This window comes from Ictalurus furcatus, chromosome 9 (assembly GCF_023375685.1).
Source record: "Ictalurus furcatus strain D&B chromosome 9, Billie_1.0, whole genome shotgun sequence".
In the NCBI taxonomy this organism is placed as follows: domain Eukaryota; kingdom Metazoa; phylum Chordata; class Actinopteri; order Siluriformes; family Ictaluridae; genus Ictalurus; species Ictalurus furcatus.
Genome location: NC_071263.1, coordinates 12,979,632 through 13,051,720, shown reverse-complemented (window position 1 = coordinate 13,051,720; position 72,089 = coordinate 12,979,632). Strand labels below are relative to the sequence as shown.

Here is a 72,089-nt window from a genome sequence, read left to right as displayed (position 1 = left end):
TCAATATACTCGGTCTTTGTAGTATGAACTAACTGTATTGATTTGGTTAATTTGGATAATACTGTAACAATACAAGCAAAAATTCCCGTTGAATATATTTGTTTGTTTAATGTATGTTATTATATATTTTTCTGTACCACAAAGTTTTAACTTGTTCCATGATTTGTGAAAACTATTGCCATTGTTCTTCTTCTTCTTTTTTTTTTTTTGGCTGATTTTTAAGGAGCAAGAACTGTATCAGAAAGAGGGCTTGGGAGTGAATGAAGTTCATTATGTTGATAATCAGGACTGCATAGGTCAGTATCATTCAGCCGGCATATACTCTTCACTTTTCCTACCATTTCGTACCACCATTATATTATGCCTATGATAGGTGTCAGTTTTTAGGTGTAGCATTTGCTCAAGATTAAAAAAAAAAAAAATCGGTCAATCCGTTTTTAAGTATCTAAACTATTTTATTGACCTAATTGTTTCATTTATTTAACACACACTAAATACAGTTCCTAGCTGGTTATAAGTCAGTTGGACCTGAGGAAAAAACAAACAAAAAAAAGACATCTGTTTTTTTTCTGGATAATGTGAAATTCATGTAAATGACTGAGTGTCACTGCCAGGTTCAGGTCTAGGTCAGCTGTTGGGAGTTGGATTCCTTCCTCCATCCTGTATGCATGGAGTTTGCATGTTCTCCCCGTGCTTCAGGGGTTGCCTCCGGGTTTCCTCCCCCAGGCCAAAGACATGAGTTGTAGGCTGAATTGCATCTCTAAATTGTCCATAGTTGTCCCCTGTCCCACATGCCCCCTGGGATAGGCTCCAGACTCTCCACGACGCTTTGTAGGATAAGCGGTACAGAAAGTGGATGGATAATAATAATAATAATAATAATAATAATAATTGTCATCATTGGTATTATTATATGAGAGCAAATAATCTGGCCGAAGAGGTGACACCAATTGTGAATGTAACAATGTAGTTCATCTTCTTTTTACCCTGTAGTAAAACTAGCTACATATGTCTGAAATATATTTTTAATATTGCTGTACATTCACTTGTAGAACTTGCTTTTTGTACAATAACTTGTAGCTTAGCTAACTACATTTTATAAAATTGCTTGCTCACCACCGTAAGGTTATTATAAAGTGACTGGCTGTGCATATAGACCCAATTCTTCTTGTGCTGTTGCTGTTTCTTTCTTTTTTGGTGTTTTGTTGCTGACTCTGTGAAAATCTACAAAATGCCAGCTTTTGTTCCAGACATAGGGATAGCCTATTCTCTTGGTACACTGTCACTACTGCAGTGTTCCCAGGGGCTTATTAAAACTTTTAGACTGGGCTGTCACACACATAGTCAGGACTGTGGTGTCAAGGCAACAGTAGCCAGACAATGAATCAGCTCTGCCGTTATCTAGTAGGTGTATCTGGTGAAAGAAAGACACACACACACACGCGCACACACACACACAAATAAACAAACACTGGTACTTTTTAGCTCACAGTAACTGATACACTTTAAGTAGAGCCTTAGTTAAATAGTTTTTGCAGAGATTAAAGAACTATAGCTTAACGTTATTTTCAGCACTATACAGGATTCAACTGTGTCCTAGATAACAGTTATGCGTCTAATAGGACTCGGCACTTGGCACAGTGCTTACAGACACTTTCCATTCAGAGGCTCAGTCCATGCTAATGCTTCCATTAATAATGCAGCCTATTGCACATCCTAGTGACTTGCAAATGGACACATGGGGGCTTTACTCAATCTCCCGTCATCAATCAGCTCTCATTTAAGCACAGGTGTCTGCTCATGCAAAAACATGAAATGTGCCTGTGTCTGGTCCTCAGTCATCTGCATGTATTGCTGATGAATAATGCACCCCATAGATATCCTCATTCTGAATAGCAAATATAGCCAGGCGCTCCCCAGCTTTGCCTTCATTCCATTAAATTTGTTTGGGAGGGACATGCTCTGGATAATAGCTGATCAGCCGGGTCATTGTATGCTAATGCAGTGTGCTGTCTCTACCGCATGCTGCATTTTGTAATGCTGTTTTGTCCCTCTGTAGACCTTATTGAGGCAAAACTGGTAGGAATTCTGGACATCCTAGATGAGGAGAACCGACTACCTCAGCCCAGTGACCAGCACTTTGTTGAAGCTGTTCACACCAAGCACAAAGATCACTTCCGCCTCACGGTTAGCTATGACCTTCAGCTGTCTTCAAAATGCTTATATAGACCATAACTGTGAAGTATAGTTTTGTTAGTTGATTAAAACCATGTAGCTTGAATTGTAAAATTTTCTTCTATAGATTCCAAGAAAGTCCAAACTAGCAGTCCACAGGAACCTAAGGGATGATGAAGGATTCATCATCAGGCACTTTGCTGGAGCTGTGTGTTATGAGACTGTATGTACACTTTGTCATGTGTTAGAGCACACACACTTTAATGTTTTATTTATTTGAAATATACCATTGTGATTTTGATGTCTGTCTCAAGGTCATGTATTTTATTAATATCATATATAACTTTTATTCACATGTATTACTTTTTACCTTTTGCTTTATTTTTTGGTTTTACCTACCCCTTTTTATTTAGCATTTCATCTAACTTCCTTTTTTGAAAAATGTTTGTAACAGTACGGTGATACGGTGAAAATCATGTAGCAGAACGTGTGTTTTTCAAGTGATTGTGTACTGTGATAGACTGAGAATGAATGTATGTGTATGGCCTCATTCTTTGCCTGATGCTGACTGTGTATGTGTGTGAGTAGATCCGTTTTGTGGAGAAGAATAATGATGCCCTCCACATGTCCTTGGAGAGCCTTGTTTGTGAGTCAAAGGACAAGTTTGTCCGTGATCTCTTTGAGAACAACTCAAACTCAAAAGACTCCAAGCAGAAGGCTGGCAAGCTCAGCTTCATCAGCGTAGGAAACAAATTCAAGGTGAATTCATGCTTTTCAAATGATCAGAAACCACCAGGTTTATCATAGACGCATATATGGCTATAGAATATGGATTTTGGTCCTTTACAAATGCAAGCTGTTGTTTCTGCTAAGAGTTCCTCGCTTTTTAGTAACGTAGGATAAACGTCTGTGGAAGACTATGTGAACATGATCTCCTGACTTTTAACCTGCTTCTCTATTTCTTCCCTCTGTCCCTGTTCTCGTCTCCTTCTGCCACCCTTAGACCTTATCCTGTTTTTTTGACTCTGTCCTTGAGAAAAACTTGTATGTCTTAAAAATATAGATAGAATGGCAGAATCAAGAAGATAAAGGAGAAAGGCTAAAACTTTTTACTGGGTAAGACTGGCCTGAGAAATTCAAACCCAGGGAGAGGTGTAGTTTACCATATCTCACCCCGCCATTACAAGTCTAAACCCAGTCACATACTCTAGCCACCTCCACTGCTCTGCCTTTCTGTTCTCAGTTCACCATCTTGTTTGTGTGAGAGCTTCATGATGTCTGTATTGTTTTTCCACTGTCACTGTAGTGCTGAATTTACAGTTTAATATCCTTTATTCATTTTCTTGGCATTAAGGAAAATTTAAAATGTTCACAGGTTCATCTCAAAAAATTATAATATCATGGAAAGGTTCATTTTTCCTGTAATTTAATTCAAAAAGTGGAACTTGCATATATTCTAGATTCATTGCACAGAAATGAAATATTTCAAGCCTTTTTTTTTTAATCTCAATGGTTATGGCTTACAGCTCATGGAATTAAAAAATCCAGTATCTCAAAATATTAGAATAAAGAATTTATAATACAGAAATGTCGACCTTCTGAAAAGTATGTTAATTTATGAACTCAATACTTGGTCTGGGCTTTAATCTTTTTGCACGAATTACTGCATCAATGCAGCGTGGCATGGAGGCAATCAGCCTGTGGCACTGCTGAGGTGTTATGGAAGCCCAGGTTGCTTTGATAGCGGCCTTCAGCTCGTCTGTGTTGTTGGGTCTGGTGTCTCTCATTAGATTCTCTATGGGGTTCAGGTCAGGCAAGTTGGCTGGCCAATTAAGCACAGTAATACCATGGTCAGCAAACCAGTTGCTAGTAGTTTTGGCACTGTGGGCAGGTGCCAAGTCCTGCTGGAAAAGGAAAGCAGCATCTTCATAAACCTTGTCAGCAGATGGAAGCATGAAGTGCTCTAAAATCTCCTGGTAGATGCTGCATTGACTCTCGATTTGAGAAAACACAGCGGACCAACACCAGCAGATGACATGGCACCTCAGATCATCACTGACTGTGGAAACTTCACACTGGACTTCAAGCAATTTGGATTCTGTGTCTCTTCATTCCATTCCTCCAGACTCTGGGACCTTGATTTCCAAATGAAATGCAAAATTTACATTAATCTTCCCCATGATTGTGGTTGTGTGTACTGAACCAGACTGAGAGATTGAAGTCTCATGAGTTTTGACTTGCAGGTGTTTTGAGTTAATTAGCTGATTAGAGCTCTTCTCAGGTCGACATTTCTGTATTATAAATTCTTTATTCTAATATTTTGAGATACTGGATTTTTTTTATTTCCAAGAGCTGTAAGCCGTAATCATTAAGATTAAAAGAAAAAAAATGCTTGAAATATTTCACTTTATGAAATGAATCTAGAATATGTGAAATTCCACGTTGTGAATTTTTAAAAAATAACTTTTCCTCAATATTCTAATATTTTGAGATGCACCTGTACGCTAGTTCTAATTCTGAGATCTCTTACTGTAGTATTCTCATATACTAGCTCTCTCTCATTACATTATTGGTATGGCATGATGCATGCTTCCCACATGCTTTATATGCCTGCTGTTGTCTATGATTGTTGTCCATTTTGTATAGTATACTCTACCAAATGCTGAGTCATGTCCTTTTTCTGTCAATTTTTTAGACCCAGTTGATTCTTCTACTAGAAAAGCTACACAGCACAGTGAGTATCTGTTCCCATTCCTTTGAAATATTGTCTGCTGTCAACCGACAGTGCATGAGGTCATGTTTTTCATTTACATTGTCATTAAACCTTGGCTGAGACTGTGTGAAACACCCTAGGGTTAGCTAGATTTACTTCCTAGTCCAATCCAGAAGTTGGATAGTAGTTTTATTTAGTACATACCTCTCTCTCTCTCACACACACACACACACAATGCATAAGCTAACTATTATCTAAAATGTCGGTTTGATTATGTTTACAAAGGGTTCAAGCTTCATCCGCTGTGTGAAGCCCAATCTAAAGATGGTGAGCCACCAGTTTGAAGGAGCCCAGATTCTGTCCCAGCTGCAGTGTTCTGGTATGAGTGCTCGTGCACATCCAGATACACATCCAACACACAGTGTTCTTGCCATCTCAGGCATCCATTTGTTTTTATTTCCTCCTGCCTAGATTTTGCTTAAGGTTCATGCTTTTCTCCACATTGCCAGTATAGCTTGTAAATAAATGGCACCACTAAACACAGCTCATCAATCTCAACGCTTGTTTTTCACAATGTATATATTGCCCACTGAGTAGATGCATTAAATGTGACGAGCATTGATTTGTTTTTCATCATCTTCCTGGGGTGGTCTTAGCCTGGAAGGGCCTTGTTAATGAGCTTTTTCCACATGTCATAGCCTGTGTTTGCAACACTTGGTTTTTCTTAGCAACCAATAATGGTTGGTGCACTTAAGACCTGCACAAAGTAGCTCTAGAGAATGAGTGTGGCCAAAAAGCTATAAGTAGATAGTGTGCCTGTGCAAAGGCTCATTACCTTCACTAACCTTATAGAAAGAAAGCTTCCAAATTCGTAATGTACAATTCTTAGTTTTGTTTCCTACTAACATAACTAAGCATATAGTGTAGAAAAATATATTGGTTCATATTAACCATTTTGGACAATGAATCTGTCATATTTATCTTGTTCAAATGTTTTTCTTTTCCCATTCCTTTGTTTTTCTATGCTATTCCCAGGAATGGTTTCAGTACTGGATCTGATGCAGGGGGGGTTTCCTTCTCGAGCCCCTTTCCATGAGCTATATAATATGTACAAGCAATATCTCCCGGGCAAGCTTGCCAGACTCGACCCTCGCCTCTTCTGTAAGGTAAGTCTTTCGCTTTAATGCTACATTTGATATTTTCTTTCTCTTCAGAGCTTTCTGTCTGACCATTTCCATGGCATATGTCCACTGCAGGCTCTCTTTAAAGCGCTGGGTCTTAATGACAGCGATTACAAGTTTGGACTGACGAAGGTGTTTTTTCGCCCTGGAAAGGTGAGCATCCTCTGTGCAGGACTGGAATAAATAGTCAAACCTAACACTTCAGTTGTATTTGAATTGCGAAAAATGGATGAAATAAGAGACTGCAGCATTAACAAAAGGTGACTGCCATGTGCATCTCAGTTTGCAGAGTTTGACCAGATCATGAGGTCTGACCCAGAGCACTTGGCAGAGCTTGTCCAGCGGGTCAACAAGTGGCTGGTGTGCAGCCGCTGGAAGAAGGTCCAGTGGTGTGGACTGTCTGTCATTAAATGTGAGTTATCACTGCAAATAATCTTCAAATATATTTGCTGGTCATGCACCATTGGTGATATAAGCAAGCTTTAGTAACTGCTTATTAGCTATAGGCAAGTTTTTAAAAATGATTCAAAATGGATGACCTTTGACCCATCAGTGACGGTCAGTTCGACAAACTTCTTCTCAGTAGTTGCTGGTCTGCTGAAAAGTCCAAGAAACTGAAACGGTTCCTGGAACTACAGACCAGAGAAAATTACCACTAGGTCCTCTGGTGGAAATACATTTAAATCTCCTGAGTTCCTGAAAAAGGTTCATCGTTCTTGAAAATGTTACAGCAATGGAAACATGGCTTTTTATTGATCATCCCTTGCTTGCTGGGAACACTCAACAGGGCATTTGTGAAGTAAAAGACTTGCCTCTGCTCCATAATTGTCCTTCTAAATGAGAAAATGTATTCTCCCTGTCCTTTCCCCCCTTTTCCTGCAGTGAAGAATAAAATCAAGTACAGGGCCAGCGCCTGCATTAAAATTCAGAAAACGGTTCGCATGTGGTTGTGCAAGAGGAGACATAAGCCTCGGTGGGTGCCAGTCTTCACGCGTTCAAACCACTTATCTCCCATTAACTCATTATTCATGAACCATATGTACCAGTAGTGCCATCCTGCCACTTTATAGTTCTTTATGACTGATGTGGATTTTCTGCTGCATGGCAGTGTTGATGGTCTGTTAAAGGTTCAGAATCTGAAGAAGAGAATGGAAAGGTTTAATGAGGCTGTGAGCGGGCTGAAAGAGGGCAAGCTGGAGATGAGCAAGCAGATTCAGGATCTGGCCACCTCCATCAACTCCCTCATCACCAAGATTAAGGTGAGGTTGATTAAACATTATGCTTTCAAATAATACTACATTAAGTGATTACTAGATTGATGAAATCTTGTAATCTAGGACAAGGCTCGTCGTGGTGTGACGTGTTGTCTTTTAGTGACTTGGAAGTTTGGTGTCAGTTTGCCATATATAATAGAACAGGCGACAATCATTCCATGGACTGGTGAAGATAAACTAAAGATGCTTCGCATGGACTGTTGTCTCAAGCTCCTCCTGCAATTTTATCTTTGTGCATGTATTATTTTTCAACACAATGTAGAATTGCTCAGATCACAGCATAGATCCCTGTTTTACTCCAGTTAGCTTCAATGTAGAGACGACTTAAGCAGCTCATAAAATATAGCACAAAAATGTAACCTAGCATAAAAGCAGATGGTCGGCTGTTAGTCAGACTCGGGCTGCCTTTTATAATCAATGTCTCAGCGTAACACAGTGTGCATAGGAGCAAATGAGTGTGATTGTTCCAAGGAGCATAATGGAGCACTGGGACAATTTGACTGGCCTCCAAGTGCTAGGAAATAAATGACATGGGAGTTTATGATCATCCTAATCTTGCTGTATCTCCTCTCCATTCCGGTCTTTGCACACCCCAAACCCTTAAGCCCTTTTTTTTTTTGCTAGAAATAGACTTTTTGTTGTCTAAACCTTTTTTCTCTACCTCTGCGGGGAGAAGGCTTTAATGTTTCAGGCAAAATGTGTGCTATTGGTAGTGAGGTTCAGACATTATGCCCTCCTCACCATCTCAATGATAATGATCGACAGCAGAGCTGAATCTTTTCCACTTGATTGCCTTGATTGCCTGTGTATAAAACAACAGCATCTGGTCCCTTTTACACTTTTCTGTCCCTCTGCCAAACAATACTAAGGTGATGCTCTGGATTAACGAGGACCTGCAGGATATGAAAGCAAGCTAACCTCCTAAGTGACATAACCTGCCATGTTGTCTTCTTTTGCTGGGAGAGTGTGAAATCTGTGATAAATGAGTGATTCATGGCCAGGTTACTCTCCCTTGTTGATTCACATTAGGTTAGGCTACTGGTAGCTAGGCATCTGAAAGCCTGCATTTAGTTAAACTGAGGAGCTGACACTCTCTTTCAATCACATTGAACTGTTTTATGAATTTGTAGCATTATGAAACCAGTGGTATGTGGTTTCAGGGGTTCTGGAGGAATCAAACATGTGAAGGCTTTCTGTCTTTGTGTTCTGTATCTCTCAGACCACAGTGATGAGTCGCACAGAGATTGAACAGGAATATGAGGACCTGGTGAAGCGCTCGGAACAGCTGCTTTCCTCTATGCAGAAGAAGAAGCAGGAAGAGGAGGAGATGGAGCGGCTGAATCGCATCCAGGAGGAAATGGAGAGGGAGAGAAAAAGACGTGAAGAAGAGGCACTGTTACGCAAACAGGAGGAAGATGAACGTCGCATGTAAGTCTCACTTAATTGTTGGGGAGATTTGGTCATGACTTGCCTTACATCATCAGTGTTCTACGGCTTCTAGAAGAGGTTTACACTATAATGTCCTGTCTCTCTTTCATATTCTCCTGTCATTAAAACACATGGCATTGCTTGATTATTCTGTGACTCCTAAGAGAAATATTTGCTTGATAAAGAATGCATGTTGTTAATTTCAAGCAGTGCACTGACATCATTTATCTGCTTCCTCTGTTGGATACTTCCTGCCAACAGTTTATTTAAAAAATATTTTAAATAAGTAAATTAAATGATCTAATTAACATATGTGGCAACAGTGGATTTTCCTACTGGTCATATTTAATACAATAAACTAAAATGAAATATTAATGATTTTCTTATCCTGACATTAAAAAACTGAAGAAAAACAAAATTATACACTATAATTTAAAGGATTTGAAATGGGACACAATGCTGACACAGATTATTATTCTGGATAACACTGGATACGAGTCTGGATAATAAAAACAAAACAAAAACTTTTTAAAGCTTGGTATTAATTTAGAGCCTCATGAGCTGGATTTGGTGTGCGGGAAAAATCAAAACCTAACTGGACAAAATTAGAGGAATATGTTTTGCTGTGTGCTTTTTCTTTTGGCATAAGACTCTTCCTTATTCTATCTTACCACAGGAAAGCAGAGATGGAGCAGAAGAGGAAGCAGGAAGAGGAGGAGAGGAAGAAGCGGGAAGAGGATGAGCGAATCCTACAGGTATAACATATTTACAATTTTACTACATTTGATTTTTTTTTTTTCTTTCGCTGGCCTATATTGACTTTTGTCCACCATTCAGCATTGATTTCAAGTTCCCTGGCAAGTCACTCTGCTAGTCACTTATATGCAGGCTTGTTTAGAGCATGTTACTGTATGTATTCTGTACACTTCCATAAAAATGTCATTGTGTTTTGAGCCACCACTATAAGCCTGGCTGCTTATTTGCCCATGGATGTCAAACACTTTCTTTATTTTGGCACCAGTAGTGAATCTGGATTTGATGAAATGCTGAAGAGAGGTTACAAACTCACTGTCTAGATGAGGTCTAAATCTTGTCAACCCCTGGTCAGCTCCCAGTGAAGCACTCATGCCTACCTTTTTCTTACAAGCTCTTCTTTCAAACTACAGCAGTGTTTTACTGAAATGTTCAGTTTGATGGGTTCCATTGCAGATCTCATACTCTTCTGGTGAGCGGTTATTGGAGAGATTCAGGGAAAGCCTAAAACCGTTTTTTTTAAAAAAAAGGTTCAGGAAAGCCTTAGATTGTTTTAAAGGGGAACATACAGTCAAATTCACACCATAAGAATAGGCAAAAATAATGGAATAAAATAAACATTACACACAGGTATTAAATTACTCGCATAGGGCTGCAACTAACGATTATTTTGATAATTGGTTAATCTGTCAATTATTTCTTTGATTAATTGATTAGTTGGATTAAAAGTCCAATTTTTATTTTCTGTATTGTTTTCTAAAAAAAGTTATTTCACATTCTGCCCGATGTTGTCCTTCAAACATTGTGCAAATTGAAGGCTATGAAAAAGGTATTAAATGTATCTATGTGGGCTATGCTATACAAAGGTTTTTTGAAAAAAAGAAAAACAAAGGCACAAACTAAGTGTTAACTGATAAGAGGTTGAATGTTCTGCGGTAACACACGCATATTCACTCATCTGAACACAGTAACATGTTACTTTATTCTGTAAATGTTTGACACTTCTTACATTTATATACAATTACATGCTATAACCCCATTGCAGTTACTGCTGTCATAAAAAACACAATTACTTTTGTTTCTAAATATCACTAAATATAGCATCAAACAACATATTTGTTCAAAATGAATATTTTAGTCAGAGTTATTGTGCTTCCTTTCTATTGCGTGCTGTTTGATTGATGCATAGATTCGCGCTCACTCAGTGAAGTTTAATGGAGACTCGCTCGCTGTCAGGACGAGTCTTCATGTAAAATGGAAATACTGGAGTGAATTTTGAACATTTACAGATAAGGATATAAAGGTAAATATGGCATTTCTGTGCTGAAGAAAACATGTCTGGAACACATTAAACAGCTCACGCATCTGTCACAGCATCCGACACGACAAGCCACGTTAATACACTTACGAGTTTGTTTAAAGAGCTTAATATAAAACATTCTCATGTTTTGGACGACCTGGATAGTGCACTTTTCACGCAGCAGCTCACTCTGTGACCTCCGCTGTTTCTCAGATGTGTTTTATTCATAGAAATGCATTTTTCACCATTGCAAAGTGACCTCACTGATGGGGTTATCCACAGTGACGTCACAGACCCGACTAATCCATAATGAAATTCCTTGTTGGTTATTTTAATTATCGATTATTATTGTTTTTATCTATTGGTTGTTGCATCCCTAGTTGTTTATAGTTTTTCCCCTACAATTATCCTAAAATGCAGTTTGTTTGTATGCTAAACTTCTACTAAAATGCTTACAAATTAAACAAACAGTGGCATGAAATTCAGGTGACTTTTATTAAAATCATTTAAATATTTGACAGATGTAAGAATTGGAGTTGAAAAGATAAGAGTCCCACTCCCTTCCATTTGAAAAGCTGTCACAACAGACCCAACTAATCCATAATGAAATTCATTGTCGATTATTTTAATTATCGATTTTATCAATTAGTTGTTGCAGCCCTACTTGCATCCAACAGAAATAATTTAAAAATCATTTGGAAAAATGATTGCCACCTGTAAGTATAAACCCCCCCCCAAAAAACCACACTGCTAATCACTGTGAAATATGCGTAAGTGTTGGTGAAATTTTAAGAAGGTTAATGCTTGGCTATAGAACGATGTTTTAATAGAATAATGACTCCAAAATTGTCATAAAATTGCAAAAAATTTTCAACTCTTATTAGACATTATACACACACACACACACACACATAAGATATGGCTCTCTAAGTATCAATCTGTCTGAATCAGAGTGTCCTCTGAATGGATTAATAAATAAAATACAGTTGTTAAGTTAGATGAAATATACTTGGTCAAACGTTATACGTCACTATAGCTGGACGCAGCATCAAAGTGTGTTTGTGTGTGTGTGTGTGTTTGTTTCTAATTTGCATATGTGCAACAGTGTATCTTCCTACTTGTCAGGATTATTATAATAAACTAGCTACTGTGTGTGTGTGTGTTTGTGTGTGTGTGTGCGCACACACGCAGGTGGAACTGGACATTCAATTGGCTCTAGAGCGGGAGGAGGAGGTTCAGAGGCAAGCAGTATTGGAGCAGGAAAGGAGGGACAGAGAGCTAGCCATGAGGATAGCTCAGAGTGAAGCTGAACTCATCCAGGATGAGTCTCAGATGGACCTCAGCCTACGCAGGTACACACACATAATACACACATAATACACACATCACTGCTGAAGTTAGTGTCAGGTAATGTTAGAGCCACAAAAATTCTACCGATCGTAGATGTTCTCGCACCGAGATTTCCATATGAATAAGGCCTGTTGCCCTGCTGCTTTTGTGAAAAAGCATAAAAAAAATCCAAACTGCAGCCAAGTAAACAGCTTTGTGACAGGAAACTGGCTTTGTGATCCAAACTAACATTGTGTCCACCCCCAGAGAGCCTATTGCTCATGGACCTACAAAGTATGTATTTATTGTGAAGGAATGTGATGAATGAAGCTAAACATTGCTACAGAGAGATTCATCTTTAATCATCTATTAGAGAAATGGAAAAAGCCAGAATTCAGTACTTTCTCACATTGGTCACAGGTAACCAGACAACATTTTCTCTCATTCCTTTTTCCAATGATGGTTTGACAAGCCTTGCTTTTTCCACACGAAGAGATAATTAGGATAAATGTAAAAACATCATCCTGTTCCTGACATAAACTCACTCAGAAAACGCCTATTCACAAGTCCTCTACTCTCCTCTAAATTTTTCACCAACCTAGATCGCAAATTTCTGCTACAAAGCAACCATAAACTATTCCCAGCAAATTCCTGGTTGATATTAACCTAAATACTTTCCTTATTCATTAATCAATCCTTCACTGTATTCAATGCAGCATTTAAAAGGATTACATGAGACAGATCATTTTTATTTGCTTATTCACAAACAAATAATATTGTTTTTCAAGGTCAGGTTTGACCACTTGATCATTTAGGTCACTTTATTTACTTAACTTTTGCAATACTGTCAATACTTCAGTAAGCCACTATGCAAATGTAGAATACAGAAGGGCACTACTATAGACCTGGACTCTTAATATTTGCAATCCTAAACTGAATCAGCAGCTGCATCCATATATCCCTACTATCCTACAGCAGTACGCCAAAGGAGTAGTATTTCCAAATTCACAGTATTCATAAAACAGTAGGCGAGAAATTCTCGGATAACCTACTGCCGAGGCAGCGCATCGGCTCTTTTTAAGTTGTAGGTCCCATGACAATGCCAACACTGCGATGTCGTACGTCCAGATTGTATCCATGTTACACACTTGTACTGATCAGTACATACTGTATCAATGGCTGAGCAGTAGGTACTGAATCGAACGCAGTAGGTGATGTCATGGTACGTGATTTCGAATGCAGCCACCTTGTTAACGAGCCCAATCTTTGTAGAGCATCATAACACGTGATTACTTCAGCTACATTTAAAATCTCTAGTCTGGTATATGACCTGCTTTTCCAGAGCTGGAGCATGAGGTGCTCAGTTATCCATTCAATAAATTTGTTTGTGTATGTGCATTTGCGCATGACACTCGCTGACACCTATGTGGGTTAAGCAGTGGGACGGGCTGAGCTAAGTAACTTTGCTACTAACAGCTGTCAAGAGTCAAAATGAGTGTCCACAAAATTGTGTGTGTTTCAGCTTCTCTGCAACATACAGTACTCACATAAACAAACAGTGAAACCTAGACTAATAATTGACTACTTTTTTTCTTGTTTTTAGATAAACAATTTAGAATTTTTATAAATGTATTACAACATAAAATGGTATATATTTGGTATACCATAAATGGTATACATTTTTACAAACGTATTATTCTGCAATCTGAAGGAGTCGCATCAAAACATTTAATCTCCTGTTTAGAATGTTGATCCTAAAATATGAACTGCGCCGCTCAATTCAAAATTGTTTCAACCAAAGTTTCTGAGGAATTACAATGATTCCAATTACCTTTACCTAAGTACTAAAGTTTCCTGCGGAGACTGCAGGGATAGTGACTGTCACTGAGAACTGTAACCTCAATTAATCTCCCAAAAAATATTTACAACATAAATATTTTTTGCATCCATTGTTCTAAATCACATAAGCATACTGCTGGTGGTCCAATTGAAAGCAACTCAGCAACTTTTACCTATACCTCAGACATGATCAGAGCACAGCATTAAGAACGCCACTCAGTGCTTTTATTTTATGTCCATGTGTTTGACTTTTTCTTCTTGACTTTATTGGCTCTTTGGACATATTCTCCCAACTGTACCATTGACACAGTTTGCAGTTCCAGGCCAGGTATAGTAAGCTGAATGTGATTATGAATTGGATTTTGGTTTTGAACTTCCATAGAACCTGTTTGAACTGATAGTAGCTCCAGTTAATGAGCAGTAAATCCTGACTTTGATTGAGCTGTCAGAAAGGATTGGCATGACCCTTACCTTATTGCTAAATATTACATACATTCACATGCTTGTTTTCTCTTTCTTCTCGCAGCTTTTTATGCTTTCCTTACACTGACACTTCCACTGCCTGGACTAGCTACCCACTAGCACACCATTGCAAAGCCATGCCCTGATTTTCCCAGTGCTATATTGATTTGGTCTGTAATTATTAAAGACAGTAAACTGTAGCTTTATTATGAAGTTTCAAATTGAATCCTTTTCACCCATAGCCTAGATAATTTGTTCGATGTTTCTTTATGCATTTCCTGTAAAAAACAAAAAAACAACAAAAAAAAAAACAGCTCATTTGCCTGTTTTACTATGTAAACGAGTTTGATTCAATGCTTTAAAGGGGTCCGCAAGTACAAGCCAGCAAAGCAGCCACCGGGGTGAAGAAGTACGACCTGAGCAAATGGAAATATGCAGAGCTTCGAGATGCTATCAACACCTCCTGTGGTAAGAATAGGGACTCTTTCTGATTGCTTCTCTCACATTTTACTGCCAGCAGAGATTTGTTAGGGGGAAAGAAATATTTTGCTGTGATGTGAGATTTGTAGAAAATGTATATTCCAATTCAAAATGAGAACATAACCATATGGTATAATCAGAATTACATAGTGCATGTGCATGATAGTAAAGCAATAAATACTATGTCGTTTTGTTTAATCAAATGTCACACTTTTGTAGATATAGAACTACTGGCAGCTTGCAGAGAGGAGTTTCATCGTCGTTTAAAGGTCTACCACGCCTGGAAGTCAAAGAACAAGAAGCGCAACACTGAGACTGAGCAGAGAGCTCCCAAGTCTGTCACCGACTATGGTAATATAAAACTGTTGCACACAGTTTATACACAGTGGATACACCATGTACACTAAGATTCTCTGAATGATAGCGTTGTACTGTTCACTCAGTTTCTCAAATATTCCTTTGTGAACACAAAATATATTTCCTGTAGTGCACAGCAGTTGAGGATGTATATTCCAGGATGCAGTGGTGTGTGTGTCTGTGTGTGTGTCTGTGTGTGTGTCTGTGTGTGTGTCTGTGTGTGTGTCTGTGTGTGTGTCTGTGTGTGTGTCTGTGTTGCTGGAGCATGCCACAGGTGAACCAGTTTGTTCTCTTATTTCTCCCAGGTTTTAATGAGCCTCTTATCTCCTGATTAGCTTTCCTGATGTGCTTAAGCACACAACTAGACGCAGTTCTCACAGAAAACACACTGGTGTTTCCAGGGAATTCAAATTATTTGTGATATTTCATCTCAAAAGGCATGATGCCCTGTTTTCTTTTATTGACGGTTGCTTTCTACAGGTGTTCAACTGCTCAAAACAAACTGCTTTGTTAGAGTCACATGTCTTTTGTTGCTCTTGCCAGCATGCATATCCTTACACCCTCAGGCGAACTCTTACTTCAAACAGATTGTTTTTTCCATCAGATATTTTGATCTAATGTTATTTCTCTGATTTAATCAGGTTCTGGCTTTCCATTAGTCATTTAAACTCTCTTGAGTCTTGTCTAAAGGACACTTCAAATAGAGATCAGAACCTGTATTCTCTATTTTTCTTGTAGTATTCTATTTTGTCTTGCTTGTAAACACTTTCAAATTTAATTGTGATGTCATTCCAGCTCAGCAGAACCCAGCTCCTCCTGTTCCTGCCCGGCAGCAGGAGATTGCCGTGAATAGGCAACAGCGCTACTTTCGCATCCCTTTCATCCGCCCTGCAGACCAGTATAAAGACCCACAGAATAAGAAGAAGGGCTGGTGGTACGCTCATTTTGATGGCCCCTGGATTGCAAGGCAAATGGAGCTGCACCCAGACAAACAGCCTATTCTACTGGTAGCAGGTAGTCAAGGTTTCCAATGCTTAGAGGAATAATTGAGCATTTTCACACCTAACCTCCACACATAATGAGTTTTGAAATAACTGAATGTTGTGAGAGACCATGCTGCACATTCTCCCTAGTTTACTTTGTGTAAATTTCAATCTCTCACTTTTTCTACATGTGATAGAGTTTCTGTATCCACCACCTCCTCTTTACCATTCAGCAATTCTTAGCCAGCGCAAAGCATAAACTGTGCAGAAACCACCTCCCTACCACCACTACCACTCACACTAACAGTTCCACAATCATTCTTTATGCCATTTAGCTGAAGGTGTAATCTTCACTTACAAACTCTTATTAGTTAAGATTAGGCTATTAGTAATTTAATATCTCTCCATCTGCAGTGATTACCACAGACAAGAATTTTGATATGTTTGCCTGTACTAAGAAAAGAATGGAAAGCCTACTTACTTATAATTGAAGTTAGGTAGTTGTTGAGTTCTGTTAATAAAATATAAAGCTAACAGCTATGTTAGTATCAGCTCTGAAACAACTGTCAAATTTACGGAAAAATATCTGCGGTTAGTTAGCTTAATCACACACTGATAATATGAGAGAAACCACATATGTCACAAATGGTGACACCACTAGAAATTCTTATGAACAATAATTTATATTTACATTTATATTGTTAACCTTTTTTTGTTTGTTTTTAAACAATTTTGCCATTTATTTAAATCCCTTAGCCGGAGCAGCTCCATAGCAGGAGGTTTTAAATTAAATGAATGAAGAGGAAAGTCCACAAAAGAGGATCTCTGGAGGATGTGGAACTATTCATTATTGAGGACTGGTCTCCTGCTCAGTGTTCTTCAGTCTCATCAAGAAGACTCTGTGCTGTTGTACAAACTACTAATTTCAGGGGTGTCAATAATTGTGACACATGATTTTAGTTCAGTCAGTGGTTCTAGTTCTCTCATTTTTAGTATCAGATTATATGGATGAACCACAAAAACACTTTTTAAACCCATTTTTATCAAGGGTACCAATAATTCTGGAGCTGACTATACCATGAAACTCCAGCAATAAACGGCTTGGGACGACATAGACATGACGATGTCTTACCAAAGCTATGTTTGTGTAGTTTTATCCAATTAACAATTAACAGGAGAAATACAATAAAATAAATACAATACAATAAAAACTCATTTTGGTTGCTTATGTTCTCCATAAAATTTTGTTGTATTCATGTGAGATCCGGCAGAACTTGAGGCACTGCTGTGTTTTTGTCTCTACACTGATTAGCCATAAATGCATAAACCCTGTGGAAAAAGAAATCTTCCCTTTGGAAGAATGAATTACACAAATTAAGAGCTTAATTTACATAAGCCTCAGACTAAAGAATTTGCAAAAGGGCTCTACAAACATGTTTTGCATGAATGTTTATTGACTGCACTGCACACTTTGATTGCAGTTAGCCTTAGAGTTATATTACAGGTTTTGAGTGAATGGGAAACTTTTCTACTGTGTGTGGTAATTACATGCAGTCCCCTCTAAAAGTATGGGAGGATGGGGGTGGGCCGTGGGTTATCCATATAGTCTCCTCTTCAGGAGGTGTAATGCATGCTCAATTGGCTTAAGGCCTGGTGATTGACTTGGCCAGTCTAAAACCTTCCACTCCATCCCCCATCCAATCTGGCCTTCTGTTTCTTACTGTTAATTTGTTGAGTGGGTTTCATGTTGTGGTATGGCTTCTATATTTCTAATCTTGGAGTCTTCTTGTGTTCCAATATTTTTGATCACTTGAAAAATGGGTGCATTCAAGGAAAAGGTGCCATGTTCTATGTTGTTTAACACATCTAGATACAAATTTCAGGAAATGAAAGCTGAAATTCGGATCTATCATCTCATTCATCTTTTAATCTCAACCCCAAATGTCTTTAGTGTGTAGCAAAAAGCAAATGAATTGGCCTTGCTGTTCCAAGACTTTTGGAGGGAACTGTACATAACTGTACATATGTCAAATATAAAGGTTAGATTGTAAAATGCTGCAGTATGCCTTTAAATTGTTAGATGTGATATTTAAGATAAAATGTATTGACATAGTGTTTGGTTGTACTTTTTCTAGAATGAGTGTACAAGAATGTGTGTTGTGCTGTGTTGTTAGGAAAGGATGATATGGAGATGTGTGAGCTGAGTCTGGAGGAGACAGGCCTGACGCGGAAACGTGGAGCAGAGATTCTACCTCGCCAGTTTGAGGAGATCTGGGAGCGCTGTGGGGGGATCCAGTATCTAAAGAACGCCATCGAGAGCAAGCAGGCTCGGCCCACCTACGCCACAGCCATGCTCCAGAACCTGCTCAAATGAAGAGCAGCTTCAGCTCTTTGTAGCTCTCGGTCAGTCCTTACTGTCTGTACTATCTGTAATAACGCATACTACGTCTTTAGTGCACCGGAGCTTAAACACAGGGACCAGCACCTCTCTGTCTCAGTGAGTATTTACATGCTCATATGACCAATGTAGATTTTGATTTTCTTCTTTTTGAGATGATGACCTTTCTGTCAAATCATTTGTTTTTGCTTGATATTAATTTTGCTGTGGTGATTAGCATTTTTCATGCATATTCATACAAACATGATCTGTGCAATGCCTTAAAGTTTTGTCTTTTATTTTAAGGGGTATTTTGTTGGTCACTGAGTTTGATCGTTTTCAATTTACTTAAGTTATTTACATCATCACTGTGTCGTTTCCATTGTTATTAAAGATTGTGGGTATTGTAATTATACTCTGTATATCAATATAAATATCAATCCTAGACCTTTTCCACAGACGGCTCCTGAGCGCTTTGAAGAAAAAATGAAAATAAATCTAGTGACTCGTGTATTAGAGTGCATTTGTTCTTGAAAGCACTTTATTGGACTTTAGAAATGATTCCAAATACTGCCTCGGGCATATTTGTGAGATATTACAATCTTATTTTCGATACAAATAATTTATTGTGAAATCTCTGCTGTTGGTAGGCTTCCAATGACATATTTGTTAATATGCAAATTAATGAACACTTTAGTGTCTGCAAGTAGTCTCATTACATTCAAAATCACAAAATTGCTTTCGTTAATATGGATTATAAAAACATTCATAATGTGGAGGTGACAAGTCTATTACCATCTAAAGAACATGTAGTTTTTTTTCCTCAGAGCTGATTTGTAGTTGCCCACAATTTTTGATTGCTTATAAATTTTCAGTCTGACTTATGTTTCCTCTGTTAGAATGTTTTCAGTGACACAAAAGACTTAAAATACTTGAATCCAGTGGTTTTGTTGGATTTGAATAAATCCATTCCCTACAAAATGTTTGTACTGTGCGTGCATATTTTACAACTGCTGGTTGAATTTGAAGAAGAAGAAGAAGAAGAAGAAAAAAAACATTTATGAAGTACATAAACCACAAGTCAGATCTAACACAAGCAGTTCATTGATGTGAAAGCTGTTTATTTTATTTTAATATTTTTTGTTCTGTTCTCTGTAAAAGTGAATAAAAAAAAAAATACAACAATCCTTATCCTGTATGTTTTGGTCTGGTGTCAACACAATTGATTATTGAGAAACATTTCCTTGCAAAAGCCAGACTTTTTCCAATACAAGTTTATTAGATCTAATATCATTATCAGTATCTAATTTTAAAAAATGCAGAATGAAAAAAAAACAAACTAAAATGGAACACTGTTTGGACACTGGAGATATATTAGTGTCTAAACAATATAGTCTATTAATAGCAATAATGATACCATCAAATGTATCCAATTGTATATAAATACCTCACTGTGAGGGGGAAAAAGAACCTTTAACAAGGGTACATCTTGACACATTACAAGTCACAAACGATGCTCTGCTTTCTTTTCTCTGCTCCTTACTGAAATTGGCATCATAGCGCAGTCACTTCAGACCCATCACTGTCAGATCCTCTCAGAAGACAACATGACTTCCTGTGTTCATTAGACAGCCTCCATGTCTGAAAATAATAATAAATAAACATTGAGAATAACATTTGCACAATTCATGATTTTTTCATGAATAGAAATAGGACAATGTTCTTAACAGTATCATGTCCTCGATATACAGTCATGTGAAAAAATAAGTACACCCCATGGAAATGGTTGGCTTTTTTGACAAGCAAACATTTGGTCATCTTTCAAACAGTGCCTTTTAATGAAGTTGATATACTTGAACAAAACCTCAAGGAAAATTAGCATTTTCAATCATTTATTCAACAGAAATATCAATAGATAAGTACACCCTTGGCCTCAGAAGCTAGTACTGACACTTTTTTAGCAGAAATAACTTCTTGTAGGCGTTTTGCATAATCGTCCACCAGGCTTGCTGGAAATTTTGACCACTTTCCCATGCAATATTCATTCAGCTGCAAGATGTTTGAGGGTTTTCTTGTATGTACTGCCTGTTTCAAATCCCCCTACAACATGTCAATGGGATTCAAATCTGGGCTTTTACTAATTCATTCCATAACTCTACATTTCTTTTTGAGCCATTCCTTGGTGGATTTGTTAGTGTGCTTAGGATCATTATCCTGTTGAAAGGTCCACTTTCAGTTCAACTTCAACTTTCGGACAGATGGCCTCACATTATCTTCAAGCACTCTTTGATATGATGCAGAATTCATAGTTGAATCAATGAATGCAAGCTGTCCAGTCCCTGAGGCAGTGAAGCAACTCCAAAGCATACAGTAACATTTCCACCACCGTGCTTCACAGTTGGTATGAGGCTGTTACTGTGGCCAAACAACTCTATGTTCGATTCGTCTGGCCAGAGCACATTATTCCAAAAGGCCTGGTCTTTGCGGATATGCTCATTGGCAAACTGTACTGTAGTCTTGCAAAGGCTTTTTCCTGGCACGCCTCCCATGAAGGTCAAATTTATCTTTTTCTGATTGTAGAAGCATGCACTTTGACACCAACAGTTAGAAGACTTATTAGGAAATCCTGTGATTAAATTTTGGGGTTCTTGGAGACTTCTTTTTGCATCAGACAATCTGTTCTTGGGCTGAATTTGCTGAGAGGGCCAGTCCTGGACAAATTGGCAGTGTAATTTTCCTTACAGTGGATTGATGTATTTCAAATAATTTGGAGATCCCTTGCCAGACTCATAGTCATCCACAACCTTTTTGAAATAAAGTAGACTTCACACTTCCAAGTTAAGCATTAGTAGTTCGTAGACATGCAGAATAAAACCATTTGAAATACATTTATTTGATCAAACTATGATGGTCAAATATGAGACAAGTTAATATTTTATTAGTGCAAGAAGTGTCTATACTACAACCCCAATTCCGAAATGGAAAATGCAACCCCCCCCCCCCCAAAAAAAACCCCAAAAACAAAAAGAGCCATTTGAAAATTCAGTTTACCCTGTGCTATATTGAAAACACATTATTAACATATTATTTGATGTTTTACTTTGTGAATTTATTTATTTTTTCAAAATTATACACTCATTTCAAATCTGATGACTGCAACACACTCCAAAAAAGTTTGGACAGTCGACTGTTTACTACTGTGTAACATCACATTTTCTTTTAAAAACACTTATTAAGCTTTTGTGCACTGAAGACAACAGTTGCTTAAGTTTATCAAGCGTAATTTTCCTCCATTCATCCGTTATACATTTCTTCATCTATACTGGGCCTTCGTTGCCTTATTTTGTGCTTCATAATGCGCCACACATTCTCAATCAGAGACAGGTGAGGAGTGCAGGCAGGCTAGGCACCGCGCACTCTGCTTACGCAACCATGTGCTTGTAATCCGGGCAGACTGTGGTGACACGATTCCACTGTGCTACTGTCCATCTCAGAGGAGACCGAGCCCAGAGAAGTCGGCTGCGCTTCTGGACAGTGTTGATGTATGGCTTCTGCTTTTCATAGTAAAGCCTAAACTTGCATATGTGGATGCAGCAGCGAATGGTGTTGACTGAAAAAGGTTTACCAAAGTATTCCCAAGCATATGTCAGGATATCCATTACAGACTCATGACGGTTTTTAAGACGGTGATAGCTGAGGGGTCAGAGATCACGCGCCTTCAGAAATGGTTTTCGGCCTTGCCCTTTACCCACCGAGATTTGACCAGATTCCTTGAATCTTTTAATTATATTGTTCATCGTAGAAGTTGAAATGCCCAAAATCCTACCAGTTTGTCTTTGGGGAATGTTGTTCTCAAAGTATTGGATTATTCGCTGACGCATTTCCTGCAGTTTTTTCAGGTGCACTTTCATGCCGCTAATCTCCCAGTCTACCACATTCCAAAGGTGTTCTATTGGATTCAGATCCAGTGATTGGGAAGACCACTGAAGAACACTGAACTCATGGTCATGGTCAGAAAACCAGTTTGAGACAAATTTTGCTTTGTGACACGGTGTATTATCATGCTGGAACTAACCATTAGAAGACGGTAAATTGGATGCAGATGATCAGCAACAAAATTCAAATTAAAAAAAAATCAAGCGATGATTGATTGATATTAATGGGCTCAGAGTGTGGCAAGAAAACCTTCCCCACACCATTACACCACCTCCACCAGCCTGGACTGTTGACGCAAGGCAGGTTGGGTCCATGGATTCATGCTCTTGGCACCAAATTCTTACCAAGCCTTCTGTGTGCGTCAGTAGAAATTGAGATTCATCAGACCAGGCTAAATTTTTCCAGTCTTTAACTGTCCAGTTTTGTTGAGCCTGTGCCCACTGCAGCCTCAGCTTTCTGCCATGTCTGCCACATGAATGGCTGATTAAATTATTGTATGAATGAGTAGGTATTCTGTACAGGTGTTCCTATAGTGCTCAGTGACTGTATATTCCACACACTAGAGATGCCAATCAGCCTACAACACATGTCTTTGGACTGGGAAGGAAACCGGCGCTCCCAGAGGGAACCCCCGAAGCACATGGAAAGCATGCAGAGCAGAGGAAGGAATCAACCCCCAACCCCAGTAGTGCGTGTGTTGTTCTGAAAAGACTTTGCTGAGCTGTGAATTGAGAGAACAAGGAGCTACAGGGTGAGTATAGAGAGGTGAGGTGAGCATGCATAAAAGCTTCCATGCATAAGACCACTTCTCTTTGATGAGCAGTGAGAGGAGATGTCAACTTTTTTTGCTCCCAAAACACCAGAGCTAACACTCCGCTCCAGTCAAGTTGCTGTTTATCAGAATGTTGAACAGAGAATGTTTAATAATACCAGCAAAGGTTATATAGTTAATGTTGGCTAGCTTCTTTCTGACTAAGATTATATTTAGGCTGAATCCCAAATGGCTTTGTGCTACCCATCTAAGTGCATTACATAGGGTATCAAACAACATCTCATGCACACTTTGTAGTGCATTATATGACATGTATTTATATATTGAGGTAATATATAAACACACAATTAGTAGCTTGTGGTTACAAGATGCCAAAGTGATAATCATTAATTGTATAACTGGAGTCAACAACTTAATATGTTGTAGCAGCAACATACTTATGAAAAACTCACTATATTCATTTGTGGCCACATTAAAAACTAACCAGCATGTCACCTCAGCAGTGCTCTCACCTCAGCATGCTGTAACATGCTCACTTGGGATTTTGGAATCAGTAATGGGTATGTATTGTTAGTGAGCATGTACTGTTATTTTGGAATCCCTGGTGAGTATACACGCAAGAACAACCCAAGGTGGCAGTTTGTCAGAATACCAGTGGAAAAAAAAAAAGTTTGTGCAACTGTTCTCTGAGGTGATTACTAGTCAATGTTTTAAGTGATTCCCACCTCCTGGTGTACAGACATCCTAAGCAACTCTCACTGACATTTAAACTATGGGAACAGTTGCCTTTTCTATAGCACTTAAAAAAAATTGAAATATGTATTTGAAATTTTGCAATTTAATGGTTTGTTAATGAACAGAGTTCTCCTGCAGCAGACTTGTGAAACAACGTTCTAACCCTCTTTTTGATCTTCACAACTGTGTATATATATGTGAATAACAGAGAATAAGTGTATTTACTTAGGAAAACTTGGAACTTACTTCGGCATGTGGTATGCAGTGGTGGAAACCAACTATTTCTGATATTAACTTTTCCGATCTTGTTGTGTACAGTTGCCTGGGAATCTGTGAACATAATCATAGGCTGCCATGATTACAAATTTAGGGTATATTTATTAATAAAGCTGGAAAGTAATTGTACTGGCTACAAAAACAAGAAACATGTCTAGACAGACATGACAAGCTGCAAAAGAGCTGCTGGTTATTTGTAGATGTAGGGGACAGATCTAAATGGAGGCAAAAGATGTTGTACATGCACTTTAAATGTATTAGTGCACTGTTATTCCAAATTAAGATTTTGTTTGTTGTAGCATATAAGTTAATTATGGACAATGATTTTGTTGCAACAAAATAATAAAAAAACATGCATTATTATCCTCCCTTGTATCCGACAGTGTTGATGGTGTCACTAAAACTAATTGTAAGGATACACTGGAGTATAATAATGCAGGACGTGTCTCTTCAGATAACTAAGGACAGTCAAGAACTGGTAATATTTCATTTCCTGTTCATACAGCCTTAATTATTTAACCTCCTGAAAACATCCTGATATAATAAGGTCGCTTTTGGATTGCAGTCAGAAAAGCTCACTTACTGTGTTGTCACAATGATATAACCTATTTGAGAATTTTTATCATGCTTCTACATGTGCTTCAACAAGTTCTTCTGAGAAATAGCTGTACATATTGGGTGAAAACGAATATTTATCTTTTGTTCTATTGGTGTATTAGACATTTCTGTCTTTAAATTACTTACTTACTATACTAAAGTATAGTGCTATATTATCCACTATTATTAATCTATATCGTATAATAACCATTCTGGTTATACTATATTAATTACCTAAAGATTGTATGGTCTGAACACCATCATGGCAGCAGCCATGTACTGAGTTAGTTCATTTAAGATAAAGCAAAATGCAGTAATTCACTGAGTTGGTTAGAAAGATCTAGTTATCTAGTTAAGTGCTTTTAAGCTGTGCACTTTACCTCAATACTAAGGTGCATGTTTTCCAATGTGTAAAATGAGCCCTGGTCAGAGGGTTGAGATGAGCCAGAGTCAGTGACTGAGGGAGAGCTGATGCTGGACACATGAGTCAAGATACCATCATCATTCTCAAAGACTGGATTCACTCTCATAATTCCCTCCATAGACAGAGGAGAGTGTGAATGCCTGTAATGCACAGAAGAGTTTTAACACCAAAACAACAGAACAGAGACAGGCCACACCAGTGTAATAAACAATTATAGATTATGGACAGATTGGTCTTACACTAGTGTCACTGTCTTCCTGGTCCGTATACACTTCCTGTTAATGAACACTAACAGGGCTATCACAGCACACACCACTGTGAGACTTCCCATCAGACAGAGTACAAATATGAACTGGTCGACTGGCACAGACACCAGCTCACTGCAGTGCTCTCCATCATAGTACCAATATTTACCTGCAGGACATCTGGAAACAGTTTCAGTGTTAGACCTGTTAGAGCCAAACAAGTAAACAATAAAAGTAAAGCTACACGCATCATTCAGTAATCAGATTTCTTTTTACTTAATGTCACCACTGCTCATGATTGGAGGGGAGGGGGGAGGGGGGGGGGGTTGCTATAAACCTTACCTGGTAAAAGTACTCTTACTTAATAATCTAATGGTTCAGGGAAAAGTAATAAATAGTAAAGGTTCTCATCCAAATCTACTCAAATAATAAAAGTAGAGAAAATGACTAATTACAACTCAAGGATTGCTTGTAACTCAGAATTTCAGAACAAGCAGTGATCAGATGCAACATAAAAAGACCTAAAGAAAATACAATAAAATCATATAATTACAATCCATATCCTCTCTAACTAAAGGAACTTATGCAAACATCAGAAGATTCTTAAGCAAATAAAATCAAACTTTCTTTTAATCTCCTCTGAAACACAGTGAGGCTGAATTCCAATAGTTTTCTATTCACATTCATATATCTACACATATGATCTCTATAAGAGAGAGTGTAGTATATTTGCATTCTTGAACCTATCTATTGCACTACATTTTTAACAGGACAACATTTGGGATGGTTGAATTTATTTTTGTAACATGCACAATACATGATTATTATTTTATGATATATAGATATTTCATACATTTTTGTTGGTTGGTTGAAGTACCCTTGATGGAGATAAACCTTTTTCTTTACCGGTACAGTGAATAACAAATTTGCCTGGCTAAAATCCAGGTGACTTTATTAGAGGTCATGATATCAGATGATGATCTTAATCCGATTTTACATGACCACATGAATAATGTGATTACTGTTAAATAATGACTGGATTATACTGTGACTGTAAATGCACTGATGATCACTAATCTATTGTGGACCCCCCCCCAACCCAGTGGACTAGATCTACTTGATACAGTAAAAGAAAGATATTATTATTTAAAACAAAACAAAACAAAACAAAACAAAAAAATTTTCAGTACTTTGAGCAGAGTGACTCAGTGGTTCAGAACTTTTACCTGCAGCTGGCTCCTTGTCCTGGTATGTTCTCACATATTCCCCCATTGAGACAATAGTTGGGTTGGAGATTGCAGATGCTCTGACAGGGCAGACCATCCACTGTGCTGTAGCCAGTATCACACAGACACTCAGCCTCAGTGGTCAGTGTGTTCACCACACAGTGAGAAAACTCATTACAATCCATGTACTTGCATGGATCACCATGATCAACTAGAGGGGACCAAGAAGGTGGATCACTGTCTTTGTATTGCCTTTAACCATATAAGATTTATTGGTAATGTTGACATCCGCCACCTCCTTACCTGACTGAATGTCAATTTCACTATCCATTCTCTTTGAGGCAGCATTACTAAAATCATCAAGAGTCCATTGCCCAGCCTTGGTGATATTATCCACCACTGGCTTGGCTAACTTCATTTTCTTGTTTACTACCACACTGCCATTTCTGAAGTTGAGGATGTGTAGCTCCTTAAATCCGGACAGATTGGATTGCAGAAATTGGAGCAACTGAAGGAATGAAAGTAGCAAATCTGTCAGCGGTATGGATCAACTGTATATACGCTTGATTATATTACATTCTATAATTTTCCTAAAATGGCAACAAATAATCATTCTTTGATTTTTCTCTGAGCTACACAGAAGTTAATTACCACATGACTGATTAGTACTTTCATGCTTGGAGATAAAGTTATTTTTTTAGTTCAATTGTATTAGTTGGTACAAAAAAAAGGTGTTTGCATTTGATTAGTACTTCTGCATCATTCTGTCTGCAGCTCTCTTGTGTGAAAATTAGGTGTTGGGGAGAGGATGGATTTACACCAGTGAAAACAAGTTTGCAGTCCTGCATAAAGAGAGCTAGAGACTAATTTTAACTATTGTACTTTTGAGACTTTTTGTTCCTTAAAAAGAAATGTTTGTGTATATATTCTGGGCTGGCATTTTTAATTGTAAATGTGTAAAATGTACTGTATATCACTCATTTACCACTTTGATTGTGTATCAGGGAAAAGTACTGAGAAATTATACATAAGTGAATGTCATGATTCCCCCTTGAAGCAGCGTGCTCTAAGCGCGAATGCACGAGCACCTGCTTTTCCGTTGTTGACTGTAATGACATCTGGACACGAGTGTTTTGTTTATGTTTCTGTCATGTCTCCTCCCTGTTCTGTCATTGGCTGGGATTTCACGTGGGTCTGTATTGCTCTCAGCTGCTAGCAGTTTAGACGCTGATTATGTCTGCATATATACCGCGCGCCTCCCAGCACACAACGCGGAAGATTATTACCTTAGCGTTAGTTTAGGTCGTAGTCGTAGTCGTAGTCGTAGTCACAGTCCATGGTTAAAGTTAGTTCGCGCTGGATTATCCGCTTCCAGTCCCTCGTCATAGTTCGTTTCTCGTTTTGTTTACTGACCCTGTTTTCCGAGACCACGACCTAGATTCCTGCCTTGCCCCGTGTATGCCTGTTTGCCAATCGCCTGACCTCTTGCATGTTTGTGGATTACGTTTTGGATCATGTTTTGGATTTGTCTGCCTGTCTCTCTTTCAAATAAACAACTGTTCATCCTGCACTTGCATCCGTCCTACCTCTGCTCCGTCACGATTCGTGACAAAATCTTCCGCCGAAACATGGATGCCGCAGGAGAACGGAGGAGACGCAGAACCCGGAAGTCGACGCCAACTGTCCCCGCTATGGACTCAGTCCACTTCCCACAATGGACATTTATGGAGCTTCCTGATCCATTTGACGGATTTTTCGGTGCCCCAGAATATTTCCTGGTAGATTGTCAATTCTATTTCCCCAGCCTGTCAGACCCTAAGCCAGAGGAGAAGCACTGGCTCCGATTCATGTGGTCCCGGTTCTTTGGACTGGCCCGTCAATGGGTGCAGCTCAAACTGGATAAGCACTGTAGGAACCTGGACAGTGTAGAACAGTTTGTGGGGGAATTCATGATGCGATTCGGGAGTCCGGAGGCGAAGGATGAGCTAGAACAACTTCTCAGGGGGGTAAGTCTGGCAGGCGAACCTGCCCTGCCGTTTACCCACTACTACAGGCAACTTCATGCAGAGCTCAACTCTGAAATCCAAGTCAAGTCTCAAGTCCCTAAGGTCCAAGTCCAAGTCAAGCCTCCAGGCTCTGAAGCCCAAGTCAAGCCTCCAGGCTCTGAAGCCCAAGTCAAGTCTCAAGTCCCTGAGATCCAAGTCAAGTCTCAAGTCCCTGAGATCCAAGTCAAGCCTCAAGTCCCTGAGATCCAAGTCAAGCCTCAAGTCCCTGAGATCCAAGTCAAGCCTCAAGTCCCTGAGGTCCGAGCCAAGCCTCCCGTCGCTGAGGTCCGAGCCAAGCCTCCCATCCCTGAGGTCCGAGCCAAGCCTCCCGTCCCTGAGCTCACGTTCAAGCCTGCTGATCCAGTTGACCAAGCTCTGCTAATATCTCAGCCTAATGACCAAATGCAGCCCACGCCCAAGACTACTGACACGGCCAGCCAAGCTCCGCCCGCGCCCCAGTCTGCTGACACGGCCAGCCAAGCTCCGCCCGCGCCCTAGTCTGCTGACACGGCCAGCCAAGCTCCGCCCGCGCCCCAGTCTGCTGACATGGCCAGCCAAGCTCCGCCCGCGCCCCAGTCTGCTGACACGGCCAGCCAAGCTCCGCCCACGCCCCAGTCTGCTGACACGGCCAGCCAAGCTCCGCCCGCGCCCTAGTCTGCTGACATGGCCAGCCAAGCTCCGCCCGCGCCCCAGTCTGCTGACATGGCCAGCCAAGCTCCGCCCGCGCCCCAGTCTGCTGACACGGCCAGCCAAGCTCCGCCCACGCCCCAGTCTGCTGACACGGCCAGCCAAGCTCCGCCCACGCCCCAGTCTGCTGACACGGCCAGCCAAGCTCCGCCCGCGCCCCAGTCTGCTGACACGGCCAGCCAAGCTCCGCCCGCGCCACAGTCTGCTGACACGGCCAGCCGAGCTCCGCCCATGCCCAAGGTTCACCTGGTGACCTCAGAGCCTCAGCCTCCCTGTTCAGCTGTGGTCGTCGCTCGGCCCCCCTGTTCAGCTGAGGTCGTCGCTCGGCCCGCCTGTTCAGCTGAGGTCGTCGCTCGGCCCGCCTGTTCAGCTGAGGTCATCGCTCGGCCCGCCTGTTCAGCTGTGGTCGTCGCTCGGCCTGCCTGTTCAGCTGAGGTCGTCGCTCAGTCTTCCTGTTCAGCTGTGGACGTCGCTCAGCCTTCCGGCTCCATGGCAAACATCGTTCCCCCCTACTGCTTCGAGGAGACCCATGCTCCTCTCTCTGGCCGCATGGAGACCCACGCTCCTCTCCCTGGCCGCACGGAGACCCACGCTCCTCTCCCTGGCCTTACAGGGGACTTCGCTCTGCCTTCCAGTTCAGCTGGGGTCATCGCTCCGCTTTCATGCTCCGCCGAGGACTTCACTCAGCCTGCCTGCCCGGCTGTGGATGTCGCTCTGCCTTCATGCTCCGCCGAGGACTTCGCTCTGCCTTCATGCTCCGCTGAGGATGTCGCTCTGCCTTCATGCTCCGCTGAGGACGTCGCTCTGCCTTCATGCTCCGCCGAGGACATCGCTCAGCCCGCCTGCCCTGCTGTGGTCGTCGCTCTGCCTTCATGCTCTGCCGAGGACTTTGCTCAGCCTGCCTGCCCGGCTGTGGATGTCGCTCTGCTTCCCTGCTACGCCGAGGACGTCGCTCCGCTTCCCTGCGTCGCCAAGAACACCGTGCAGTTTCCTGGCTCTGCCTGGGACATTCAGTCCAGGGGGCCGGGCCCGCCAATTAAATGGGATGACTCATGGCACTCCGGGAGGAGTGCCTTTGGGGGGGGTTCTGTCATGATTCCCCCTTGAAGCAGCGTGCTCTAAGCGCGAATGCACGAGCACCTGCTTTTCCGTTGTTGACCGTAATGACATCTGGACACGTGTGTTTTGTTTGTTTCTGTCATGTCTCCTCCCTGTTCTGTCATTGGCTGGGATTTCACGTGGGTCTGTATTGCTCTCAGCTGCTAGCAGTTTAGACGCTGATTATGTCCGCATATATACCGCGCGCCTCCCAGCACACAACGCGGAAGATTATTACCTTAGCGTTAGTTTAGTTCGTATCGTAGTCATAGTCACAGTCCATGTTTAAAGTTAGTTTGCGCTGGATTATCCGCTTCCAGTCCCTCGTCATAGTTCGTTTCTCGTTTTGTTTACCGACCCCGTTTTCCGAGACCACGACCACGACCACCTCTTGCATGTTTGTGGATTACGTTTTGGATCACGTTTTGGATTTGTCTGCCTGTCTCTCTTTCAAATAAACAACTGTTCATCCTGCACTTGCATCCGTCCTACCTCTGCTCCGTCACGATTCGTGACAGTGAAAGCATAGATAATGTGCGAAAGTTATATTGTGTACTGTATGTTTTTGGGTCATATGCATGACTATGTTGTTTGCTAATGAATTAATTAGAATTAAAATTTCCAATATACTGTATAGTGTATATCCAACCAATATTAACTATTAGCTAGAATTTGACTTGCTGTGTAGCCAATTATTTTATATTAGCTACCGGAATCAATGCTAGTCTATTATTTCATTAGCAATGCAGAAAGGCTAACTTAGTTAAGTATAATCAATATAAGCAAATTGGCTACACTTACCTTAACATGCTTTTTCAAATTAAATGGAGTTCATGCCTTCTAGGAAAGCAAATAAGACACCTCATTTTAAAACATTTTTACTGCGGTATGTTCAGGGGTGCTCATCCTCAAGTCTTATCCATATTCTGACACACACGGATAGCTGTAGCATTAATTACATTGTGTAGCATGAGAATGTCACAGTAGACGACTAAATTCATTCATTATAGTTTTTTCTAGATTGATGAACTCAGACGCGTTAAACTGAAATATAAATTAAAAGCACAGGATCCCATTCTATTGTATTACATACAGTCATTGGCCTTCATGATTTGCAATGAGTACTTTGAATGTCTAAATATAAAGAGCAAAAAGTATTTTTTTCTTAGAAATGTAATTAAGTAACTGTACAAATAGTCAATTTTAATAATACTCAAGTAAATTATAAACAAAGTACAGTTAAGTACAAGTATTAAGACCCCTGCATGCAGTATGATTCGCAGTAATGTTAGTGATTCACAATTAGCAAGAAAGAGCAAAGAATGGACATTGCTTGGTACATAGAAAATAGAAGATAGTGGGGAAAAAAGTAAGAAATTAAGTGAAAAATGGCAACAATGTTATCAAATTGGTATCTCTGTATTGTTTATCAAATCTTACAAAATTATTTCATGTAGGGTTAGGTTTTTTTTTTTTGTTAATAATAAGCTATAGAGTACCAATAATACCACCAATCTGTGAGAAAAGAAGTGTGGATTTTGTTGTATTTACTCAGCAAGTCCCTGTATACCATACAAATCTGCTTTATTAGTTATAACTATTTTGCCTCTCTAGATCAGTCTTTCAAAGGCAAAGAGCCATGTTGCACAGGAGGAGCTCTCCTATACCGTGTACCCTCTGCTTCACAGCCTGCCTAGATTATTTATGTATTGTGGTCTCAAAACTTTCTTATAAAGTTTCTTTTTTTTTCTCCCTATTAATTTATTTTTAAAAATTACTACCATACAATGTGATTTTTTTTGTCCAGTATAAATGGATATACTGTGGCCAATGATACATACGGATCATATTTTTAGAATACCACATAATTTAGATCATGTTTAGATTTGCATTTCATATAGTCAGCCTTAATCTCCACACAGCAGTATCCAAAACACGATACAGTGCCATGACTTTGGTAACCCATTAAACTGGATGTTGTTCTACTCTGACACATTGCAGATATAATATTTCAGTGATGACAACTCTCTGAGTCAAATTGTGAGCATTTATAGATGGGGATGGAGTGTAAATAGGTTTTGTCTGGCAGACTAGATCTGCTACGCTGCTGCTGCTGAGCGAGAACAAATGCTTGCTCTGATAGTCCTGGACAGACACAGGAAGAAGAGAATCATGCTGCAGCTACTACCTGTAGTAGTAGCGAAGAAAGCGTGGTTGATAGGCTGTTGCACAGCGTCGAGGGAGCCTATCAGTGCTCGAACAGAGCTTCAAGGCTGAACTGGGCATTAGTTGACTGAAAATATGATGTCAACTTATGTACTTGATGCATCTTGGTCTCAGTTTTTTTTTTAAATTAACTGCCATGCAATAATTTTTAATTAATTAATTAATTAATTAATTAGTTCATTCATTCATTCATCTTCAGTTAGCACTTTTTCCTGGTCAGGGACCTAATGGATCTGGAGCCTATCCTGGGAACACTGGCAACACTGCACAAAGCAGAAGTACACCCTGAAGGGCATCGCAGAGCAGCATTCACATTCACACACTCATTCACACCTTGGGGTATTTTTATTGTAGCTAATTCACCTAACTTTGCTTGGAATTGACCCTAGAGCTACGCCACCATGCTGCCCCAATAACTTTTTGTCAGGACTATGTAATAATTAAATACATGCCCTAATTATTATTCAGACTTGTTTACTGTAATTAGTCTCATAATGTCTCACTAGTCAATGTATTTATACTTAATCGTGTCCTTTGCAACAATCATAGTTTTTTCTTGATTCTTGTTCTAGTTTCTTGGATTTCTTATGATGTTTCTGCATAATTCTGCTTGCATGTGTCTAAATAATGAACTGCCAGGACAGTGCTTGTGCTTACACAGTACACTTTGAAAGTATTGGAATGGCAAGGGTAGTTCTTTTGTTTTTGCTACACATAAACAAGGTCGCTGGGTCTTCATGTGACGTGCATTATTAAAGATTAATTATCTTTTAATTATTTTTGATCACTTGAAAAATGGGTGGGTTCTAATGAAAGGTACCATATTCTAAGTTATTTAACACGTCTATATGTAAGTAACTGGAAATGAAAGCTGAAATTCTGATCTATCACCTCAAATTCATCTTTTGATCTCAAACCCAAATGTCTCCAGTGTATAGAAAAAACAATGTAATTGGCATTGCAGTTCCAATACTTTTGGAGGGGATCATATTAATTTATACTGGATTATATAACTAATTATATTATATTATAACTAAAAGTCTCTGTGCTTGAATTTGACAGCCTCTGGCTGACATACAGTATAATACACCTAAGTAAAGAAAGTCCAAAGTCTTCTATAGCCATTAGATTCTGTTATTAACTATATTTATGCCCCCAAATCCAGAAATACATTTGTGAGTCTTAAATTAACATTGCTACTCTTCAGTATGGTATTTCTGGCCACATTTACATTTTATACTTCACAAAATCAGCCTTAATTTTCACACCCCAGCACCCAAAACACAACACTGTATCACTATATCAATATGGAACCCTTTAAAACTGGGAATGAAGTTTGCGTCTGTGTACTGGAGTAGATTGTATTATAGTACTTGGCACGTAATAGTGTCACTAAGAGGAAACAACAGCATACACTCACTTAAAACACTATGCTCATCTAGTGTCAACACTGCATGTTGCTTGGTTATTTTTCTATAAATATACATTATATGGCCACTGGAATTAAGAAGCCCAAAGCTGTTCCAACATGACAATGCACGGGGCACAAAGCGAACTCCATAAAGAAATGGTTTGTCAAGGCTGATGTGAAAGAACTTGATTGGCCTTCACAGAGCCCTGACCACAACCCCACTGATCCCACTAAAACCCTGGGGTGAACTGGAATATCTAATGCATGCCAGGACCTCTTACCTGATATTAGTACCTGACCTCACTAATGCTCTTGTGGTTGAATGGGCAAACATCCCCACAGCTACAATCCAAAATATACTGTAAAGCTTTCCCAGAAGAGTGGACAGTGTTATAGCAGCAAAAGGTGGCAAAACTCTGGAATGCAATGTTCAACAAGCACATAATGATTGTGATGGTTAGATGTGAACATCCATTTGGACATATAGTATATGTCTCATTGGGCTGACAGACCCATCATTTGCAGGTTGAGTTTGCTGACATGAAATAAATTTAAAGCGCTGACTAAGGTTTTCTTAAAAAAATGCAGAGAATTACTGTCATGTCAAAAGAAGAAAACAAGGAGAAAACTTTGACAACATGTGTTTTTTTTTATGAAGAATTTTATGCAGGAATCAGTGCCTTAAAGTCACAGCTGAAATAGTATCTTAAAGCATACTATTCAGTAAAACTGTCAGTTTGATCTAAGCCATTTGATAATGTTTTTAATACTTGATAGCATGTGCAACATTAGGCAAATAATGACTGTTTATTTGACTGTTCGAAATTTTAGAAGATTAGCAAGAATATTTAGCTATTTAGCTAGCATAATGTTAGTTTGTCAATTGGCAATTTACAGCAATTGTACTAATCAGAATAGTGACAATGTGTATATAATTAAGTTTACATCACCTCTTATTTGCAGACAGTAAATCTGTCAAATTTTTTAGATTTTTGTGGAGCTATAACAAATAAAAAAATATTTGACTTATGAAATATACAATGGCACTGCACTTTGATAAAAAATTGATGGATAGAATCTCTGAAGAAGAAACAGCAAAGAACACAGTCTCTCCTTGAATACAATACAGACACACACACCACTAAAAAAAGTAAAATAATTCAGGTAAAGAACAAAAAGAAAGCATAATGGGGGTTAGTGAAAGGGCAACATTTGACATTAGGCATCTATTTCTTTTTTAGTTTTGTCACTACAAATTTGTTTACAATTTGTTCTTTAAATTTTTGTAAGTTTATTAGCTTTTGTTAATGGTAACAAATCAACAATTCACTCAGTTTAGTTAGTCACAAATAAGGTTAGGTTACTTAAACTTGTTAGCAATAATGAATATGAGATAAATAACTCGTAAAGTTTACTGATACCGGTATTAAGGTTATTGTCTGCTGTTCCTTCTCAGTTTGTTTACTGGAAGACTCTCGGTTTGGCAGGTTACTGGATTCAGAAGATTGTCTCTGAAAATTTGATAAAACATGAATGTAATCTTTGCAAAAATGTGTGCTTCTGGACCTAGTCATAAAGGGCTCTCAATTAATCCATATATTTGTTCTATTTAATCATCCACCAGTTCTGCAATTAAATCATAACTAGCTTGTATGTTTTGACATAGATATATGGGACAGCCCTATAGGGACCTGAAGGCCTGGCTCATTTGTTTTCAGCTATAACTCTTTAGGTGACATTAAAGTAAAGTAGAAAAATTACAGAAAACAATCCTGAACTTAAAAGAAAGAAAATATTTAAGAACAATGTAATTTTGTTGCTATAAGCTTTTAATGCCCTTTGACAAAATAAATGTCCATTGTGCAAACACAGAAATATGCGAATTAGTTGTATAGACAATGAAAAAGTGAGACTACCTACTAGTTCAAGGAATGTGTTCTCCAGAAACTTGTATCCAGGTGAGCTCCTATTTAAGAGGTCCTCTGAAAAGATCATGTTGGTAAACTGTAAACTAAAGAACACCCCAACGTCTTTGTCTAGAGAGGGGACTGAGGTCTGTGGATTGTCTGTTTCAGATGGCAAGCCTTTAATAATGTCCTGATTGTCACATGCTTTAGTCTGATGAGAGGAATGGGTTTGGAGAGACTGTCCTTCCTTATCAAAGAAATTTCCAAGTAAGGCTGAGGGCAAAGAGTCTACAGAAGGTACAGTTTGAATGGTACCTTCAGTCCTGAGTTCTAAAGAGAACCTTATTAACTTTGTGGATTGAGTTGTACTTGGTAGCTCAGAGCTCCCTGTAAAACTGCTGGGTTCAGGAGTTTGAGAAAAAACATCCATAGCCCCACTGGTATCGCCTGCTGTGTCCTCTGCATTAGGCACCTCAGTAGGAGCAAAGTATGGCATAACTGATATTTCTTCTTTAAATGAAGCTTCTGATACATCAACTAAACTCTCTGTATACTGATTTGAAGTAGATGCTCTTACAGCTTTAATGGCGTTCAAGTTCAATGAACTGGCCATGGCAGCAATTTCATTTCCAAGTGCCTGTTCCACTTCAGACACCTTTGAGGGGGAATTCAAAGCAGTGTTCCTCTTATATCCTTCAAAACAAAGCAATGTTATAAGAAAGAGGCTCTCAACATGCATCAGATTGTGTACAGTGAAAATCTAAGTAATATAATTTTTTTCATTTTGCATTTAATAAACAGTTTGATTTGTTTGATGCTATAGGAGACAAACTGTTGTGTCCTGCAAGATGTATTGTAGTTTTATTTTAGACATAAATAGGGTATTACCTTCAGCATTAGTGATTAGATTTTGTTCCTCAGCTTCCTTTAGCTTAGGGCCACCACTTGGTTCAGGTGGAGATGGCTCTGTAATAGTCACCAATGTAGTTACAGTAGGCAAATGCTTACATGTTTCCTGTGTATGAAATGTGCTCTCTATTGCCTCCTTTTCCCTCCCTTGAGTTCTATTAGGAGCCGCTTCTTCCTCCGAGTTGTTAATTGTCTCGGTAGTCTCCTCAGAGATGGCCACTGCTGCTTGCTTACTAATAACCTCAGGTAGATGTCTTGGTTTGTCCGTTGGTTGGTCTTTTAAATGATTTTGTGTAGTTGGTTCAAAGCTGAGAGAATGAATATCCAAAGGCAAGGATTTATCCTCCCTCAGGGCCTTTAATATCATGTCCTTCAGGGCTGTTTCTATGCCAGATTCTCCAACTGTCTCTGAGGGCCCTATTCCTGTAGAGTCTACTTCTGTCTCAAACACCACGGCGTAGTGCACTGCAACATTTCCTGGACTGCTCGTTTGTATAAAGATAAATTGTTAGTTCAAATGGAATACATTAACAGTATATCACATTTAGAAAAGGAAATGCTTTTTGGCTGACATTTTTTCCACTCTTAATATCTTAACATACTCTACTTTCAGGAGCATTTGCAAAATGTGTTATTGCTAAAAATTATTCTTTTTTTTTGATCATAGAATTTTTATTGGAAATTTGCATTTTACACATTATAACACCACACCCAACAACCCCAACAAAACAACCACAGTCAAAACCAAAAGAAAGGGGGGAACAAAAAACAATAACAAACAAACATTCAAAGAAAAAACACAAAACAACAACAACAACATCAACAACAAAAATGTGTTATTAGTGTTTTTAAAAATTAGCGTTTACCGTCTAACTCTCCTCAATCCACCTCCAGGGTGCGTACATCAAGTAGGTAATAAATTGTTGCCATTTTCCCAAAAATGAGTCACCCCTGCCTCTGATGTTGTACTTGATTTTTTCAAGTTTTAAAAAGAACATTAAGTCTTTAAGCCAGACTGATATAGAGGGGGGTTGTGGAGAGGTCCAAGACAACAATATTCTGCGCTGAGCAAGTAACGATGCAAAGGCCACAACACTAGCTTGTTTATGGTTCAGAGGCTGATGCTGAGATGAAACACCAAAGATGGCAATTAAAGGACAGACATCCAATTTGATTTTAAGAACGTCCGACATAGTTTCAAAGAAAGAGTTCCAAAAGTTCTGCAGTTTGGGACAGAGTGCAAACATATGACTCATGTTACAGGGCGAAATTTGCATTTTTCACACATTTACAAAAAAAAAAAAAAAAAAAAAAATTGTAAGTGTTGTCATTACAGAATGTGTTTGCACTTGACTGTATATTTACAATAATGACAAGTCTGTTAACTTGCTAGCTAGACTGGACAATAACCATCCATGTACATATTACATACTGCTTTACTGCAGTTATTGCAGAGTTAGCATGCAGTCCATTATAACTAGATTAGAATTAGCTTAGTTGGTCCCTTTATAAACATCAGAGCACAGGGTTTCAGAGCATAATTTGCTCTGTACTTACATCTCTAACAGAAACAGAAAAGAAAGAGTGCTATTAGTCAGTAGAAAGTAATTTCTGGATGGGCCGTACTCACTGAATTCCCAGCAGTCGAATCTCCTTAAACCCAGCAAATTTGTTGAACATTTGCAGCATCTGCAAAGGTACAAACAGCATCTCATCAAGACTCAGATACAGAAATGCAACTTTAAAAAAAAATATTTATTAAAAAAAGTATTATACCTTAACCATAAGCTAATAGAAGCGTGGCACATTGAACTGTATATGATCTTTTATAATGTGTTTGTTTTACAATAGACAGGCTGTCTAGAAATGTATTAGATGCTATGACTGGACTATATTTATTTCTACAAATCTCTAGTTTGCCTATTTCCCCGCAGGTTTTTGACCTCTTTTCTGTGAGCTCCTTTCCCTCACCAAACTTGTTTTGGATTTCGCAGTGCCATGCCCTTGCAGTCACAAGAATAAATCACAAGTATTAGCTATTAACCCATAAACACTGTAAAGTGTACTTGACAGAAATAAAGCATGTTGAATTATAAGCCAATTAGTGTAAAATAAGACAGATGACTGGAGGACGTTATCTATGGAAAACACAACTTACTGTTTGAGACACAGCAAATGAATGCAAAATGCTAAACGTTTGACCTCACCTGCTCATGAAGACGGTGGAGGGAGTCCTGATTCTGCAAGTTGTCAGGGTCTCTTTGTATCTGACTGTAGTCTGTGTCCTTCACAGTCACACTGAAGTCTATTATGTGCTCCACAGCTGAGACCTTGGTCTTCAGACAATCAAAAATCAGGCTACAGTTTATTTAAAATTTATGTTAATCAGTGTGTATACTTATATAGTACAGTGGAATAGTTCATACCTTTTCTGAATCCATGGCAACTTTCTCTTCAGGAGTTTTCGAACCTGAAATTTCCATACTTATTAGTTAATACCTTTACTAGATATGAAAATTCAAATCATGTTCCATAAGTAGGTTGGGCATACATTTCTCGCCTGGTACAGATGTGGGTCTGAAAAAAACAAAAAACAAACAAAGAAACATCAACACATTTATGACGATATTGTAGAATTATGATTTCAGTTCTTTCATTTCCATTCATTTGGTTTATTTTGACAAGAATAGTTTGAAAAGGGGGCTTTTCTGGTTCACTGGTTACAAACAATTTACCTTTGGAGATATAACAGTGGTCTTTAAGTTTTAATTAACCTTTTAAAAATAAGCTCCATCCAAATGACACACACTGTTTGTACTCTATATATTACAGTGTTGTACCTTTTCATGGACAGTCTATTAGAGGGTTGGTTCTTTTGTCCCCCAAAATATATACAAATATTCATACATGCAACCTTCAAGATTCATTCTAAACAGACCAGGTTGAGAGTCTAATGTTGAGAAATGAGACAAAATATATTGGGCTTATCAAACTGTATCTTATTCTTGGAAGAGTGTAAGAACAATGCTAAATGTATCTATAAATATTATATACTTACTCTTGGTTATCTTGAATGCTCACTCTCTGTGGATAACACAAATAACCAATATAATATATATTATGTGTTTGTATGATATCAAATATTTTAGGTGTTAATACATGTATGTTATCTCCTAGAACAACCTCACCCTGGCCACCATGTCAAGGTGTTCCTGGGTGCTGCTGAAATTATGGGCCAAGTCCTCTACACACATTGAGTCTGTCTGGCAGGCATGTACCCACTGTTGGAACTCTGTAGGGTCAGGTACTCTGTCCAGGAAAATTTGGTAGGCTTCCCATACAGCTTCCTGGCAGACTATTTAATATCAGATACATGGGAAGTAATACCATCATTATAATCTGTCCATGTGATATACCAACAGCAGGCAAAAACATTTATATAAAATTCTTGTGAGGTTTGCTTAATAGTAACAATGCCACTATTACAATATTTTAAAATAATTAACTTCCCTTTGTTATTCTCCAGAATTTATTTCTTACTGCATACTTAACTCTGACCTAAAGGAATATCACATTTTTAAAAATCTAAAAGGCAAAAAAGTGACAATCAAAAATCATCATTAAAAATCTACTTTTAATTTGGTTCTTGGCTGCAGTTTTGGCCTTGGTTAATGCAGCTTTCTGTCCCTGAAGGCTTCTGATGACAGGCACGCTAAATATCATTTACAAGGGGATGCTCTGGTGGAGACAAATTTAGCCCTAACTTTTAGTTCTGTCCCTCTCATAGCTTGCAATGTGTGATGTCCAACCTCTCAGTTTGTAGTATGATTTGTGGCCGGCGATGACCTCTGCCATGTTCTCCTGAGGACATACTATGACCCCTGTACTGAATAGTGCTGATCTCTTCACTCGAAGCTTATTCAGAAGTGAATCTCGGACAGCTGACAGACGCCTGGCAGCTTGTGAGGCCTCGTAGAAATGCCTGTATTTGACATTTCTGTTCCATGGTAAATGGTCCCTACTGAGGTCTGAAGACAAGAAAACACTTTTTTGCATTTAATTTGTATATAGCTTTTAATAATAGACATAGTCACAAAGCAGCTGTACAGAAATCTGTATGTTGATTTTTATTTAGATCCTTAATGAACAAGCCAGAGGTGTCAGTGGTGAGGAAATACTTCCTGAGAAGAAATCAAGAAAGGAACAAGACTCAAAAAGGAACCCATCCTCTTCTGGGTGACACCAGATAGTGGGATTATAAATCATTACTTCAATAATTGTATACCATAAAGTCAAACAGTACTAAGTGTGTTGAATGGGTGTTCAGTATGAGCGTCATTTTCATTTTTTAAGATTTATAGCATCTGGGGGAAAGCGCACGGTGACTTAATGGTTAGCATATTTGCTCCGCACCTCCAGGGTTGGGGGTTCAATTCCCACCCCTGCCCTGTGTGTGGAGTTTGCATGTTCTCCCTGTGCTTCAGGGGTTTCCTCCGGTTATTCCAGCTTCTTGCACAGACATGCATTGTAGGCTGACTGGCATCTCTAAATTGTCCATAGTGTATGAAAAGTTGTGTGAGTGTGTGTGATTGTGCCCTGCGATGGATTGGCACCTCATCCAGGGTGTCCCCCACCCTGTGCCCCAAGTCCCCTGGGATAGGCCCCAGGCTCTCTGTGACCCTGTGTAGGATAAGCGGTACAGAAAATGGATGGATAGATGGAAAATTATTAAGGTCCACATGTGGGAACCTTCCATACCCCTACAATATTTGATTGTGTCTTTATATAACAATGGTTTGAGCAAATGAAAGTGGGTTCTAGGATTAGTTACAATTTGAGTTACTGTAATTAAATTAATTTGAGTCCCATGATTGTTATGTTAATTATATATTTATTTGATAGAAAGTGGGAATTGGGAAGATATAGTCAGGCTATTAATCTGTGTTGACCTGGAAGTTGTTATGAAGAGATTGTTAGTGGTCTATACAAATACATTGCCATTAATGTAAATGGAGACTGGTAATGATGATGATGATGAATGTACCACATAGTAGTAGCATTCTACTGATTCGTTACAGATCTCATTAGCAAGCAAATGCGATAATTGATGCCAGTAAATTATATTATGCATTTTGTGCTTATATAGTTCTGCACTGGAAAATTTAACAGGCTAGCAGTAATGAACAGTGTAATACTGCCCAGTGTTATCCTTCCCGCAGTATACAAGAGTGTCCCACAACTTGTATACATGGTATAATTTTTGGGTATAAAAAGAGTATCTTGGAGAGACGGAGTCTCTCAGAAGTAACGATAGGCAGAGTTTCACCAATCTTTTTTGAGACGTGTTGCTGCCATCAAATTGAAAATTGCCTAATTTTCCCCTTTAAAATTGTACATTTCTCAGTTTTAAAATGTGATATATTTTCTACGTTCTATTGTGAATAAAATATGAGATTTATGATATTTGCAAATCATTACATTCTGTTTTTATTCATATTTTACGCAACTTTTATATGTTGATGCTGACAGTTGTTGTGTCTTCCTTATTTATTTATTTATTTATTTATTTATTTATTATCTGGAAACCCCCACAGATGCCTTTTCTTTCAGCAGAGTGAAAGTTTGAAATTATGGCCCTGTGCCATGCATGGGGTTTATTCAGGTAATAAATCAGGTTGCTGGTGCTGATATCCTTCTGGAGGCTTGCAAATAAAGTCTTTGAATTTTCTGTCAGTCTCTTGTTTTTGTAAACTTTTCATGCAGTTTCATTTGAAATATCTTTTGGGTAGTTCAGTGGAATGGCCTCCACACTTTGGGTTTGTGTGGGCCTAGGGTTATGGGAAAATTCCTGCTATTGTTTTGGCCAGCCATCCTACATGACCAGCCATGTAGGATGGCTGGTCAGGTAGAGCTGAACCCCCATAGAGCAAGTGTTCAGTGGGGATAAAGACGTAGTGGTGAAAAGTAAAAAATAATAATAATTACTTGAGTAAGAGTAATAAAGTATACGATGAGAAGACTACTCAAGTTACTAGTTATTTCGGATCTGAATCTGATTAAAATCAAGGAAAATCCTGAATTTCACACTCTGTGTGTGTTTATGTTGACATGCTCGCTTCTTCCCCTTCTCCAGGACGTTACAAACATGAGCAGTTGTTGTGTCAGACCACTGCAGCGCATCGCGAGGCTCAAAACATTTGATCTACGTCCGTAAGTCTCAGGGGTAAAAGTGATATTTAGGACATGGGGAAGCTCTACTTCTTTCATGGTGGCCAATAACACGGGGAACAGAACTGTTATCTATCATCATCATCATCATCAAATATCAATTTTATTTGTATAACGCTTTTAACAATGGACATTGTCTCAAAACAGCTTTACAGAACTATATAAACACAGGATACAGATTTTAAGTGTGTTAACTGATACCCATTGAGCAAGCCAGTGGCGATGGTGGCAAGGAAAAACTCCCTGTTAACGGCATGTTTTATTAAATGCATATCTTTACACTGATATCATGGAAATGTAATTAAAACTATTTGCACATGTTTCTGTTCCAAGGGTTTCATCCAAAAACTAGTTATTGGTTAGGTTCATTGGTCAAACCTTAGATGTTTACTATTCCTTATATGTCAGTTTGAGAATCAAAACCATGCTGAAACAATTCATTCAACCATCTACATATTTGTCCTGGTCAGAGTCTCACAAGTCAGACTTTTAGCTAAACCATTAAGTGGCATGTTTTCAAGAGGTGGGAAAAAACTGGAGAACCTGTAGGAAACACACACAGGCCCAGGAGTAACCATGAAACTCAAAAGTGCAAGAGCAACCACTGCTCAGCACTGAACCAACAACCTTTGAAACATGAAGTAATAACACTACCCATTATGCCAGGGGTGTCCAATCTTATCCGGAAAGGGCCGGTGTGGGTGCAGGTTTTCATTCCAACCAAGCAGAAGCCACACCTGAGTCTATTGAAAGCCAAGATCAACTGATTAAACTGGTGGAATCAGGCATGGTTCCTGCTTGGTTGGAATGAAAACCTGCACCCACACCGGCCCTTTGCGGATAAGATTGGACGTCCCTGCATTATGCCAACTCACCACTGCAGTTGATGCAAGCTAAAGTTTAACTAGCTTACCCTATGGATTTGTTAACTAAGCAACGTTAACCTAATTTACTGATACATAGAAGTCTTTAAGTAAAGAAATGTGAAAGTACAAATCAGTAAAAATATGTACAAATACTACACAATAAGTATGCAAAACATGTATGCTTTTTTCAAAGCTGTACACAAAGTAAGTATGGACACAAAGTTTATATGCTTAAAATATATGCATACTTATTTTTTTTTTTTAATTGTACACAAATTAAGTATGGACACAAAGTTTATATGGATACGTAAAAAATAAGTATGCATACTAAAATTTTAGAGGTGGGAGAAAACTAGAGAACCTGTAGTAAATCCGCACAAGTCCAGGAGGAACTGTGAAACACTACAGAAGTGACCACAATTCAACACTGAACCTGCAAGCTTTGGAACATGAAGTAATAACACTACCCATTATGCCAACTCACCACTGCAGTCATTCTTCAAACCTTAGTTTTTTTTTTACTATTCCTTATATGTCAGTTTGAGCATCTGAATCATGCTGAAACGCTTAATTCATCCAATTTATTCATCCTGGTCAGACTTGCAGGAGCCAGCTAAAGTTTAACTAGCTTACCCTGTGGATTAATTTACTAATACATAGAAGTCTTTAAGCAAAGAAATGTGAAAGTACAAATCAGTAAAAAATATATACAAATACTAAACAAGTATGCACAATATGTATGCTTTTTTAAAGGTTGTACACAAATTAAGTATGAACACAAAGTTTATATGCATACTTGAAAAATGAGTATGCATACTAGAATTTTAAGAATGCATGACAAAATTTAAATATACAAAAAAACAGTTTGCAAAATAAATACATTAAACAATTATTGCACATGCACCTGTGGAACAGTCCTTAATACACTAACAGTTTACAGGCAGTAGGCAATTAAGTTCACAGTTTCAATAACTTAGGACACTAAAGAGACCTTTCTTCTGACTCTGAAAAACACACATTGAAAGTGAGAGGATGTTTTTTCCCCCTGAGTATATAAACAGAACAAACAAACTTTCAAGGAGAGGTGTAACTTACAGTTCTCCATGTAGTCTGAGATTCAGGAATTTCCCTTCATTTTAATCAGATCTGTAGTAAACAGTAACTTGCTACTTGAGTATTCTTCACATTAGATACTATATTACTCTTACTCAAGTAATTATTAACATTATTGCTTTTACTGTTACTTGAGTAATTATTTTTATAAGTAGTTTTACTTGCACTTTAAAATTTTTGGCTACTCTACCCAGTTCTGGTGCTTAAGTTGAAACAAGACATACGTAGTGTCACAGAGCTTTCAGCGTTCATGAAATGCCCAAAGAGCTGACAGCATGCGCAAAGGCCAACATGGTGACCTCATTTCCAGAGCCCCAGTTTGAGACCAACGAGGTGGTCTTTCCAGCCATGTTACTACCAGAGGCTGACGAGACGGCCTCCCAAGCCATGTTCATACCAGGGGCAGACGAGATGGCCTATCAAGTCCTGTTCCTGCTGGAGGCATAAGGCACGGCCTCCCAAGTTCTGCTACAGTTAGAGGTTGACGGCATGGTCTACCAAGTTCTGATCCTGCCCGAGACCTACAAGACGGCCTCACATGTGCTGCTTCGGTTTGCGGCAGACAACGCTACCTCCCAAGCCATGTTCACGCCAGAGACTAACGTCACATCTTTCCACAACATGCTCAAGCCAAAGGTCGACAAGACGACCTACCAAGCCCATGACATGCTCAAGCCAGAGGTCGACAGGATGACCCACCACGCCAAGCTCATGTCCGAGGCCGACGACGCAACCTCCCAAGCAATGCTCATGCCAGAGACTGATGGGACTGCCTCGCATGCCATACTGAGGCTGACGGCAAGGCCTCCGAAGACCAGCTCACACCTGAGGCCAACGGCACAGCCACCCAAGGCTGATTCCTGACAAGTCGCCGCTCTTCCACCAGACCCTGGCAAACCTGTTGCCAACCCATCACCTGCTTCCTTCCAGTATGCCCCATGTCAGCTTCGCAGCTTCTCTGGTAGAAGCCCAGGTGAGAGACAATGCCTGCCTCTGGACCTTGGGTTCCATTGTAGACATTTTGCCCAGGACTACCATTAGGGGGAGCTTTGGAAGGTGCTTGTCATGTTTTGTTTATGTTTCCATGTGTGTTTTTGTTATGGTCTCTCTCCTGTCTCTTACCCTGTATTGTCATTGGTTGTCTCCCTTATGTGTCATCATTGTCTCAGCTGTTCCGTGTTACCCATTTGATTAGTTTGTATATTTAAATCCCCGTGTGTCTTTGTTCAGGGCAAAGTACAGTATTGTGTTTAGTCTTTTGCCACCTGAACCTTACCGAGCTGTTTCATCTATGTTCATGTTCAATGGTTTTGATCCTGCTTTTGTCCTTGTATTTAATGACTCTCGTCTATGCCTAGTTTTGCCTATTTGCTCATCGCCTGACCCTGTGCTTGTTTTTGACTACATTTTTGCCTATTGTTTTGGATTTGCCTTCCTACATCTTAATAAAACTGCGATTGCAGTTTTAGTCGAATACTCCTGCCATAGCCACATTTGTGTTAAATGTCGTTAATCACTGGGAATGCTTTGATTGCCCCATAGTACAGCTACAAGCCAGAAAAGATTAGTGTCTCACATAGCTCAAACAAATAGCCTTTTGTTTTACACTGCTAATGAATGGAATGCCCAAACATAAAGGCAGAACCATACAAGCACATGAAATTTGTTTAAAATGTATTATAAAAGTTTCTGCATCATATTTGACCATTTTGACTTAAAGAATAGCAAAGGGCAAACGTTAGTTTTTAGCTGCTTATATTGCAAATGAAAGGATTATATTGCATTGTAAACCAAATGCTTAGTGTAAGGGCTACTGTCATTACATGATTGTTGTGTTTGTACTGAGAAGTCTTCAATTAAGTTAAAATTAATTTCTCTGTGTTCTGAATATTTATGTCCTTAAACACCCAGCAGTAATGTTTATGACTTATTCAATATTAACAGTGAGACTAATAGAAAAGTTACGTAGTTAGGAGATGACTGGACAAGCCCTGGCAGGTCAACTTATAAAATTTTCCATATGCCATGATTATGTGTGACACTATGTGTGAGATGGAGTTTTTGTGAAAGGAGCCAAAAGCAGAGTTTACATCATCGCAAAGATCACAACATGCAGAAAAAGCTATATGGTTAGGCACAGGAATGGTGATAACAGTAGAATATGTAATAAATGTTTTAAAAACTCAGTGCTATATCTTTTATGGGCTGGGAGCACAGTTCCTAAGCTTCTATTAAAGTTTGAGACAGGGTGCAAATAAGCCAAGCAAACACCATTCTGCAAACAGCTTTACACCTTCCTCCTGACTGCTAACTTACCTTTGATTCTGTTGGCTTGGAGGGTAAACAAGAACAAGGTGAGGAATAGTCCTCTTTTCAAGACCATCATGCAGGTCTCTATTTTCTTCTAAAGTCAAAGCCAGTTATTAAAAATGAGAGCTGTAGTGACTTATCTTAAATCCACTGAGTGCAAAATTAATGTTTCCACAAACACTGTGTCAAGGTTTTTCCATGAAAGGTGTTTACTGCAGGAAAGTTGATCGATGAGTGCAGATTCCTGGGTGAAGATTTGATCCTTGAGGGCAGCAGTGGGGTATGTCCTGGCACAGGCTGTACAAAAGAGTGTTTGAATGTAGCCATTTGTGTGTGGAAGATGGATGAGAAGAAGTGAGAAGGTTAAAAACACAGACTCTTGTTTGGAGGTTATCTGTGCACCACCCACTTGCACCTAATTATGCTGGCTTGCATGTGACAGACTATCTTCATCCTTTTTGTCACCTTCTCAAAACTCTATAAACAAGGCATTTTCAGTCCTAGCCAGACCAGTGCAAGCTCCCCTGCCCCTCTTGTTTTGTCTGTCTTCTTCTTTTCAAAGCAGCCTATTCAACAAACGATTTGCTGTATTCCAAACTCTGCTGGCTGCCAAGAGGATGTGAGATCTCGGTGTCATGTGACAGTGTGCTATTTCTCTGACAGAAACTGGACATTATATATATATATATATATATATATATATATATATATATATATATATATATATATATATATATATATATAGTGTGTGTGTGTCTGTGTGTGTGTGTGTGTGTGTGTGTCTGCCTGTCTGTTTCCTTACTGCTTCTCTTCTCAACATTTAAAGAAGCATTTGCTGGACAATTCTATCAGTCAATTGGCTATAAGTCAAACATATTCCTGATATTAGTGTTTATATTTGAGTGACATTCACACAGAATTCAAGTGCTTTATGAGTTCATTTTGTACATTAAAACACTTACATTATACATTTTATATTAGATGATACAGCCCACAATGAATATAGAACAATGCATCATTTTTTCATTGAATATGTTTTATATATATATATATATATATATATATAATATGTGTGGTAATGTCATGGTAAAATGTAACTGAGCATTACTTTAACAGAGCAATGTTGACCATTGTTTAACCCCTAAAAGTCTCTGCATAGAGTTTTATTCAGTAACCTCTAAGAATTAATCAGAAACTACAGTGAAATGCTGTTAGTTTTGAGAGGCAGGAGTATAAAGTCTGGACCTGCCAGTGAATACTAGGAATTGAAGGAGTTATTTTTGTTTATGGTCAAAGTAAAGCTGATTAACAATCAAACTTTTTCCTGTTTCTCATGAGCAACTTGCTAGACGGCGTCTTTCACCAATGTCATGATTTCACACAGCAAATGAAGGTCAGCATAATGGTGTGCTCTCCATGTACAGATCAGCATGTAGGTTGCACCATGCATGCTTTTCTTCCTGTTGTTTCAGTGCTCATTAGGTAGCATTAATGAATGGAGTTAAAGGCCTTAGCCAACCTAAAAGGAACAGCTCTTACAGAGTGAGCATCATGCACAATGAATGAAAACCCAAGACAACATGATATGCATTAGCTCACTGGCAAGTCCCTCCAACCAGCCCAAGATTGCTTGAATTTCACTGCACAGTAGGAGGTTCAAAACCTCCATCTACAATGGCAAGACTCCCTGTGGGCCTAATTTACTCATCAAAATGGCAAAGCCTATTAGGACGTCTCCCTAAAATGCATTGTACATCATGTCAGCTTTGGTGATTTTTCTTTCTAGCTATCTGGTTCAATTATGAAGCAGTCTGTAACACCTCAAGCACAGCTTATATAGAAGTGTCATTTGCATTCAAACGTCATGAAAAGGCTTTTCATTGACCTAGAATTGTTTTGCTGCTGTTGAGATTTAATGTTTGATCTCTTCTCCAATACCGAAGCACTGGCCAATCAAAGGGTCGGCTACAACAGTAGGATGAATGATTCTAATGGAGAAGCGAGAGACCGAGAGAGAGACCGAGAGAGAGAGAGAGAGAGAGAGAGAGAGAGAGAGAGAGAGAGAGAGAGAGAGAGAGAATACTGAATGAGCTGATGAGGTGAATGAGGAAATCTGAATATGGACCTTATATTAACTGCAATGTTTTTATGGTTTACTGAAAACTTGGTTTCGTTGCATGTTTATTTTGCTAATACAGACCAATATTAATACACTTATATATTGATGGGACTACCCTGAAAAGGCTCAGCATTTATTTAAAATTATATATATATATATATATATATATATATATATATATATATATATATATATATATATATATATATATATATATATATAGATAGATAGATAGATAGAAAGAAACATACCTATATACATACATACATAGATGAACGAATAAACGATTAAACAAACATTCATGATGTTGCCCAGAGACTATTTAGCAAGAACCTCAGCAATTTATAAGATGATTCTGCTAATATCAGTTTGCCTAACTCATTCTGAATTAATATGGTATGATAAAATCTGCTTATTTTCCTGTTTATATGTGGTTAATTGAATTTGCTTTTATTATTTATTTATTGCTTTTTATCTATATGATTGAGAAAACACTGATACATATTAGAGTGCATGAGTACACACACACACACACACACACACACACACACACATATATATATATATATATATATATATATATATATATATATATATATATATATATATATATATATTATATATATATTTTTCCAGTTACCCTACAAGTTTGGGGGGAAATGATGAATTCACTGTACAGATAATGATAGCTACAGCAGCAGGACATACAGTAATTGTGTGTAATGCTCTTGTAAATGGTCTCCCAATTCCAGTCCACATCAGTAGGTGATCTTTGTTATTGCAGTGCTTTTAGAAAGTATTGACTATTGGGCTTCATAAAGGCAGCAATTAAATTCATTTTGTAATATATTCTTTAACCGGTAGATACATTACGTAGGAATTAAAGAAGAAAGAAAAAAGAGAAATCTTTCATTGGATCTCTCAGAGTTGATGACTTTGCAACTTCACAAATGGGATGCTCTGAAATCACCAAGGGGTGACCCAAATTACATTACAAAACTTTGCTTATTTTCCCAGATTTTAAAAGTTCTAATCTGTCCGTTCCTTTAGTGCATAACAAAAATTGTAAATGAAAGGCTTTATCTCTAAAGAGATTCTAAAGAGGATTACGCAACAACATATAATTATATTCTTGTCAGTCATTTTCAGTGCTTGTTATAGCTTCTACCAATCAGAACTTTAGTCTAAGGCTTGTTAAATACTGTTATATGAGACACCAGGAACAATTTAATTGCAACACTCTTTGGGGAAACTGCCTTATACACTATATTCTATATTTCTTTGAAACACTTCTACTTTTACAAAATGAGATAAGCCACTTACACTCACAGTGACACACACACACACACACACACACACAACAAAATAAAGCATTTGTTGTACTGCTAGTGATGCAGTACAAGTGATGCAAAGGGGACACATGTTATCCAAACACATTATCCAAATGTCCAAAATTGTTTCCTCCTTCTGTGCCCTTTGCAACAGCAGCATGCTTCTCTTCTTTCTATGTCTGTACATGTCTAACAGAGCGAGTATTCACACTCGTTCAGAATCAGCAGCAGCAGCATAACAGATCTAGTCCGCCAAGACCAAACCTATTTACACTTCATTCTTATTTATAAAAGCTCACATTCTCACTCTGAGAGTTGTCATGGCTGAAATACAGTTAAACTCATGTTTTACTCCTGTGTTAAGTCAATAATTGTATCTACTTTATTTCCACAAGAGGTCATTCCAAAATAATAGCTATTTCAGCTTTTATTTACTATTTAAAATTTTCAATACCTCCAACTCCCCCAACAGTTCCTTTGTTGTGTCTCCAACTACACTACCCAAAGTACAACTCGGCCTACAAACATGGCCGCCTCGGATTGCAAAACCTAGCACCAACTGAGACTGTCACGTTCAAGTTCACCATCTTACTGATCACACAAAACTGATCTCAAACACAACTCACAGCATATAAGGACTTCCAACGTTGCAAAGTATACATGGTGCTTTTCACCACTTATTACCAAGTATTTTCATTGTGTATTGTCTACTTGGTTCCTGATCTTTTTCACTGAATGTTTTTGCCTTCTTGCCTAGTCTGTGTTGTTTGCTCATCACCTGACCTCTGCCTGTTTGCTGACTACACTTTTGCTTCGCATTTTGAAATTGTCTACCAGTGTCTGTAATAAAGCTGCTGTTTTACCTGCACTTGCGTTCACCTCTGTCTTGTGACAAAGTTCATTCATCTCTAAAAGAGTTCATTTGTGCCTTCTTCCTGAACACTGCAGTTTCTGGGTGGTCTAAAGATTTGATATTTGCATACAATTTGTTGTACACATGCTCGTGGTACCTTGAGTTGTTTTGAAATTGCTCCTATGAGGAACCAGACTTGTGGAGGTCCACAATTATTTTCTTGAGTCTTGGCTGAGTTGCTTGGATTTTCCCATGATTTCAAAAGGCAAAAAGGCACTGTGCATGAGATGATATATGGATTCAAACATTAATGCAAAATAGTATGATTTTGAAGTATTTTAACGATTATACTGTATTTCAAGGTACAGTGTACATGAAGCCTTTTTGGGACTTGTTTTTATCTGTTTGCTTTGTTTTACAGCTAACATTTGAGTGGGGTGTTTCATGAGAGCTGTTTATGTAGATTTACTAATCCCTAAGAGTTGGCCTGGAGTCTAACAACCTGTCACACAGCGCTGATCCTCGAGTTTATGAGCTGAGAGTCGCAGAGCAGCATTACTGTGTGGAGAATGAAACAAGATAGCAGTCTCTTCTCTGATAACAGGTGATTAGCACCAGAGGTACTGAAAAAGAACATGCTTGGAACAACAGAAGGTGACAGACAAGTGGAGCGAATCAGTGTCACTAACAGCACCTACAGCATGAGAGAGTGGCATGATATTAAAGATGAAAAACAGCCTTATTATTTCCCCTATCTTTTTAGTATACCAGAGGTGAAGAGCATGCTTGGGTGTTTTGTGTGATAGTGCTCACAGTAGACATCTTAAAAGCCAAGGCTTAGGAAATACATTAGAATGATGGCAGCAAGATTTTGAGTGAAATCTCAGTATATCATTCTGTCAGTATGGGGTTGTTACACTCAGGCATCTGTGTCACTGATTAAATGTGTGTCAAGTTTTGAATGTAATTAAACTGAAAATGTATCCTTTGAACTCACCTTGCACATGAAAATAAAAGTTTTTTTTAAATTTATTTTATTTCTTATATAGCGCTTTTTTTTTATTATCCAAAGTGCTTTACACTGTGTTTCATTCACCCATTCTCACACACACTCACGGTAGCAGAGCTGCCATGCAAGGTGCTAACTTGCCATTGAGAGCAATTTTGGGGTTCAGTGTCTTGCCCACATAAACTTCGGTATGTGGAGTCACGTGGGCTGGGAATCGAACCGCCAACCCTACGATTAGTGGACAACCTGCTCTACCACCTGAGCCACAGCCGCCCCATTTTTTTTTTTACAACATTTAAAAAAAAAACGGATGACTTGGAGCGAAATATACTGAAAAGCAGCCAGTAAGTGTCCAGCGTAGGTGGGAACTCCTTTAATACTGTTTAAAAAGCATCTCAGGGTGATTCCTTAAGAAACTGGTTGAGAAAATGCCAAGAATACATTTCTGAAAATTCTAGGCAAAAAGGGTGTCTACTTTGAAGATGCTAAAATATGAAATTATTTTGATTTATTTTGGATTTTTTATCACAATATAATTCCCATAGTTCCATTTGTTTTACTGCAGAGTTTTGATGACTATTATTGTTCTAACATGTGGAAAAAAATATAAATAAAAAGTAGTGTGTCTAAACTTTTGAATGGTAGTGGTGTGTATGTGTGTGTGTGTGTGTGTGTGTGTGTATATATATATATATATATATACACACACACACACATACACACACCACCACCACTTGCACTACATTACATTCACACCCTGGATATAGTAGGGCAGCGGTTCATCATAGATCATCATGCATGCACACTTTCGCACATCCAGTCACACCTAGGGTCAATTCAACAGCATGGGAAGTGGGAGGAAACTGGAGAACCATGGGGAGAACATGTGAGACACCACTCAAACACTGCAAAATATCACATCTTAGCAAGTGAAAATATCTTGAATACAGTCACATTGTCTAATATTTCCTATTATAAAATTACAATAAACCAAATATAAGATTATTATATCCACTTCTAGATATTTTTTTTTACTCTTATTCTTATTATTGGCAGATCATTTTGCTTCTTTCGAGAAATAAATGGCTACAATTAGCAAAATTATTTTTCCAATACAACATGACTATTCAAGTTTGGAAATAGTATTAAGGTCTAGAAATAATTTTAATAATTGAAATCGAAATAGGTTTAATAATTATATGCTTGGCTTCTTGTAATCTTATAATAGGAAATTCTAGATCAATTTCACTATATTAACATGCTAAGATGTGACTATTTGGAGTGCAAACAGTAACCCAAGCTCAGGATTCAAGCAGAAAGACATAAGCTGTAAGGCAGCAATGTACCACCATGAGAAAATATATTCACATGAATGATATGTTCTTTGGCTGGTTTTTCTTGTAACTGGACATGTACATTTTTATATGGTTTATCTGTCTTCTTGTGGATATTTAGCTTGGCAAAATGTGGAGGTGCAAAGACAGCTCACATAATGACCGAACAAACAGCACATGGAGATCAAAAAGAGTGCAAGGAGGAAAATCTTGGTGGTTCACAGAACAGTTGTGGACAGGTTGTGAATAGCGTTAGTTATACTTCCTCCAAGATATGTGAAGCCAGCCATCTTTTTGAACTACTGCTCATGCTGCTTCACAGGGCAATGAAATGCACTCATAGGATAGTGCTATCCACCCTCTTTTGCATGCATGAGCTCACCCATGACTGGGTAGTGTTACTCTGATTAACAGAAAAAATAAAAAAATTAATAAAATTTCAAGTCCTGCTTTTAGTTCAAAGTAAGTACATTTGGATAATTGCCCTGCAGATATAGTCAGTGTAATACAGAGATGTAAACAAATGTTAGTGACATAATACAATGATCAGTCATAACATTAAAACCACACACAGGTGAAGTGAATAGAATTGATTATCTTGTTACAATGGCACCTGTCAAGCGGTGGATATATTAGGCAGCAAGTGAACAGTCAGTTCTTGAAGTTGATGTGTTGGCAACAGGAAAAATGGACAAGTGTAAGGATCTGATCGACTTTGACAAGGGCAAAATTGTGATGTCTAGACGACTGGGTCAGAGCATCTCTAAAACAGCAGGTCTTGTTGGGTGTTCCCGGTATGCAGTGGTTAGTACCTGCCAAAATTGGTCCATGGAAGTTCAACTGGTGTACTGGTGACAGGGTCATGGGTGCCCAAGGATCATTGATTTCTCATGGGAAACGAAGGCTAACCCGTCTATCTGATCCCACAGAAGAGCTACTGTAGCACAAATTGCTAAAAAGGTTAATGATGGCTATGATAGAAAGGTGTCAGAACACACACTGCATAACAGCTTGCTGCATATGGGACTGTGTAGCTGCAGACCGGTCAGAGTACCCATGCTGACCACTGTTCAAGGTAGCGTAGCCTGATTAATCACGTTTTCTTTTACATTATGTGGACAGCCAGGTGCATGTGTGTTGCTTACCTGGGAAAGAGATGGCACCAGAATGCACTAAGGGAAGGAGGAAAGCCGGCAGAGGCCGTGTGTTGCTCTGAGAAATGTTCTGCTGGGAAACCTTGGGTAATGGCATCCTTGTGTATGTTATTCTAAAATGGACCACCTACCAAAACATTATTGCAGAACAAATGCACTTCTTCATGGCAACAGTATTCCCTAATGGCAGTGGCCTCTTTCAGCAGGATAATGCTCCCTGCCACACTACAAAAATTGTTCAGGAATGGTTTGATGAACATGACAAAGAATTTAAGGTGTTGACTTGGCCTCTAAATTACCCAGATTATACCTTAATCCGTCAACACTCTTTGTGGACTGGATTTCTCTTTATAAGTAGAATATAATATATAATGTATAAGAGGCATAAAGATAGATGCTATGAAATGATATGAAGTGCAATTTTTGCATATGAGTATTTATTGTCAGCAAATACTATATACTGTATTGTGTATAGAGCAGCAAGGAGCACATAAAAATGGTCATTAAACTGATGAAAACCCTGAGGTAAACAGACTGGACATGACTGGTCATTTGTGGAAGTGCAAGACAAACTCCAGAATGCTGAATATAAGAGCGCCAAACCCCCTCAGCAAACATATATTTCTGGCATTCAGGACATTGACAGGGGATTGCATTGATGGAAAATACAAATTTTCTTAAGTATTCTGTCATAAAGTCATTGTTCGCCATTGTGTATATGATGGGATTGATGAGAGAGTTGAGGTAGCCAAGCCACATAAAGAAGTCGAATAACTCTGGATATGCATGGCATGGAGTGCACAGGGGCATCAGCAGGGTGTAGATAAAGAACGGCAGCCAGCAAACTATATACACTCCTAATATGATGCCAGGCGTTTTCGTGGCTTTCCTTTCTCTGGCCGCAGAAATCCTTTTTTCTCCAAAAGCGAGTCAGAAATGATGATTTTGACCTGGTTGTCACAGAGTCTGCGTCGTCTTGCCAGCAAACACATATTTCTGGCATTCAGGACATTGACGGGGGATCGCCTTGCAATTGGTACAAATGTCCTATTCATGTGCACTGCACATAGTTACAGTACATGCTTTCTGGATTAATTATTCCAAGATAGAATGCTATTACAAACACAAAGGTATCTTGTCAGAAGGAATTTCTGAAACTGTGCTACACAGAAGGAAAACTTTGATAAGAAATATTGGCACAGGGCACAGAAATATACCTGATTATACATTCAAATCAGGTATGTACATATTGTGAGGGACAAATTCACATAATTGAAATATGTTAGTGACAAGTCTCGCTTTGATGATTTCACCTTCCAGCAATATTTCAAAAAATTATGTGAAGTTGTTTTTATTGGAACTAATGTAGCGTTCAAGAAATAAGTATGCTAAAGGAAGCATTTCCAAATAGTAATATTTCCACTTTGGAGTCCACAGCACAGTAGAACATAATTTACCTATATTTTAGATACAAGACTTCACATACCTTTGTGCTATTTCTGGGTTGATTTTAAGCTGTCAAGTGTTGTGTACCATTAGTAAAGTTGTCCCTGTGCATATTCTTTTAAGGCCTTTTAGTTTATTGGTTGCATAGTGGATAAAGATGATGAGTGTGTCTGTGCATGTGCTACTCAAACAAAACCAAATGGAAAAGGAAAAGGCCAAAGTGTTTATCCTGGATAATGGGCTGGAGCACTTTATTGACATGATTAACATTAAGACAGCATCAGTTAGTCTGATTGAAATGGCTAATTCTCAATAGAGGTATGCAGTGGTGAACTGTGCTCAGGCTAGTGGTAAGGTGTTTAAAAATGGCAGCAATGTTGTCATCTGTAACATTCAGTACGTTTACATGGACAACAATAATATGATATTAACCCGATTAAGACAATACCCTGATTAAGAAACTACCATGTAAATAGAAATTATTGATTACCTTAATCCGGCTAAAGTCATACTCGAAGAAAACACAAATCGAATTAAGACATGGAGTATTCCTATTTTAGTCGCATTATCGAAGTGCATTACAGACATGTACACACCTTTAATCACACTATTTACGTCACGTGGGAATTTTCACCGCATTGTGCGACAGAACACGTACACACATGGCAGTGCTCAACCATTTGACGGCAAACAAGAGAGCACGGCTGTATCCGAAACCGAATACTTACCTACTATATAGTAGGTGAAATACATGTAGGCAAGTATGCAGTTTCGAACGCAGCCCATGGCGTCAAGTAGTCGTCTATTTGCACGTATAGCATGACAAATAATTAACTGCACTTGAAGCTTTCGTAAAATTTAAAATGAAACACCCAAAACTGTACACGGTACCATAACAAAGACGAACTGTATGTTGATACGTGAAATTCTGGAGGGAATGTCGGATGGCGTGGTATGGGGACGTAATGACGTGTGCCATTAATCAATCTATATTCTATAACATGAAAGGAATATTCTAAAAGCGACTCATGTAAACACTTTAATCGTCACACACACACACACACACACACACACACTACCATATCAGTGTCACTGCTGTGCTGAAAATGGTCCTCATCCACATAATATCGGGTCACTGGAACTCCTTTTCCAGTGAATGTACACTCATTGGCCATTTTATCAGATACCATATATGTACTGTTATCTTTGATGCTATCTTTTATACTAAAGCCCATCAATACCTTTATAATTTTGGGAAATCTTGTATATTTGTGGAAGGAAATAGGAATCAGTTTACCATTAAACTCAGTTTAATGGCTTAGCCTCTTGATTGTTGCTCTCTACTGGTTCTCTTATAGCAGGAAGCTTAACAGAGCTCTTTAGATCTGAGTATGATACTGAAATAATTTGAAAGTAGAACTGAAAGTAGAACTGCTATATGTAATGGCTGCTATATATAAAGCCTATATACAGTATAATGGCATGAGTCTGAAACTTGAGCTTTGTAACCTTTTTTCAGTCCACATCAAAAAAGCTTCAAGGAATGACTTAAATAACACACAATTACACCAAGGATTTTCGGTCGATTTCCATTTGTGTTTGGCAGGCCTGCAACTTGATTTAACCTGTGGTGTCACTTGCCAAGTGAGATTTCACAGCCAGCTAAATGAATGTAGTAATTTGTTTATCCAATGGCAAATTTCATAAACAGAATAAACAAAGATTTTTTTCAGTAACAAGGTTCTCATTTTTTGTGTGATGACAATGATAAAATCATTTTATATGTATCTCTTCCCTGATGCATTGTATATAATTTGCATTTACTGTATTTATAATTGCATTTATTGTATACAATTTGCATACCTTTTCTGGGATCTTTTGATTAAGGCCAGTGGTTATAGGCTCCTTTTGATATTACATTGTTGAGGACTGTCTGGGATAATATGACTTCTTATTGAATTAAGCTGATTTGCTATAATTTTAATTCAATACACACAGGCCAAACTGGATCCACACACATATGACAAACACTGTTTACTGATGGGAAAACAATTTACTTGAATTAGAAATTCATTTCCCCCCCTTTCTCACTAACAGACGTTAAGCTTGTCTGGTTTATAAAGCCATTTGAATAACAAGGCGAAAAGTGTATATGATCCTGATGTGAATTCTCTAATATTATTTTAATTGCCACTAGATATATTTTTTATTGAACTGTTCAGATATTTCTCTTTTAGAATGTATCAAGGAAGAACACCGGAAAACAAGGATGGATGAAATGATGGAAGAAAATAATACATTGTATTATAGCTGCACCGATGATTCAGCACTCAGTGATCTATTTCATTTCAATATTCGCCGGTTGCTTAGCAGCAATGATATAATAGCTATTTACCGTGATCCTTTATTTATTGTTTATTTATTTTTTTAATGCAAAATAATCACAATGCAACACTGACACACACACACACACACACACGCGCACAATATTGCTGCATGCTTTGTTGGCTACTGTTTGAGCAGGATGATAATTAAATCGGGCATAATGACTCCTGACTTAGCCTATTGACTATGTGAATGCTGATTTAATCTTGCATTAGAGTTTTTTCCGCCCAAATTTTCCTCTTCACATCAGGAAACGCAAAATCGAAAGCTCACGAGCTTTTGGAAAGCCCTTTTAAAGTCATCGTTCGCCATTGTGTATATGATGGGATTGATGAGAGAGTTGAGGTAGCCGAGCCACGTAAAGAAGTCGAATAACTCTGGGTACGCATGGCACGAAGGGCACAGGGGCACCAGCAGGGTGTAGATAAAGAACGGCAGCCAGCAGACTATATACGCTCCTAAAATGATGCCCAGGGTTTTCGTGGCTTTCCTTTCTCTGGCCGCAGAAATCCTCTTTTTCTCCAAAAGCGAGTCGGAAACGGTGATTTTGACCTGGTTGTCGCTGATCACCGAGCCTGCGTCGTCTTGCCGAGCCGAGGTCAAAGACGTCGATCCTGGTGAGTTGGAGACTAACTGCGCTGAGGTGAGTCTCTTCCCAAACTTTTTGGGCGACTGTCTTAAGATCCGCCGCCGCGCCTCGACGTAGATCCTCCCGTACAGGGCGATGAGTAAAAGCGTCGGGATGTAGAAAGCACCGAATGTGGAGTAGATGGTGTAAAAGATGTGATCCGTGTTCACCTCGCAGCTCGTCACCTCTCCAGCTTTCACCTGGCGCCAAAAAAACGGAGGCAGACTGATGGAGATGGCGATCACCCAGGCTGTAGCCACCATGGCAGCCGCGCGGCTTGTTGTGCGCCTTGTCGCGTACTCCACCGCGTCCGTGATAGCCCAGTAGCGATCCAAGGCGATGACACACAGGTGAAGTATAGATGCCGTGCAACAGGTGATGTCCGACGACAGCCAGATGTCGCACACGACTTGGCCCAGCGTCCACGTGTGGCTCACCGTGTAGAGCGCACTCACGGGCATCACCAGCACGGACACAAGGAGGTCGGTGAACGCCAGGGACGCGATCAGGAAGTTGGCCGGCGTGTGCAGTTTCCTCGAGCGGGAAATAGTGGCAATCACGAACGCGTTGGAGAGAGACGTGGCGAGCGTAATGGCACCGAGGACCGAGCCGACAGTCGCCTGGAAAGCCACACTTGTCTCTTTTGCGGCTGTTTTTGACGCATTCGTGGAGACATTCGTTTCCAAGTCATAATTTGTTGGAGGTGAGTTGAAGTGCTCCATAGCAGGCAGGAAACGCACACGGACTGGTACTTTTGATCTTTTCTTCTCATATCAGCGCAGAACACTTCAGATTGCTTGTACAACAAAGCATGTTTGCGCGTTGCGTCCAAGGTCTTAAACTATCTCTAAAAAATATGCTCAGTTAGTTTGTTTGAGACATTTTTTTTTTTTGTAAATGAGGTATAAAAGAAGTAAATTATATATAGCCTATATATATCATGCAAGTCCGAAAAACCAGGTTACTGTAAAAACAAACAATAAAACACCCGAAGAGTTGCGCAAATACGAAAGCACAGCATCCATGGTCAGTGTTCTTCTTGATCCACTTTCAGAATGTGATTTATTTTCTTGTAGTGTGTGTACTGGTGTCATTGGTAAACCTGCACATCCGCGTCCTGCCTCTCTACAGCCGCCTCTGATGGAGAAGGTAGAGCTGCTGATGATGACTGTAGACCTCAGTGAGGGAGAAGAGGCACTGCTGGGTCTTAGCGTCCCTGCATTGTCTAAATAACCATCAAGAGATGTTGCTTCTTACTGCAGCATTTAATGCTTCTCTTCTCTAAATCAGCAGATTCAGCTCATCTGATCACGCATGAGATCACAGTGTGACAGTGTCATATTTTATAGACTAATTCTGTGGCTGTGTCTTAATCAGTGTTGCAGTGATTCCGTAATAATAAATTAATAATTATATAATTCCACAAATTAGTATTTCAGCACAATAACAATTACTTCTAGAAGAAAAAAACAAAACAAGAGCAAACACACACAAGTGGGTTGAACCGACATCTAAAGTATGAAATTGTTTATAATAACATTGCATTTATTCATTTAGCAGATGCTTTTATCCAAATTGTCTTACAAATGAGGAAATACAAGCAAAGCGATATATCAAGTGGAGAACAATACCAGTAGTGCTACCGTGCAAGATTTTTAATTGAGTTCTAGGGAAGCAAAGTGACCCTGTCCAGGGTGTACCCCGCCTTGTGCCCGATACTTCCTGGGATAGGCTCCAGGTTCTCCCGCGACCCTGAAAAGGAGTAAGTGGTTGAAGATGGATGGATGGATGGATGGATGGAAGCAAAGTGAGCATAGTAGAGGTGTAAAGCCTATGTAAGCAGATAATGTTTTTATTATTATTATTATTATTATTATTATTATTATTATTATTATTATTTTTTAAAATATATATTTGGGGAGAGAGGCAAGTTAGGGGTTAGTTAAGTGTTCACAGAAGAGGTGGGTCTTTAGTCGTTACTATAACCATAATAAATGTAATATAAATTTTTTACTGCTATTTGTTCAGCCATTTGTAGGTTCATTGGCTTGCAAGCCATATGTTAATTTCAAACAAAAGCTCACTTTGTCTCTGCTCAACTTATACGACAGAAAGTTAAAGATCTCATGAATCTGTCAGTTTTAATAGTTGGCATTTGTCTGGTTGTGCAATATTATGCAATTTGCAAACCTGTAAATGAGGTGCTCAGATGTATACATTAAAATTTACATTAATCTGTTCTATCTGCAGTCCTGGTTTAAACTAGATGAGCATCAAGGCTATACTAAACTTAAATGCTTGTACACTAAAGATTTCCACAGCCTTACTGTTCACAATAATTGTTGGCATAATGTAATTTAGAGTCAAATGTATACCCTCGTATGCATCCATGTTCACCCAGGTGATTCCTCATCCATTTGTGCAATTCCTGCTTATTCAAGTTCAATAGATACTTTTGGAGCATTGAGTATAGAGCATGAGATCGAGATCTTTGCTGCTGGCAAGGATTTAAAGGTCAGTCAAGGAAATACATGACTGTTTTTGTCTGCAGTAAATATATATATATATATATATATATATATATATATATATATATATATATATATATATATATTTTACACAGACCCAAAAGCATATTTCTCCTGTAATAGAAAATAATTCCACACTCTCAAAGAATAAGTTATGATTGGAGACCCAAGGCCAACTTATTTTACATCCCATTCAGCACCTTTATGCAATCACCCACATGTATATTAACAGTGATGTTCATTATGGTAATTATGATGTCCCCTAATCCACAGACAAGGAGATCCCTGTGTTATTTGTGAAGACACATCCAAAAAAAGATTATTCCTTTACCATAATGCAATCTACTTGATGTCATGAATCATCTTTACTGTAGGTTGTGGCTAAAGCTGGTTCTGCTTGGACATGTGTTAGGAGGTTAGTGTCCATCGTCTACTGTCACACACTCAAAAGGCAACAGTGAATGTTAATGAAGCTCACCATCTGGGCTGAGTGAATGGATCTCTCCTGAGAATGTCATGCAGGTCAGGGAATAAACTATGCAGTCAGCATCAGGCTCTGTCCATTCGCATACTTCATACATTCTTTCATATGATACAAATTTCACTATGTAGTTTGTCTGCCAAACATTTTTGGAACTATGTATGGATATAGTGAAAAGAAAAATCATTTTTCAGCCTACATGTATAGCGATTGTGTACATAAGCATGTGCACGGTTATGCTGTTTATGTCAACAGCAGGGTCACAAAAGCAATAACTCTAATTTAAATAGTTATGAATAAGTTGAATGCACATTAACAGTTCAGTGAACCCTTGCTAAATAATTTAGATAATAAAGATAATTTGATTAATTAAATTAGCAAAAAAAAAAAAAAACTTGAATTGATTTCAAGTCCAGTGGTTCCTCATGTTATCCATTAATGTCTCTGTTTTGTCTAACTATGCAAATGTCATTTAATGTGGTTTTAATAGCAATCTGAAGGTGAGATGACCTTCAAAAATAAGTTGCAATTTATAACATGCAATTTGAAATTTGAAAATAATGTTTGCTCAGTTTGTCTTTATTAATGCTGTTATGTTTGCATGGTAGATGGGGCTGAATAATGGCTAAATAGCAAGCTGTCTACTCTCTGCCTGTCAGGACGACGAATTTTAAAGACGGTTCCTTCACAGAGTGCTGTTTTGCTCTAAATGTGTGAATGCAAAAGCTTATTAGGATAGCTGAATTGTACAAATTGGATGTTCAGCAGGAGTTCTGAGCTCTGTGACCATTTTTAAGGGCCTTTAGCTGTCTAGCCTGAGCACTATTTTTAAGGATTTAATCATGCAGCTAGGCTGAGTCAGAGTACCTGTGCGTGAATGTGTTTCTGATTCAGAGTAATAAAACTGGGTGTTGGTTTAAATGATAGCAGACATCAGGAGAGAAACAGAGGCACTTGACTGGGTAAACTGCTGAAGAAGCAATATTTGTTCATGGTGTTTTTATAATTTGGATGCATATCATTACAGTGTCCCTCTGGAATTTTTCAGAATGAATATAATAATTTTTGGGGTTCATTGTTAAATTGAAGTAGATTGAACCCAGTGATTCTTTAAATGGGGTTTGAATGGCAGCATTTTACATTTTATGTATATAAACACATTATATACAATGATCTAAAACATCATAATTACATTTCACTAATACCTCAGTCTTTATGGAGAAATAGGATATGAATTCTGTGTGAAGAGCACAGCTACAGTTACCTTTTTAGTGTAAAGTCAACTCCAGAATTAGCACCTATTTAAAAGAATAGGCATAATGAAATGTAAAAAATCATTGATTTAAATTTTCACTCAAACAAAGAATACACCTACTTTTCCTCTGGCAAAAATAATCAAAAAGTCTTTTTAATATAATGGCATTTTATCTGAAAAGTATGTGGCAAATTATTGACACTCCTGAGTTTGACACGCCTGAGTCATGCACAAACCTAAGAATATATAGATGCTTGAAATGTCCTGAATTGAGGAGTGTCCAAGATCCAGCTACAAGTGCCTCCAACATTACAGGAAGAAGCTGAATCATGCTATTCTCTCTAGGGGAGGATTCATTAAATATTAATTGTGGTGGTGCCAGTGATTTTAAAAGCATTGATTTGCAGAAAACAATGAACTATTTTTTAAGACATAAAGTGTCTCCCCACATATTCAAGATGAAAATAGCACTCAATCACTAGCTATTATTCTTTTTCATGAAGGTTGTCAAAAAAGAAATTCTGAAGTTGACTGTAAATAAGGCAAACAAGATGTCATAAACTTCATGAGGTATCTATATATGCTTTTTTTCCACTAACAAATTTAAATATGTATTCACAAATGCTGAGCACTAAATTAAAACTAGGTGTTTCAGGGTGTGTGTAGTTTCATTCCATTAAAATGCTTGTTAAATTCAAACATCGCCTTGGTAACTTTGTTGGATTGACTAACGTCTTCAAGATCATAAAAACGTTAATATGGTATGTTCAAGTTCATGGTTGTCACATACCCAGTCATACATTTTCAATGAGATGGTTAGTTGCACAAACCCTTGCCAAAACAAGTCAAAAGTACAAGAGCAAGTATTTAAAGAATGCACACTTATAGAGGAAATGATGTTCATCCTCAGTGCTATGCTGAATATTATAAAATGGCACATGGGAAACAATGTAATGAATAAATCAATGGTACAACAACCTTATCTATTTTTGAAATGGGCAGGGTGAAAATAATTGACAAATAAATCAATGGTATTCCTACAATAGTGCAGAAAAAATGACTATGTGCTGTGTAATACACTGTTATTGCAGTCAATTCTGTAATTATTTAGAAGACAGCATTAGCATCTCTATATCTATATCTCTATAGATAATTTCCTGTGAGTAATATTTTAACATTTGACTCAATAGAGCCCTCCGTCAGTACAATTGTGATCCATCAACATTTAATCCTCTTATGCCTGAGGTAATAAGAGGAGAGTACTCTCTACAGAGTGAGCAAAACTCCCAAGCATGAGAGAGAGCTGTAACTGATTTATCTTTTAACAGATCAGATGGAACTCTGATCTGCTCCTAGTTCTAACATTGTTCAGAGACTGGAATAACATTACAGCAGACTAGCTAACCCCCACAGAACAGTTGCACATGCTCATTCCTCATCTCATATATTGACAGATCCTCATCATATTTGATAAAGCTGTTGTTTATAGCACCAGATGAAGCCTGCAAGACCTACAGATTCACAAAAAAGAGACATTTAAAGATCACTTGTTTCTGGAAAGTGCTGGAAAGAATCTATTTTCTGTAGTCAAAAGGCATAATTCTTATGACAAACATGTATGGCATTAGTATTCTTTTAACATCTAACATTCCATTGGTGGTGTTTTCCAAGCAGCTTGCTAACTTGTAAAAATTATTTAGCTTTTTTTTTTTTAAATGATCTAATAGTGCAATCATATATATATATATATATATATATATATATATATATATATATATATATATATATGTATGTATATATGTATATATATATATATATATATATACACACACACACACATATTTTATATATATATATATATATATATATATATATATATATATATATATATATATACACACACACACACACACAGTATCCCACAAAAGTGAGTACACCCCTCACATTTTTGTAAATATTTGATTATATCTTTTCATGTGACAACAATGAAGAAATGACACTTTGCTACAATGTAAAGTAGTGAGTGTACAGCTTGTGTAACAGTGTAAATGTCCTGTCCCCTCAAAATAACTCAACACACAGCCATTAATGTCTAAACCACTGGCAACAAAAGTGAGTACACCCCTAAGTGAAAATGTCCAAATTGGGCCCAAAGTGTCAATATTTTGTGTGGCCACCCTCTTGGGCATGGAGTTCACCAGAGCTTCACAGGTTGCCACTGGAGTCCTCTTCCACTCCTCCATGACGACATCATGGAGCTGGTGGATGTTCGAGACCTTGTGCTCCTCCACCTTCCGTTTGAGGATGCCCCACAGATGCTCAATAGGGTTTAGGTCTGGAGACATGCTTGGCCAGTATATCACTTTTTACCCTCAGCATCAGGGTAAGCTAAGCTTCCTTTAGCTAGGCAGTGGTCGTCTTGGAGGTGTGTTTGGGGTCGTTATCATGCTGGAATAAGGGAGGGGATCATGCTCTGCTTCAGTATGTCACAGTATATGTTGGCATTCATGGTTCCCTCAATGAACTGTAGCTCCCCAGTGCCAGCAGCACTCATGCAGCCCCAGACCATGACACTCCCACCACCATGCTTGACTGTAGGCAAGACACACTTGTCTTTGTACTCCTCACCTGGTTACCGCCACACACGCTTGACACCATCTGAACCAAATAAGTTTATCTTGGTCTCATCAGACCACAGGACATGGTTCCAGTAATCCATGTCCTTAGTCTGCTTGTTTTCAGCAAACTGTTTTTGGGCTTTCTTGTGCATCATCTTTAGAAGAGTCTTCCTTCTGGGACGACAGCCATGCAGACCAATTTGATGCAGTGTGCGGCGTATGGTCTGATCACTGACAGGCTGACCCCCCACCCCTTCAACCTCTGCAGCAATGCTGGCAGCACTCATACGTCTATTTCCCAAACACAACCTCTGGATATGACACTGATCACGTGCACTCAACTTCTTTGGTCGATCATGGCAAGGCCTGTTCTGAGTGGAACCTGTCCTGTTAAACCGCTGTATGGTCTTGGCCACCGTGCTGCAGCTCAGTGTCAGGGTCTTGGCAATCTTCTTATAGCCTAGGCCATCTTTATGTAGAGCAACAATTCTTTTTTTCAGATCCTCAGAGAGTTCTTTGTCATGAGGTGCCATGTTGAACTTCCAGTGACCAGTATGAGGGAGTGTGAGAGCGATGGCACCAAATTTAACACACCTGCTCCCCATTCAGACCTGAGACCTTGTAACACTAACAAGTCACATGACACCGGGGAGGGAAAATGGCTAATTGGGCCCAATTTGGACATTTTCACTTAGGGGTGTACTCACTTTTGTTGCCAGAGGTTTAGACATTAATGGCTGTGTGTTGAGCTATTTTGAGGGGACAGCAAATTTACACTGTTACACAAGCTGTACACTCGCTACTTTACATTGTAGCAAATTGTCATTTCTTCAATGTTGTCACATGAAAAGATATAATCAAATATTTACAAAAATGTGAGGGCTGTACTCACTTTTGTGAGATACTGTATATATATATATATATATATATATATATATATATATATATATATATATATATATATATATATATCTACAGTCTCTCTCTCTCACTCTTTCTCTCTCTCTCTACACACACACACACACACACACACACACACACACATATATATATATATATATATATAGAGAGAGAGAGAGAGAGAGAGAGAGAGACACTGTAGATAATATAAACTAATTATGAACAATATTGGAAGACATTTTGCTAAAAAGTGTTAATTTCCCCTATGTATGGAGACTTTTGGACACAATTCTTTGATATTCTCTTGGGAGGACACTGCAAATCCTCATTATAATGCAGTGGTACATTTCAATCCCAGTTAAATTCTGTAGCAGCCTGAGGTCCAGACCTTGCTCCAATCCAAGAACTCCATCAAGTGTGTGGAGCCGTTTGTGCTCTTTGAACGCCCCAGCAGTCTGTAGCTCGAGAGAAAATTCCCATAGCCCCGCAGGCCATTTAACCTGCTCCCAAGTCCATTCACCTCCTTATAAACTTCTCTCTCTCACTCTGCTGCAAGCCAGGCAGAACGGAAGAGCACATATCATCCACACCCAGGCTATGTGTCTGGCTGAAACTACTTGAAGAAAATTAACAGAAACATTTAATCTTGCACTTATCTCATAGTTAATACCTGAACTCTGAACTTCACTAAATGAGTTTGTGATAGGAAGAGGCAGATTTATATATGTTTATTTACATTATATTTGGTTTCTGACCGCTTTGAATAGTAGTTTGTCCTCATGTGATTGTGAAAGTTGACCTAAGGGAAGTGACCTACATAACTTAAATATCTCTATACAGTATGGGCTCCATTAGTGTTTTATGTTCCCTGCTGCTCTTCTTATGAAACTCCACTGGCCAGCTATCAAAACTTGATTTCATTAGTTTTTGCTCAGATGTTTCTCCAGTATTTCATGGAATAATATTATTAGATATAATTATTTCCTCCATTTATTCGTACCACTAGGTAACATATTTATTTCAGCACTTCTACTACAGATAATCTTGTACTGTATTCGGTGCTGTAAGACTCTTTGGACAAAAGTTCCTACTAAATAATTGACATAAATGTAAATGTTAAAATCAGCATACAAATCAGGAATCTGTTTATATAATACAGTACACCTGAATATGATATTATAGGTAAACTCAAGCTTCCAGTTGGACATTTGAATGTTTTGACACTTGAATCAGAGCAGCTGAAAGCAACTGATTCTAGGTCAGTTGCTCAGGTCCAACCCCCCTTGCTAAAATTATCACTACTGAAAGAGAGGACAGGACATTTTAGATGTGAAAGATGAGTGTAAGAGTTGATAGCAAAAATTATATTGATGTGTTTGACAGATGTCATCTTCCATTAATGCCTTGTGTAGAGAACAAGTGTTCCAAATGGATTTTTTCTCGAAAAGTATTCATAGAGCACAGTATAGATTCACCTTACTGGTTTTGCACCTCCATCTCCATCAGAGATGATTGATCATCTTTATCAATGCTGTGTTAAGGGGGGCATGTAATTGTTTTGGAGTTGGCAGTGATGTTGGAATCATTATGAGAGACAATGATCTCCTTCATCTCTGTTTTGGGTTTCCGGCTTCTGTCAGTTTCTTTCCCCTTTCCCTCCCTTAAAAATCAATTATTCCATTAGGTTTTTATGGTCATGAGAGTACAGGTTTGTTTGTAGCTCTGTTCAGAACTGATAGAGACATATTACCTCAGAGCCCTTTCTGCTTGCTGTCTTCTGCTCTCACACACAGGTGTGTTTTGTGTACACTGCAAAGTAATTTGTGTTAATTCATCAGAGTCTGCACAGTAGAGAAAATATAACCCCCTTTTCACAAAGGTTCACTAATGTATAAAATAATGAGTCTTTATCAGACTTGGGAAAACAGATTCCAACAAAGAAATGGAGCATGAAAATGCTGGATTCCTTGGATTGCAGATTTGTGTGACTTGATTGTAGATGTAAAGCATTGTGCTTAAATGAAAGCTTGCCTGTTCCTCAAAAGAAAATAACATTGTGTAGAGACATGTAGTGGCTAATGGTATGCATTGCTATTTGTGAAATATGGGATGAATTCATTGATATTCTGAGGATTTTGCCAGGGTGTCTGAACCATAGGAAAATCCATCCCGTGTATAATCACATCCACTTACAAAGAAACAAACAAATGAAACACGCACACGTGCGCGCGCACACACACACACACACACACACACACACACACAGGTATTTTTTTTTTTAATTTTCAGGACCTAGGATATTATATATATTATATACTGTATGTATATGTACTGTATGTATACTGTATATGTATGTATGTAACATACTGTATATTGTATGTATGTAACAACCTATAAGTATTTGGACATTGACAAAGTTATTGTTATTTTAAGTGTCTACCACAATATAGGTGCATTTCAAAAAATTTGAATATTGTGGAATTTTTTTTTCAGTAATTTAATTCAAAAAGTGGAACTTTCATATATTCTAGTTTCATAACACATAAAGTGAAATATTTCATGCCTTTTTTATATTGAAATATTTCAAGCCTTTTTTTCCCATGGGCTTACGGCTCATGTAAATAAAAAATCCAGTATCTCAAAATATTATAATAAATAATACAGAAATGTCGACCTGAGAAGATCTCTAATCAGCTAATTATCTAAAATCACCTGCAAAGATTTCCTGAGACTTTAATCTCACAGTCTGGTTCAGTACAAACAACCACAATCATGGAGAAGGTGAAAGTCAATTTTGCATTTCATTTGGAAATCAAGGTCCTAGAGTCTGGAGGAAGAGTGGAGAGACACAGAATCCAAGTTGCAGTCCAGTTTGAAGTTTCCACAGTCAGTGATGATTTGGGGAGCCATGTCATCTGCTGGTGTTGGTCCACTGTGTTTTCTCAAGTCGAGAGTCAAGCAACGTCTACCAGGAGATTTTAGAGCACTTCATGCTTCCATCTGCTGACAAGCTTTATGGAGATGCTGATTTTCTTTTCCAGCAGGACTTGGCACCTGCCCACACAGCCAAAACTACTAGTAACTGGTTTGCTGACCATGGTATTACTGTGCTTAATTGGTGAGCCAACTCGCCTGACCTGAACCCCATAGAGTATCTCTGAGAGACACCAGACCCAATAATACAGATGAGCTGAAGGCCACTATCAAAGCAACCTGGGCTTCCATAACACCTCAGCAGTGCCACAGGCTGATTGCCTCCATGCCACACCGCATTGATGCAGTAATACGTGCAAAAGGAGCTCCAACCAAGTATTGAGTTCATAAATTAACATACTTTTCAGAAAGTCGACATTTCTGAATTATAAATTCTTTATTCTAATACTTTGAGATAGTGGATTTTTGATTTCCATGAGCTGTAAGGCATAATCATTGAGATAAAAAAAAAAAGGCTTGAAATATTTCACTTTATATGCAATGAATCTAGAATATATGAAAGTTCCACTTTTTGAATTAAATCGTGGGAAAAAATGAACTTTTCCACAATATTCTAATAGTTTGAGATGCACCTGTATATTGTAGTTGAAATTTAATAATGAATATGACCTCAAAGTGTAGACTTTTAGCTTTAATTCGAGTGTCTTACATCCAAATCTTCAATTATCTCAGAATCAGATGTGACTAAATAATGGTTGCATCAAGATAAGAAATAATAATAATTTGCCTATTATCTGAAGGATATTTGATCTAGGTTAAATTAGGTACATTTGTTAATAGTTTGCACAACTCATTTGTGACAAGAGAAAAGCACATGTAAGCAAAATTACCCAGAGTTATAAACTATAGAAATATAGAAAATATCTATAACTGTAGTAAAAATAAATTATATTATTGGAAAACGATAGACAACTGGATAATAAGTAATATGAAGCTTATGGCAGACATACTTTATGCAAAGAATCTAGGCAGCTGTTTCAATCTTATATGAAGTGGTTAATCTTATAAGAGTGGATCTACTTGACGTACTAATTCTAGCTAAACTACCATGCCAACATTAAAGGTGCATAGAGAAGCTTTGTAGTTACATTCTGATGGTGTCTCTTTGGTTGGTCCTGATCCGTGAGGTGACTTCAGAGCAGTCAGCCATAGCATCAACAGAGATCGCAGAGAGAGAGAGAGAGAGAGAGAGAGAGAGAGAGAGTGAGTGAGAGAGAGTGAGTGAGTCCTTAGAGTGACATAGTTCAACAGAGATTGTGCTTAATGTCCAGCGGTAGCATTGTATCTGCTTCTTCGGGGAATGCAGATAAAGGCTTATGATTTTGTGTGGACAATTTTCAGCAGAAATTTACAGTGAAGGTCCAGCTGTAGCCTAAGTTAAGCTAGCTTGTC

The 72,089-nt window shown here is 38.5% G+C and overlaps 3 protein-coding genes across 3 annotated transcripts in view; 1 reads left to right on the top strand and 2 right to left on the bottom strand.

The window, feature by feature from the left end:
- The window catches only part of myo6b (myosin VIb), a 40,084-nt gene extending 20,077 nt beyond the window's left edge, over positions 1–20,007 (top strand). The window contains exons 15-32 of the mRNA XM_053632925.1: positions 224–296; positions 2,060–2,187; positions 2,303–2,398; positions 2,764–2,934; positions 4,871–4,909; positions 5,174–5,267; positions 5,924–6,054; positions 6,145–6,222; positions 6,352–6,481; positions 6,952–7,042; positions 7,178–7,328; positions 8,563–8,771; positions 9,448–9,526; positions 12,016–12,176; positions 14,819–14,922; positions 15,154–15,285; positions 16,087–16,305; positions 18,449–20,007. Coding sequence (XP_053488900.1) covers positions 224–296; positions 2,060–2,187; positions 2,303–2,398; positions 2,764–2,934; positions 4,871–4,909; positions 5,174–5,267; positions 5,924–6,054; positions 6,145–6,222; positions 6,352–6,481; positions 6,952–7,042; positions 7,178–7,328; positions 8,563–8,771; positions 9,448–9,526; positions 12,016–12,176; positions 14,819–14,922; positions 15,154–15,285; positions 16,087–16,305; positions 18,449–18,648 — 2,286 coding nt within the window. The 3' untranslated portion in view covers positions 18,649–20,007. The remainder of the gene's footprint in view (positions 1–223; positions 297–2,059; positions 2,188–2,302; positions 2,399–2,763; positions 2,935–4,870; positions 4,910–5,173; positions 5,268–5,923; positions 6,055–6,144; positions 6,223–6,351; positions 6,482–6,951; positions 7,043–7,177; positions 7,329–8,562; positions 8,772–9,447; positions 9,527–12,015; positions 12,177–14,818; positions 14,923–15,153; positions 15,286–16,086; positions 16,306–18,448) is intronic.
- A 4,113-nt stretch (positions 20,008–24,120) lies between these two features.
- On the bottom strand, positions 24,121–48,169 carry impg1b (interphotoreceptor matrix proteoglycan 1b). Its single transcript, XM_053632854.1, has 16 exons — positions 47,669–48,169; positions 40,955–41,173; positions 40,334–40,500; positions 40,204–40,229; positions 39,697–39,722; positions 39,572–39,615; positions 39,353–39,505; positions 38,776–38,834; positions 37,125–37,636; positions 36,250–36,929; positions 35,751–35,840; positions 27,166–27,370; positions 26,863–27,073; positions 25,631–25,816; positions 25,348–25,531; positions 24,121–24,424 (listed from the first exon to the last, which is right to left on the bottom strand). The coding sequence occupies exons 1-16, from the start codon at positions 47,736–47,738 to the stop codon at positions 24,320–24,322; spliced, it is 2,937 nt and encodes a 978-aa protein (XP_053488829.1). The 5' UTR covers positions 47,739–48,169; the 3' UTR covers positions 24,121–24,319.
- Positions 48,170–58,584: 10,415 nt separating this feature from the next.
- Positions 58,585–60,679, bottom strand: htr1b (5-hydroxytryptamine (serotonin) receptor 1B). Its single transcript, XM_053633472.1, has one exon. It carries the CDS (start codon positions 60,641–60,643, stop codon positions 59,540–59,542), a length of 1,104 nt encoding a protein of 367 aa, XP_053489447.1. The 5' UTR covers positions 60,644–60,679; the 3' UTR covers positions 58,585–59,539.
- Between the last annotated feature and the right edge of the window lie 11,410 nt (positions 60,680–72,089).

Coding starts and splice junctions, on each gene's coding strand:
- impg1b (XM_053632854.1), bottom strand. CDS start 47,738: ATGATGGTCTTGAAAAGAGGACTATTCCTCACCTTGTTCTTGTTTACC. Junction 36,930..37,124: donor TCTAATCACTAATGCTGAAG/GTAATACCCTAT, acceptor TTTGTTTTGAAG/GATATAAGAGGAACACTGCT. Junction 25,817..26,862: donor GGACAAGGAGCCAGCTGCAG/GTAAAAGTTCTG, acceptor AACTGTTTCCAG/ATGTCCTGCAGGTAAATATT.
- htr1b (XM_053633472.1), bottom strand. CDS start 60,643: ATGGAGCACTTCAACTCACCTCCAACAAATTATGACTTGGAAACGAAT.